Source organism: Beta vulgaris, chromosome 4 (assembly GCF_026745355.1).
Source record: "Beta vulgaris subsp. vulgaris cultivar EL10 chromosome 4, EL10.2, whole genome shotgun sequence".
NCBI lineage: Eukaryota > Viridiplantae > Streptophyta > Magnoliopsida > Caryophyllales > Amaranthaceae > Beta > Beta vulgaris.
Window position 1 is genome coordinate 33,749,948 of NC_079205.1, and position 72,089 is coordinate 33,822,036.

At 35.4% G+C, this 72,089-nt stretch overlaps 1 protein-coding gene, 1 non-coding gene and 1 pseudogene across 2 annotated transcripts; all 3 read right to left on the reverse strand.

Moving 5' to 3' along the window:
• Positions 1-342: 342 nt before the first annotated feature.
• Positions 343-21,173, reverse strand: LOC104907177 (cleavage and polyadenylation specificity factor subunit 3-II). Its single transcript, XM_010696068.4, has 13 exons — positions 20,900-21,173; positions 20,608-20,788; positions 19,833-19,905; positions 18,814-18,931; positions 16,309-16,382; positions 13,412-13,548; positions 11,765-11,828; positions 10,328-10,393; positions 9,121-9,190; positions 6,567-6,671; positions 5,635-5,776; positions 4,947-5,043; positions 343-1,053 (listed from the first exon to the last, which is right to left on the reverse strand). The coding sequence occupies exons 1-13, from the start codon at positions 20,922-20,924 to the stop codon at positions 625-627; spliced, it is 1,581 nt and encodes a 526-aa protein (XP_010694370.1). The 5' UTR covers positions 20,925-21,173; the 3' UTR covers positions 343-624.
• An 8,439-nt stretch (positions 21,174-29,612) lies between these two features.
• LOC125496603 (uncharacterized) lies at positions 29,613-34,026 on the reverse strand (annotated as a pseudogene).
• Positions 34,027-69,815: 35,789 nt separating this feature from the next.
• Positions 69,816-69,922, reverse strand: LOC125497190 (small nucleolar RNA R71). Its single transcript, XR_007273825.2, has one exon. It is a non-coding gene; the product is annotated as a small nucleolar RNA R71 (small nucleolar RNA).
• Positions 69,923-72,089: the final 2,167 nt, after the last annotated feature.

The following is a 72,089-nucleotide window of genomic DNA, read 5'->3' on the forward strand; positions in this document are numbered from 1 at the left end:
TAATTGAACAACAAGAACTAGAAACGTGAAATGGACACGCCTTAGTGAATCCCATCTCCGCTGCAATCATGTGATAGATGAGAGCATCTTCATGATCATTGATCAGCATCTTCAAGTGCTGCAATTCTTGCTTGAACTGCAATGACCTCATAACCAGCTCAGATGTGATGGAGTAATGCTCAGTCTTGCCTTTGAGCGATCCACAGGTAGGGTCCAATTTTCAGAACATTATCGTAGAGAGTCAACCCTCGGTGTCCTTGACCTGCATTTTCAAACATTCTCACCGGTTCCAGGGGGCATACCAAGCTCAAAGATGGCATCCAGAACTCAAAAATGTTCCAATTACCAAGTCAAAACATCTGGTCCATTTACATTTACTATTAAAAAGGCTGGTTTACTAGTTCAACATGAATTTTATGGTAAACAATTATACCAGACTACAACAAAACAGCAGTACATATCCCTCTCGTTTCAAATTTTTGTGGGTGCCTATAAAAAACAGTTCCAAAACAGCTAGATACAATTTACTAAAACAAGAACAAAGAACTCAATCTCGAATCGGAATTGGAAAGCTCGCAAGCAGTTTCCCTATATAATCAAAATACATACTGGAAAAGGAAATAGTCAAGTATCCCAAGACCAGTCATCTTGATGCACGACATTTGCTTTCTGATTACTTTCCATAACCAGCAGTCCTTCAGAAACCCTCACATCACATATCTGCAGCTTTGGTGTAGTTTTGCGTTCACCGACACCAACCTCCGATTCACCTTCCAAAGCATTGTTTTTGAAGCTAAAGTTTGGACACATAGTACTGTTTATAAATGAAGCAGACACATCTGTCCTTACATACTGTGTCGATGGAATGCTAATTGTTTCATTATTTGCAGGAGCATAACAAGGGATTCGAAGTTCAGTCTGAATTCTTCCTTTGAGTTTTTCCATTTTAGGCTTCTCGCCATGAACAAGAATCACATGCTTGGGTGAGAGAAATTTCATAAGATCCATGATTCCTTTGCCGTCTGTGTGAGCACTGAATGCCAATTGATGAATCTATATTACATAAAAAAAAAAAATGATCAGAGAAAAAGAAAGTCTTCTTTATATCGTCAAAGGGAAGTAAGCGAGGAACAGCGGTATAAGGAAGATAATGCAATTTGGAAGAGAAAGGCAAACAAACAACCAAACCAAGAAAATAGAATTGTTGTTTGACAAGGGCATAGCAAGATGATGAAAAAACAGCTCAGGAGATGCAATGGCAATACAGAGAAACATAAATGCAATTGGGAAAATTTTCAAGGCAATAAATTGACTACTCATGGTTATCAAGTTTAAGATTATAACTAAGACTGTGCCATTGGTTTCACAACTTAACAGACTTCCGGCGATTTCTAAAATTGTTACACTTGTTTCGGTGCACGCTTTAAGGGAGGAGAGAGGGTTTCTCTCTCTCCCCTTCATGCTCAATCTACAAGTCTCAGTCTCCAAAGTCGTTCTTGATCCCCCTTCTCTCCTGTTGTGCGACTTACTCTCTGTCATCAGGTGAGGATGGGCCAGTGGGTGGTGTGATGGCTGACGATAAAACAAGCTGTCAGGGGAGAAACGGAGTGGAAGAGGGTGGTGTAGGGGTAAGGACAGAGAGGAGAGAAGGATGGTGTGGTGGTAGTCTGGCATTGATGGGAGATAAAAAGAAGTGCACTCAGTTTAACGACGTACCTTTTGCAGTAGCGGCCTAGTGGCAGGGGGATGGTCTCCAAGGTGGAGGTAAGGATGAGAGGGGAGGGAGTTGAAGACAGTGTGATAGTGACATGGTGGAGGTAGGATCTTGTATGTTGGCAATTTTGGTGAAGGACAATTGTGGTATGTAAAGCTTGTTAGATAAGGGAAGCGCTACAATTTGTTTTTAAAAAACATAGTCTATTCATTTCCTCCATCTAGATATACTTACTCTCAAGTCTCAGCAACAGCAATACATGTACCACAAATATTAAATAGCACTGGAACTAATTTTAAGTTCTAATCCATCGACTTTCAGAATTATGATGATGTTTTGCACTAGAGAGATCATAGAGCTTCACCGAGACAAGATGGAGGGGGGTGTTTCAATACTTCTGTAGGATCATGAAATTTTGAGCACTAGAGAGCTAGCAAGCAGTAAAGAGAATTGTTAGCCTTCGCTTCATCTACTGCAAAAGTTACTAATATGCCTCCAAGAGGCATATGCTGGAAAACAGGTCCAGCAGAAAAGGGGAAAAGGTTAGAATTTAGAATAGCTCCTTCAACATTATGTACTTCACCCGTAGATCCTGAGATTCAATCTAATAAGTAACATTCTGTAAGGCTGTTATATGGAGACGCCCCTCAGATTCATCAATGAATATACTAGCGACTAAGATGGTCTAGTTTACGCTTTATGACTCGCTATTTGATTTTGGCTTGTACAACAGATATGAATATATGATTGACTAGCAATAGCAATACAAGATATCAAAAGAGGACTGGAAACGTTGATTTGAACATCATCATCATATACTAGTATATACATATGAGGAAGTAATAACGTTCTTGACAGATCAACCTGGCTCTGATTGGGGAACAAATTTAGGTGGTACGGTGAAATATGATGACACTCAAAACTCACAATTTGGGTGTCACTAATCTATAAGATACTACACGTCTAAAAAAAACTTTCCTTGTAAGGATTCCAATGAAGGTGATTATCCAATTTTCAGTTCTTCCATGGTATTCCTACCTCCCCTCACATCCCCCCCCCCCCCCCCACCCCAACAACGAAAAAAATAATAAAATAATGAAGAAGTTAGGTCCATCAATCCCTTTTAGTTCATCTTAATCGCAACTAAGCATACCATATTCTTATTCCATTTGCTCAACAACGATCCAGTATGGATCTCGCCGTAGTGGATTTCGCCGTAGATAGGGTTTGTAGAAAGACCCAAATGCAAGCAACTTCACCCAGTCCAGTCTTCAATCAGTAGATAGACTTCTAAGCGCGAAAATGAAATTTTTCTAAAACAATATAGCAAAACGTCTTCTTACTGTTAGATATAACAAGGAAACCATGTTAGTGGTGCTACTCGACCGGTGGTAGGAGTGGCAGTAACAATAAAAGTAACAGCAATAACAATAACAAAAAACAATGACAACAATATCAAGGCTAACTTAATTATAGCAATAATAAGGACAACAAAAACAAAAAAAAATCATACATATAATGGATGGAAAAATGGGTATGCACTGTGCACAACCCCAAACTATTAGAAAGTAGAGAAAATAACACAAGCTAAAGACACAAAAAGCGATTATTCTTGAGAGAAGAGATAGGATTAGAAGGATGCAAAAGTTGCCGCCTCCTCAAATAAGAATGAATGACATAAGGGAGCCACCTAATTGCTTGTGCAAGCATGAATAACCTCTAAGTAGTCGAATCTTGTATGATCACATAACCTAATGTTTATGAGTCCACCTGCTATTGTGTGGAGATCCTTGTGTTAGCTCAATTAGCGAACAATATAACATAGTTTCCCTTGAAGCTTGGCAGATGTTTTCTTGTCTCACCAGACTCCTCGAACACCTACTTTTCGTCCATGTTGTTAGGAAAGGGCTTTGTAGTGTTTGATTAATGCCGAACAAATCAATGAAACACTACAACGCCCTTTCCTAGCAAACTGGTATCAAGAGCAAGGTTTTAAGGTCTTAGTTGTTCATAGACGAGTTTGATTAAATTATCCTAATGAAACTCGACATTGATAAATTTGATAGGCAAGTTAATTTTGGCCTATGGTAATTGAAGATGAAAGCCACCTTTGTTCAAAATGGTTGTCACAAGGCTCTTGAAGGTGCATCCAAAAAGCCTCCGGGTATGACGGATGATCAGTGGGAGGAGATCGATTTCAAGGCTCTTTCGACAATTCAATTATGTCTCTCTTATGATGTCTTGAGAGAGGTTGTCAAGGAGACGATTGTCGCGGGTTTGTGGTTGAAGTTGGAGTTGGAGTCGCTTTATATGACAAAAAGCGTGACCAACCGTCTACTACTCAAATCTAGACTTCATGATCTCAGTCTAGAAGAAGGTAAACCGCTTGAGTCTTATTTAGATGAATTCTTCTCTATTATTATGGATTTGCAAAACATAAGATGTTGAGATCGATAATGAGGATATGGCTATTAGGTTGTTGTGTTCTTCAACGCCTTCATATAAGCATTTTCAAGATACTTTATTGTATGGTAGAGATAATTTGAGTTTGCATGAAGTTAAGGATGCCTTAACTCAGAAAGATTTAATCGAAAATAAGTTAAGTAATAAATCATATAATTCTTCTCAAACTAATGCTTTGGTTGCTAATGGTGGTAAGAATTTTGGCAAAAACAAAATCTGTAACTATTGTCACGTGAAGGGTCATGTCAAAGCTGAGTGTTGGAAATTAAAGAAGAAGAATGGGGAAAAGTCTAATGAGGATCAATCTGCAAATATCGCCAATGATGCCTTTGATGATGATCTTGAACTTTAGGGTTACAATTTTTTTGGGGATGCGGTTTCTACGATCTCTTCGTGATTGGTGCCCTTTGAGATCTCTTGGTGAAACGAGAAACCGTGTGGATTTTGCTACTGAATCTCTGACGGATTGCTTTTGAGTTTGTAATAAAGTAGCAATCTTGGTTCTGCATTGGATTTTGTTCTAGTTATGTTATTTCTTATCTTATGTATCTCATGATTCCAACTTGGCATCACTCATTAGGACTTGTGAATAAGTTATAAAGACAATGGAGATGACACACAATTGAGATGGAGAAATAAGAGTCAACCACCAAAACTCCACATTTAACGCACCTAGAGAAGAAACTCACTCCTCCCCAGTCCCCCCCCCCCACCCACAAATAAAAAAAGAAAATAAAGGAGGTAAGGTAAGTAGAAGATGCACAATAACCTGACATCGCACATCAATCTGAGTTTTGGGGTCCAAATCAATTTTTGTGGGCTTCCCGGACATTAATTTGTGTCCTATAGTTCCTGCTACACAATACCTGGACAACATTATAAAAACATCATAAAGGTCAACAATAGTGTATATCGTATTAATAAAAAGTTAAGGCTTCAAAAATCCAACCTAATTATACTCATCTTTGCTATATGGAAAAACAAATGCTCATGCTCTCTCCTATTGAGGCTTTACTGTCATACGTATTCTTGGCACACAGGGAAAAAATCTGGCAATTATTAACCTAGAAGTATCCCTGTAATGTTATTGACTGTCTGCTGACCTTGAATCATTGTTTGGGTAGCAATTATAGAGAGAAATGTAGGCAAGGGAAGGGGAAAGAAGAGTAAGATTGCTGTTTCCTTCCAAAATTTTCCAACATTAGAAGAATTTGGTTATTAAGAGGGGGAGAAATATGAATTTTCCAATTCTGTCTTTCCTTCTCTCCATGTTATATCCAAACAAGGGGAAACAAGTCCCTCAATTTTCCTTCTCTCCCTTTCCCTCCAAAATTTCCTATCCAAGCAAACTTTAAGTGCAGTATTACAAATTTTCCTAAAAGAAACTCTAAAAATTGATGCATATCATGCCCAGTGCCCAACAGGAACAAACTTAAGAGAAACGAAGAGAGTGGTACCCAGGCAAAGTAATGAGGTTTTTTTCTGATGGTGCCCACTGCTTGAAAACCTCAAGTGAAAAGCCACCATTGATCATTCCCGGTGTCGCAAATAGAACACAAGGACCAGGATCATGTATCAGGGAACGATCAAAACTACAAACTGCAATTTACCCAAGTAATAGCACGTCAGAGAGTAGTAATTTTCATTTTGCGAGCCACTAGTTTTACTATTGAAGATAGCTCTTCATTCCTAAACCATATGTAACAATTAATTTTACTTTGCACTTCCAGCAAGCACTACTGTATGTTAGACTCGACATGTTTGCTGCCATGCCTGTATCAACTCAAGACGTAAAGGATATGGAAGTTTTACCTGACACTTGACTTTACAATCAGATACTTTATGATCTATGAACCAAAAGTAAGATGAGCGAGAGAGTGAGTGGACAGAAAAGAGAGACCTAAAAAAGCAATCCACTAACTTGGAGCAGATCATAAATCTTGACTCCATGCTTTATACTACGCATTTACCATTTACCGCTCCATAACCCAAATACTTCTAAAAAAGCATAAACACAAGGTTATTATGCCCTATTTATTGGGGGAAGCAGGTTGCTACTCAGAAAGCCCTGTACTCAAAAGCTTGATACTCAATTGCTACTATATAGCGTATTATAAGCAAAACAAAATCAAGAGATGGCAATAAATTTAATCCATTAGATCCAAAGCATAATATTCTCATTCAGAGTACTGCACAACAAGCAAACCTCATGGTTCCAATGTTTGGAAACTAATGATATCAGATCATTAATTGAAATCCGAAAGCATGTTCAGAATACGGTTACATCGACAAAAGGCAAACAAAATGACACTAAATGTTTTAAAGTTCAATCTTCCTAGCTTTTGGAAGATATGTTCTTTTTGTTTTGTATACATTTCAATGAGCATACCATGTTTGAAATCGAATGCATTGCGAGTAATGTAGGCCTCCTTCACCTTTTGACTAGTCCAGCTAATAAGCATCTTGGAATACATGTTCGCTTGGATCGTCAAACCTGGACAAACAAAAATGAAAATCAAAGAACCTGCTGAATCCTAGAAGTGATATATGAGAACAAACATGTAACTTGAGCACATGCAGATCTGGGTAGCAGGAAATTGTACCCTGCCATAATGTGTTAACAATTAACTGATGTTTTATCAGTAACACCGTGTGTTCCCAAATTTATCAATAACAGTGGACATTTTCCTCCAGACAAAATAGAATTTCCATAAACCACAATGAGTAGTAAATAACAGCTGTTTGAGGCTTTTCGAATTGCTCCTTTATGCAAGATCCATAGGAATGATTTTTTGCAGATTTTAAAACCTCACATTGTATTACATGATACTACTTTGTGCACAAGAAGAGTTAAAATTTGAGAAATCAAGATATCTAAATAGCAGCATCTACGGTTAGTTCACCACATTAAATGTAGATACGCCAGACCTATGCTTCACTCAAGGTGAAATTTTATCTTGGAAAGTTCGAAAAGTGAAGGAATAAACCACAATAAGTAATAATAGTGTTCCAAAAGAATAAGAAATTTTATAATCATGAAGGCCTTGGGTGTAGAGACTAGAGATGGTTAGGCATGAAAGGAGAATCTTCATTAAGTGTAACACAAAGTTGGAATTGGTAAGAGATGAAGAATGGAAGAGAAGCTGAAACTAAGAATGGGCTTGCCCGTGTAGCAAATGGCTTGGCCAAGCTCGTTTGGGCTAGCTCGTGTTGCTGCTCGTCAGAATGCTTGAAACTTTCAGACTGCAGAACCTACCCGTGTGACTTTAGGCTTAGATAATATAAAGTGTCCGCCCCTTAGACAGCCAAACTGCTGTGATGGCTGCAGCTAGCTGAAATAGCAGAGTTCTCTGGATAGCAAATTACAAATTCTGTCTTGGTAGCACATGGGCCATTTTTCTCGTTAATAATGTTCTGTTACAAACAACGACTAAATACGCTCTTGGACACATACATTCTTCTCAACAGCTATGTCATCATCCCACAAGGGTGCCAGGGAGTTAGGTGGATCAAAGATGTGTTGCAGCTTGGGGATTGTGAGCACATACACTTCGATAGGCCCGTGATCTCGGGGTACGAAACATGAGGAAAGTGAGGATGGCGCTCCAGTTTTAGGCTTGTAGCATGAACAAGATGTTACGCTTTAGTCGTAAGGTATCAAGCACTATCTCATATTTGTTTACGTTATTCACTTCAATTTTTTGAACGATATTAAAATATAGTAATAGTTGTTTGCCATTGGTTCGAGTGCACCTCAGCAGGACCCACTTACCTCGGGGACTTCCTTACTACAAGGATGCGCTTTCACAACTTGTGTATATTAATATCACTCTCTTCCATGACTAATTTTATAATTTTGTATTGTAGATGACTTATATCTCATACACTCAGGCGAGGCTGGAGTTGCTTCCTGCGATTTGTCAATCTGACCAACAAATATAGTGGACACTCGCTCCACTGATTTGTTTCAGCATTGTGGAGTTTCATTTCCTGTATCGAGTCATGTGCCAGTTTGGACACGAGAACACAATCTTGACTACTTGTGATACGAGCACGGTTCTTCATGGCATGGATCGGCGGCTAACTAACAAGAACTCTTCACTCAGACATCATACTTACATGGAGGAGTGGGGTCAGCGCGAGAATAGACTTGTTCAAGGTCCTCCATTCAGGGGTGATACTCATGCGACGGATGAGCATATGGTATGGTATCTTCGCATCACGAGATAGCAATACTAATCCCATGAGGCGACCACCTTCCACGCATTATCAGACGCATTAGCAGACATAGTCTACGTATAAGACCTTCGTTTTCTCATTTTATTTATTTTTCAAACTTTGCATAATTTTATCATTTTCTATTCAGGGCCTCAGGCGCATAATTTATCTGATGTTGCTCAGACATGCACTTGACCACCAGCTCAACCTTACAGGGTCACCAATCACCACTCCTCGTCTTGACCCAGTCCCCAAGGCCTCCTCGAGCTCTCTTCAAGAGTTCAAGCTGCTCATGGCCAGATGAACCAGTTTTGTTCAGCCAAAACCAAAAGCAAGCAAAAAAAAAAAACAACACTAAGTTGTTAAGCTAACATGTTAGCGCTAACACACTACGGCTTTTCAGCCTCCAAAGAATCACCAAGCTGCTGTGATTGTGGTGCTATAAATCGACAAAGGCCAATCGTTCCTTTAATTCTATCACTTTGTTATCCGTGTTTCCTTGGTCATCCTCCTATGCCTCCAGGTGGACAAAAGACATGATCTGCTTTAGTAATTCTAGCTGCTTAAAGACTCTTGTCTCTTCTGAAATATTCTTTTTCTTTTCTTATACTTATACTGATAATCTCACTTAGCTTTGGGAAAGTACTGAAACAAGTAATTTCATGAGCTACAGCTCTTAACATCTTGTGAAATTTTAAGTTTGAATGCAAGTAATAAGGACAAACCTCCAGAAAAGTATATAGGAACCTTCAAATTCATCCGCTCCCAATAATCTTCCAACAGTATACAGAGTTCCTACGTTATAAATTACAATTTTCAGTATATATAACATAAGTTTTCAAGTAAAACAAAAGATGCAATTTCATGAAAAGGTAAGACACCTATTGGACATTCACACACAGCTAGATACACAGTAGTTCAAGAGCCTCAGCAACGTTTTCAACACATTTTCCAAGTGGACTAAGGTTCCCATGACCTATCTTTCACAAGTTGAGGTTACAGATATGCTTCCCGTAGGAATGAACAACCAGATACAAGAACACAAGAGATTACTAAAGATGCCCCTGAATACTACACAGAATAACACTTGCACCGTACAAATAGCTGATAATGTTCTCCACACAGCAGCCAACTATCTCCAGAATTTCCTCAATTCCTATCAATATTAATTTACCTCGGCTATTCATATTTACTTTTCCCCCTAGTTGTAAAAATAACCACATCTACTTTAGAATGAAAGCAGGTTTGATTCCCACCTTACGTTAAGAAAAACAACTTTCAAGTTCCCTTGATTGGAATTATGTCCAACGAATAATCATTCAACACTTGGATAGTGTAAGACATTTTAAATTCATTTCATATTATAAGACCATAATATTTTATTAGAAACCAATTATAACTTCTGACTTTTGATAAGATTAGCTTTACGACCCTGTCAAAAAAATGAGAAAAAAAGATTGGGTTTGTCACTAATGTTAACTGGACTTACATGGTCCCACACCAAGCAAGTTGGATCATTAAACAGTTATTGAATCTAATTAGATCAAACTCTAATTAAAGCCTATTATGGCTTTCATAATCTCCTATAAATATGTTGAAATGGAGCCAACATGCGTTAATGCGCTCAGCAAAAACACCTTGCTTGAGCTAGGCCTGCCTCAAGTGCACCATTTGAAACACTGCCTCGTCGTGAAGGAAGAGATGAGGATCAGATCAGCCCCTTTGTAAGCTATGTTACTGAGACTTGGACTTGTGTTTGATAAGAGTTCTTGTTCAAGTGTCTGACTCTTTTTATGAAATTTACATGACATTGAGATGATGTTTCTACATCACAATAACGACATAAAGGAGGCCTAGTAAAAATTATCCTTCCACCACATGGAGGATTCAGAAGCTTGAACTGGACTATAATCTTAAGAGTAGTGATAATACCTGAGCCCTCCCAAGAGCAAATGTTGGAATTAGAACTTTTCCCCCACTAGCAACGCATGTATGTACCTGAAAGATGATCAGCAATTATAGTAAGCAGGCAAACATTACACACTTCCTCCATCATATTTCAATAGCCAAACTTTGGGAACACAAACATTAATTGTAAGTAGATTAACTTCAAGTTGTTAATCCCAACACCGTCCAAAAACATGTTCGAAGTTACCAGCACAAGAAAGCAAGCAAAATCGTTTTTTATGACCGTTAAATGGGACTTAGAAGTCTTAGTTATTGTAGGTGCAAAAGAACGTCCACAATCCTATGGATTCTTATAGCATGCTCTCCACATGACAGAAAGACCAACACGCGTGCGAAGGTATCCAAGGAGGAAAGATGAGATAACTCTAACTTTGCTACATAGCTGGTCCAACAGCCCCATGATTGCTAGGTGGTTTGCCAAGAAGTAAATGAGGACAAGCGAACCAAAAGTCATGCAAATAATAACATGCAATCCTATTTACAAGCTACTTTTATGATTTATCCTTCTCTTTCCACGCACAACAAATCAATTTTATCATTAAAGGTTTCAAAAGTTGTTGACTCCCCACTTCTGTGCATTCTGCAAATTCAGCACTCTTTCTTGGAATCTCAAATAAAACAAATAAACATGCTTCTATCCACTGTTGGTCCTGTTGCTTCTGGTTTAGAGCATCATGACTGAACATTTGAGTCCCTAACTCCCTATATTCCTGGTTGGCATCCACACCATTGCCTTGAGATTCCCATCTCCACAGATTTAGGTCTCCCCCAGATTGAAGAGAAAATACATCCAACCCTCATCAAGAGAATGCACGGCAACTGGCAATTAGCATTCAGCCTTCACCTATATTTTTCCTTTTTTTAATCAATTCCTCTGCAACTACTTAGTCCAATGCCAAGAAAACTTGGCATTGTAATCATTCTTCGGTGTTAACACTTTAAGATGATTCTCCGGTGCATGAGCTGAGAAAATTGAATGCACCTGCGGATGAAATAGCGAAGCAAGCAAGGAAGGATTCCCACAGCCATTTTTGCTTGGAATGTATTTTAACCCCTTCCCCGGTTTGTAGTAAACTTATTATGATGGATTGCAGTTTGGAAACAGAACTCCACAACAACAATGGTCCAAATCGCAGACTTGTAGTTCCTACTAGGGCTATGCCCATAACTTAATCTATCCTACGTCGTTTTTTAGTCAAAAAAAAAAAGATGATTCTGCTTTTCCATCTGTAAGGGACAAGTATGTCTATGCCACACTTGTCAAAGAGCCGCAATGTCTTTAAGAAAATTATCTCAAAACAATTAAATCTGATGTAACATGTTCTAGATACACAATTTCAAAAGAAAAGAAAAAAGGAACTGCCATTTCCCATGATTGAGAGTTGAACATTATTTACTTACAGCTTTGAGAAATTCTCTTTCACGAGCAAATTTAGAATCACGGATTGTTGTTGCATACGTTGACCTGTTGCATGAAACATTATTACGACTCCTCCCTCCAACAAAATTACTTTAATAAGCTTACAATGCACCAGGTTGGTAAATGCCTAACCAATAAGCCTAAGAATTCTGCCACAGGCGTAAAACAATATGTATGCTACCTCACTCCTGCCTCACTTGAAATGCATAGATTAACCTACTACTTTACAATAAACAGACATTGCAGTGCAATTTCTTTCGTCCAATGTAACACAATGCAGAAAACACGACCCCAGGTCAATTTCCTACACAGAAAATGGACAACAAAGCCTGCTTTAGAAAAGGTGATTCATAAGGCTTACAAGAAGAGGGGACTCCAACTAGAAAAGCCTAAATCCCTAACGGAGGCTAGAAAAAAAAAAAAAGGAGCGTAAATGAGATGATTAGCCTCCTAAAAGTTTTAAGAGCCTGGTCAGGTCAGTTTTAAGATCTAAAAGTTAAAAGTTATAATATAGCACAAACGAGCAAGCAGCTTAAAGGGAGCCCAACTCTAAAGTAAGCTCCACGGTAGACAAATTCTTCAAGGGTAACTTTGTCATTGTTTTATTCAACTACTTGTGGTATATGGCATATCTTTTGTAGTTCATAAATTTCTAGGTTGTAACAAATTCTTAGAAAGATGATTGTAATAGTTTATAGAAGTTATGATGTTCATTGTGTAAATAGGTCAAATTTTTCCACTTTAAGAAGATAAGGAACGTAGCTAGGGTCAGGGATATTAGTTCTGGAAATTGCTGAATCTAAGTCCTGTAATTGCCATTTAAGTGATTTTCCAAGCACTGTGCGCGTAGAATGAGAGCAAGTTTACTTTAAGCATTTAATTTTGGTATTCCTTGAGACAAGAGTTCAAGAGAAATAACATAAGGTTGGAAACCCTTGCTGGTGGTATCGCCTTTGGGTTAGCTATGGAAACTTAAACCTTAGTTCCTTATCCATTACTTAATTATATTAGCTACTCGAGCTCAACTCTTTCAAATCTTGGCGCAACACCTTAAGCACAAATTACCATCTCGAGCCCACTTAAGCAGCGCTTATATCGGCTTGAGAACCTCATCAAAAGGCTCATATATATGAACTAATCGAATAGATGAGTTATGACATATGAGTAATAATATAGATTTTGAAAATTGCTTAAGAAATAACCAAAGTACCGTCTATTTACGCTTTGATTACAATTACTCAATTGATATGAGAATACAGAAAAGCCTAAGAGAATAAACATACGTCCCACCCACAATTTGTTGACATATAAGAAGCAAAATTTTATACATCCCTAGCTAAGGTTTTTTTTAGGGGGATCCCTATCTAAGTTTTGGTATTAGATTAAAAATTATGTGATTCTTAAAACCCAAAAATGGCACACAGAAATAAACCAAAAGACATTATTGCCAACCAGATAGGATAGGAGCAGTTCTCTGCAACAAAAATCTGATTAGAAGACATTACGAAATTTTATTTCAACCTCGTCAATTTGTTTTTATTTCTAAAAACTTTGATAAATTTTTCAGAGATCACAAGGAAAAACAAGAATTCAGACGTTAAATGCAGCAAATGTAGAAAGATGCTCACTCAGTTACAACAAGGTCCAACTGCAAACGATCAATTTGAGCAGCACCAAGGTGTCTATCAGGCGTCATATTATAGTCACCCGTATAAACTATCGCAGCATCTCCCACCCTTGCATAGAACATCGCAGCACCAATAACCTGGCAATGTTACTATGTCTCAGGAACCGGAAACAAAACAAACAACAGAAAAAAGGGCTTGAAACTCGAAGCAAAAACTGGATTCACATGATAGCAAACAACAGGGTAGCAATTGGAGATCCAAAGTCAGAAGCTTCAGTTCAGTAGCAATACAATATAATCACTACTCAGATTTGATAGATACAGAATATACAAAATGCAAATATTTGACTTTGGGCAGGAGAGACACCAAGGATCCAGGTGAGGAAGTATGTAGAGCTGATGCAAAAAGGCTGACACCAGAAAAATTGTGTTTGTCAACCATAAAGTTCTCATAAATATTTAGATTATTTCGTAAAACTTAGCATAGATAATAAGAAATTAAGTCGTGATGTACACACAATCTGGTTCGTTACTAAATAAGTCTGGTATGGGCTGTGAAACTCACTAGTTCATTTCCTGGAAGTAGGCTATTATGGACACGGAAATGAGATAGCAATATAGCATCATAAAACAGAAACCAAAGCTTCAAATAGCGGACAAAAAGATAGTTAGCACAATAAGATTCAATGCCCAAGCTGTAGTCAAGATGAAGGGTTTCACCCACAGTTTTCCCTGTAATCCCTTGAACTTCTTCTTTGAGTCTTTCATTGACCCCCCCACCTCCTCCAAGTCAAGCAGCTAAACCAATCTACCTAGGGGTGGTAATGAGCTAGGCGTATTCACGAACCGTTCGGGATCGACTCGGTCAATGTTCAGCTCGTGGTAGCTCGGCTCGATAACTTAACGAGCCTAGCCGAATTAGGCCAAGGCACCCCATAGGTTCTATACCCGATTCGTAACTAGAAAGTTTCTTGGGTCCTTTGCTAATCGGAGCTAAAATTCCGGAAAATAGAAATGCTAAAATAGGAATAACACTTAATATTATTAAAAGATGCTCATAAATTATCATATTCATATAGTATAAACATAGACGGGCTCCTTTAAGCTGGGCTCAAAGAGCTCGTGAACAGGCTCGATTGTTATTTTCTATAAAAAAAAAAACTATTATAACCTAAAGCACTTAAAAAAGTTATTATAGGCTAAAACACTTACAAAAAATTATTATACGTATCCTTTTATACAATTTTTTATATTGAACAATTCATGTCTTTTCTTTTCGTATCCTTTTAGATCTAGTTTGTCGATTTTTTGTGGATATTTGTAAGTAATTCATTTGGTTAGCATGTAAAATGAAGTAAAATATGTTTATTCATGTTACTTTTTTAAATTAGTCTATTAATTCTACAAGATCTGTCAGCAATTTTTCTAATTGTCGAATACGAATTTTTTGGTTAGTTTAATGTTGTTTTGGTTTATTTTTAATTTGTCTCAGATCGAGCTCGAGCCTTGAGAGAAGCTCACGAGATCGAGCGGAGCTTCACTTATTGAGCTCACGAGCCGAGCCGAGCTAAACGATAAACGAGCTGAGCCCATTAGAGTTTGGGCTCGGCTCGTGCAATAAGCATCCCTAATTCTACCAATCATTAATCATATCAAAAGAACTAGACCATATGTCAAAATCTAAAAGAATGGCATCATAACACAAGATGCTCGCATCTCCAAAAGAGTCTCATGCATGATTTTTGTCTTACTTCGTTATGAAGCCATTCTAATGCATAACATACCTTAAACAAACTTTTCCCCTCCAAATGTCGTTAGTTAGCGGCTCCAACTATTTCAATGGGCAAATTTGGCTTGACTTAAATTTAACAAGCATGAACACTACAACAATTCAAGAAAGGAAGCGAAAGTAAGGGTAAGATAGATAGCTTTGATTCTAGTTTTAAAATTAAAACTTAGCATAGATAATAAGACATTGAGGAACGTACGTCTATCTAGCAAACAGAATTAAGTCAAACACACACACATGCAAACACACCACACAAACACGCACAAGTACACGTGTGCACGCACACCCATGCACACACGGACAGACGCACATATGCGCACACACCCATGCACACACGGACAGACGCACATACGCGCACACCCACCCCACCCCACACACACACACCCCCCCCCCACCCCCACACACACGCACGCACCCGCATACACGCATGGTTAGGCATTGCTAAAATGGAGAAATAGTCATGGCTTCTTTGAGATCCATGAAAAGTTGTGCAATGTCCACCTAAAGCTATCTTTTCTACGTTGTTTGGTTAAAAGTAGAGCAATCTTAGCATACCCCTTAATAAACTATCTATGGTATCTTATCAGCCACTAGGATTTCCTGGGTATGCGCCATTTTAGCATTATTCTTTTCATGTCAATAGCTAACCTAATCGCAAAAATCACATTTCCCCAAATATGTCACCTGTCACCCTCTCATTACCAAACTAACATTTCTTGTCATTTTCAAACAACTGATATCTATCTAGTGTTCCTAGCCAAATGTTACACATACTCCTCTTTGGTCTTATTATATACTTGGATAGTCTCATGAAGAATATTGATACAGATTTGCAAAGGTATGAACACAACGCCTCGTTCATGATAGCATGAAAGGTAGTCTAGGCATTAGGGAGTCCAAATGGCACAACCAAGAACTTAAAGTGACCCTTGTGAATTCGAAATAAGACAAGTAAAAGAAATCACATCACACATATAAGAAATAAGCAACTAAGATCACCTTACTTTCGGCTAACTAAACATGATATAAACATAGGAACAAAAAAATTCACCATATTATTTTTATTGCTGGATTATTAGATCCGATGGTAGGAGAGATATAAAACTCACATGGCCAGCATAGTAGGCACGAATTTCAAGATCTTCATCAACCCGAATAGTTTGCTTTAAGTCCACTGCTATAACTGCATAATATAAAGCAAAAGTTATATTTGCTTTAGAGTGAAGGCAAAAAAAAATATATGCTTATTCTAACAACTGAAACTTAAAGATGGAGAAGCAAAACCTACGTTTTCAATTTAGGAATGAATTACTAATTTCTATAAACAACATGCCACAAACACTAAGCGCAAATAGCATATGATTGTGGAAGTAACTTGACAAAAATGAAAAATCAACATAAATCTGATTTGTATATCTACAATCGACCGTTACTTGGATTGTCATTTGAAGGTGCATTAGAGGTTACATGAAGAGGTTGTTTGTGAACAGTAGAAGTGATGGTGGTTGTTGGAATTTGATATTTGGTAGTAGAGAGAGGAGGAAGAAGGAAAACGGTCACTAATTACTCCGAAATGAGGGGAACAACTAACAAGTAACAGCTGCTGAGTGCTGAATGCTGACTGCTCCCTTACGTGATAGATTATCCCCAAATGATGGGTAATAAGTTTTCACCAATGCATCTTCTTTCAAGTATCACCATGACACCACCCCCTTATTGTAGGCTCCATCACACTTTTGAATTGTTTCTCTCGTTACAAGTGTGGCCTCTAACTGAAAATGAGCAATAAATTTCTTGTGCAGAATTCACCCATCTATGGAGGTTCTCTACTTTATACTTGTTCCACTACAACATGTATAAATTAAACCCTGTACCTAGGGGTGAAAGTTATTCGGATAAAATCCAAAATCCAATCCAATCCAATCCGAATTAGTAATTCGGATCGGATTCGAGCTGTGTTCGGATTGGATTCGGATTAACATTTTTTGAAAAATTGGATTTTCGGATCGGATTGGATTGAGGGTAATTGGATCCAAAAATCCAATATAACCAAAGAGTAATATGTCTTGTATTATGTATTTGGATTGGGCTTAAGTGCTTAACTGATTTTTTTTATAAAAAAAACTACTCCATAGCCCAATATACATAGCACTTCAACCCTTCTCCTAAAACACCACCTGCACTTAATTCATCATTTTCTAATTTTACTAGGCTGTTGTTGTGCTTAATTCATTTCATCGAAAAACTAGAGTTTTAAAAACTCGGATTTTCGGATCGGATCCAATCTAGAGTATGAAAATTTGGATTGGATTGAATCGGATTCAAACCTTAATTGGTTTGGATTCGGATTGAAAAATTGAAATCCAAATTTTATTCGGATCGGATTGGATTAGGCACTAATCCAAACCGCACACCGAACTTTCACCCCTACCTGTACCCCATGTTCCGGCCAAAAGTGATGGCCACATAAACGTATACGGTGGCATCACAACATAGCATTCCTCAGTAAGTTTGCATTAACTTAATGACAAAGAGAGAACTGATCAAAGAACAATAGAATTTATACAAAAAAGTCAACCACTCTCTCTCCGGTCCCCACCGCAAACCACAAGAACACTATTTAACAAGCGTAATTGATAAGGACCATCCAAAACCAGCAAACAGTTGAACCACATTGAGTACAAGCTAAAGAACCTTGAAAATAAAATAATATAAAAGGCAAAGAAAGAGATATTCATCGACATAATTTTCAAGGCAGGGTAGCTAGGTAAGGTAGGTAAGCTATAATTGACTCTATCTTGCAATACCTAAAACAACTTTTGACCAATCCAAGAGCCAAGAGTACTTACAATGGACTTTAGTAAATATTCATTCATCTTTTTGATAAACAAGCAGGAAAAAAGCAAGGACAAATCAGTTTATATTCATCCTCACAAAAATATTTCCTGTCTTGTATAAGAAATCCTACTTTCTAATTTTAGACGTCCAAGAACATGAAACATACAAACTTTTCTACCATTTTGCTACAAGACTACGATGCCTCTCATTAATTTTGGTACAGCACCAAATATACATAAACATATACCTGATTAACTACACAAAGTAATCATTGTTAGATCAGATTATCCAGATCATTTACCATCCTGTTCTAATCATATAATTCGCTAAGAGTAAAATGTGTACGAACAGAGAGAGTTTATTAATTTTTCCATGGGAACCACGCAAACCCTCGGCCCTTCAGCATATGCCTTCTGGCTAGCATTTATAAGTTGCTTTATCTACCTCAACACCAATGGCCTATCCAGTACTGCAAATAGAAACCATAAATTGCATCTTTTTGCCTCATCCATACCTATACCCTTGGATATTTTAGTAGATAATATCTAACCTTCGGCAAACATACTACCCCTTACCTGGACTATATACTATAACCAATTGCCATTGCACTATAAAGTTAATTAATTATTAAACTTCACAGAAGATTTGACAGAACAAGCAAAGACACTAGATGAGATTGGTAATATAGGCCAATGAGAGAATTGGGAGAAAACAATGAAACGGCAGTAAAGAGCTAGAAAGGGTGGCATAATGCTGTCAATAGTATTTTGAATTACCTTTCTCCATACAGGAATTAACTTGATCTGAAGTAAATTGTTCTTTATCACCCATCCGATCCACCATAATTTTACGATAATCCTCCAACATAAGAGGAGCTAATGCCTTTGTTGGATGCTGTAAGGCAAGCATTTGCAAAGTGAATGCAATAGCCAAGAATAATCAAGAGCAAAAACAGGTGATAGTAGCTGAGCATAAACCAAACAAGACCAGAAGGACTTTAGGCCATTGAAGGGGAAAAATATCTACATAGAAATAATATAGTCATATAATTGATTTCATGGAGGTCCCAAAGTTACTTTTTTCATAAAAAGCCTATGCGGTACCAAGATTTCAAACCTTCAAAGGCAATAAAATGCTACATACCTATGGTCCACCAGTATCATCTTGGCATATATGGTAATGTTTATTGTCGGCATGGGGATGCCAACTTGGTTCAATGCATATTGGCATCAAAAATCTTGGGGTAATAATTAATAGACAGGTCGAGCTAAGGTATTCCTAGGATGAACGATAAGGCGCACAAGTTTTCCTAGAATGATGATGCAGAGCATGTACAGAACGTGAGTAGACATCAAAACAGCGAGATAATTTGACTTGGGAACAGAGAAAAGACGTAGCTGGGATGGGATCCTTTAACCAATGTTACTAATAGTGATACCAGAATTTTGGGAGGCCTTGCCAAAACAAGGCTACTTGTCTGATCCTCCTTTTCCTTTGGGATAAAAGATCAGTTTTCCCTACAAACCCTCTTGGAAATGCTGGCAACAGCCAACAAGTGAACTTATCTTCACTAATAACAAGAGCAACTAACAACTAAGCTGACTTAAGGTTTAAGCCTTAAACAACTCTTGAGATAACTAGCAATTGTAATTAGGCAAGGGAGAAAGAAAGAGAATATGAAAAGAAAAAATCCCACAAAAGAACAATTATTCAAGAAGAGAAATGAAAAGCCTGTTTAGTCTCAAGAACACAACAAATATGATCCAGTAATACAATAACAAGAATTCGAGTATACCGTCATATAAATAGGTCCATTAAACCCACAAACTTCAGTGAAGTACGGAAGTGCTCCAACATGATCCAAATGACTACAAAAACCAATAATAAACAGTCAAGTGATGATACCTTATTTCCAAAGAATTAACTCCTACATAACAAGATATAAAATTCGGCACAAATATAAACATGTTCTCATGAAGCTAAGGCCATAATATCCACTTTCGACATCCGTCAACAACAAAACAAGTACAAAAATTCTTGCATACAGCCTAAGAAAAATAAGATTACTACTTCCTCCAGTGTTTTTAGATACACCCAAAGGACATGACACATTTGCCATCTTTTAGGCTCCGTTTGGTAGGGTGTAAAACGTTTTCCCGGAAAACTGTTTTCCTCTATTTTCAGTTTTACATTGTTTGGTTGGCAAAAGAGTGTAAAACCATTTTCCCTTGGGGTAAAATTACTCTCACAGTGATGGAAAACCATTTTCCTTTCAAAATGAAGGGAAAATTGTTTTCCTTCTCTCTCTTGTACACTTTTCTCACTACCTCTTTACTTTCCCTTTCATTTTCTTTTCATTTCATCATTTTCCTTACATGAAACCAAACAACGGAAAACTAATTTTGGAATTGTGTTTTCCATTGTAAATTGTTTTCCATGAAAATCATTTTACACTGAAAATATTTTACGCTCTACCAAACGGAGCCATAGTTGCACGCGTAGGACATGACCCGTTTGCCAACGTACAACTTTGAGCATGGATATAGCACACATGGAAAAGAAACACATACAAATGAGTGATTATGATGCAAGTGAGAGAGTGATCGAAGCTGCCGGAGTCGTCAGAAATGAGGGAGAAATCAGGATAACGGCGTTTATCATGATAACCCATATGCATCCCACAATCAAACATAATTTTCTTGCCATTGATGTTCACAACCACACAGCTCTTCCCTACTTCTTGCCCAGCACCTTTGTACACATTAACATTAATATCAACAACAACAACAATCATTGAACATTTAAACTAACACCCAAAAAAATTAGCAAGAAAGAAATAGTATAAAGAGTGGCATTAATTACCAAGCACAAGACACTCGATTCCCATTGATTCCCTGCTTCTGTCGTGACTGCCGGAGACTCGTCGGTCAGTGCCGTGTGTGCAGTGCTGGCCGTGGGCGGGCGTTACTGCAGTGGCTGGAATAAGAAGTTTGGTTGTATGCCTTGCTGCTAGTCGAACGAATTTATGAAATGAAAAAAAAAAAAAATTTGTGTTATGAAACAAAGGGAACAGAGAGATTATAGAGTGAGAAATAGCAGGAAAGTGATTCTTTCTTTTCCTTGTTGTGTATTACCACATATTGCAAAAGGCATATTTATACTACAAGAAATATGCTTCAAGTTGACATATGTACATTATCGGACCTATGTGGGGTCCTGGATGGCACGTGCCCCACCATTAATTTAAAAAAAATAGTTAAAAAAAGTAACAAAGAAAAATGCGTTTGTCAATCTTTAACTATCATTATACTAATAGTCTAATACTCTGCCAAAGATTATACTATTAGAGGAATAGAGGTACTTTTAAAACCTAAAAAGTAAAACCTACAAAAATAAACTGACGCAACTCAACTTACCAGTTACCAATATCGTCTGACCCACTGTGAGAGAGCATTGTCCACTGATGCTGCTGACGACGTGACGCTCCCCCCAAGCTAGTCATCCCATCACGGAGCTATATCAAGGGGTAACTATAAGTGTCAACAAGTGGACTTTAAAGCTGTTGGTATTAATCAAGCGGAAATAATAATAATATGACTTATAAGTCATGAATAAACCTCCTTTCCTCATAAACAACTTTTTGAACATTCAAAGTTCATAAAAATCAATCAACCTTTCCTTATAAAATAATTTAATTTTCCAAAAAGGATAACAAAACTTCTATATATAAGAGTGATTGATAAAATCATTCCTTCTTTTCACTTCCAATAGTGAATAATAAAATATTGTGACCATTTAAACCAATCCAACCAATAAATCAACAAACAACTTTATCACATAAAATCACATTTCAAAAGATCTAGCTATATTACGTACCTTGATCTTGCACAAAAGCATACTAGTATCTCCACTTAGTCTTAGTCTTGAACTATCTCCTAACAAACCAATAATAAAAATTTAATAAGTAACTTATCACATTAACTTATTCATGAATGTAAACATGAATAACCTATCATGAGCATAATATTTTTGAGTAAGAAACATGAAAAATATTTTTTCTTTTCCTACCCAAAGAAAATTAAAACTTGAATAAGAAATATAAAACTACAATAGATAAGAAGAGAAAGAAAAACCTTGAAGTAAGAAAGAATGGATTCTCCAAAAATTTTATGTGGAAAAGATGGCCTAAGGTGTGGGTATTTATAGAAGTAGAATAGGTACTACTTAACTTCCAAAATTAAATAGTTTGCAACCCTCACCGTAAATTAGGAAATTAAACTAAGATTTGTAACATACACCTTAATTAGGGAGTTATGGAAAAAGAAAAAAAAAAACTTCCCCCCTTAAACCATGATGGCCGGCCATGCCTTTAATTTTTTTTTTAATTTCTTTTTGTTTTCAAATATTAAATATTCATGTTTTTTTAAAATAAGACTTATTCAATACAATTTTGACTAAAATAAAAGTTTGACAAATTCAAGTTGGTGCCATAATCCCGCCAAAATAATTTAAATCAGTGAAATTATAAAAATACCCTTTGCTTAAAATATTTATTTTAGAAAATAATTATTTTAATTACCTAAATATATACTCGAAAATATGGGGTATTACAGTATTAGAGTAAGTGAGAATTCGTAAGTATTCGGGAGCAAAGAGTATGTGAAAAAGTCTCTTTTAGATCCAAAAATCATGGGACAGAGAACGATTCGGGAACGGAAAGTAAAAGTATACGGTGTCAGGACAGAGAACGATTATAAACGCTTCGCAGATTAGAACTGATTTATATATCGTCGTTTTTGCAAAACAAAGTTAGTCTACAAGAAGATAAATACAAGCAATCTCATTACTTGCAAGAAAAGATGTTAGCAGATAGGTGTAAACAACTTAGACAATAATGCACATAATGATGCAAAAATGCAAACTTAAACTCTCTAAGGATGCATGAGATTCTATGCAAGGATTAACGTTATGAAAAGCTAATGAAGATGAAGCATGATGCAAGTTAGGGGTTATGCAAGGATAAGAAAGATGGAATGATATGCAAGGTTAAGGTGATGCAAGATTAGGAAGTGTGGACAGGTAGAGAAATAGATTGATTTTTGAAATATTTTTTAGCAATGACTCGGGGTCCGCAAGTAAGATCAACAGATTACAACTTTTACGGAGTTTGATTTGGAGGATCCACCACGCATATAGGAAGCCCCATTTTGATTAAACTTGTCTTCAATTAGGCATGTTGAGTCTAGATTGTAATGTACTTGATCTATATTAGAGTTCTTCACAGGGGATTCTTCTTTGGGAGTTGATACAGATATATAGCCAGAGATCATAGAATCATCGTAGAGTCCTTGAGGGGCAAGAAGAGTTTGGATTGAAAAATAAAAAGTTCAATTTTTGTGACCCATGTAGATGTAGGTGGGAAAAGGCTTTGACGTTGTTAGGTTCAGACTCGAGCCTATGTCAGGATCTAGAAAAGAGCATGCTTCTGAATTCTAGAAAGTATAATCATTAGACCTTAGTTAATTTTATGTTTATTGAAGCAGTCGGACCTCGAGATTAGGATTCCTATGCATCCTTGCTGAATCAGACCATTCGTAGTTAGTTCTGGATCTGATTTTTTTTTTCTTTTTTCTTTTAGTGGCCTAACTTCTGCCTAGGCCACCTTTTCGAATTTTCAACCTAGTGGACTTGGACATACCTTGGAGAAGGAGTGGTTGATATGAAAGGTTGAAAGGTTTTAAGGTTTGAGGTTTGTGATAAAGGTTTAATTGGATGGGTTAAGGTATAAATTATGGCTTTGGATTCTATGGGCGGGTTAAGGTTTTGATGGATTGAAAGATTTGAATGAGGGGTAGAATTTATGCAAGCCCCCTAGCATGACTTTTTCTTTTTCCTTTCGCTTTTTCTTTTTGCATCATTTTTCTTTTTGTGATGTGCGTTTTCTTTTTCTTTTGCTTGCACTTTTTTTTCGCGCTTTGAATTTTTTCATTCCTTTTTTTTTGTGCATGTCGTTGATCTTTTTATTTACAGAGGCTTGCACACAAGTTTTTGGTTATGGGTATTGGAAGCTTTGAAGGCTATTTGTGGAGGGTTTTTTATTTAAAAGGTTATTTGGGTAATGAAGATGATGGCTTAAGGGATTTTATTTATTTATTTTGGGTTGCATAGAGATGATTTATGGATGATGGCGTATGAAAGGAAGAGGCTGAGAATAAACTCCTAATCTAAGTATGTCCATTGGTTATTTTTTATTTCTTTTATTAATCAATGTGATCCCCCGTAATTTTATGAATTTTATAAATATATTTAAAGTATATTTAGAAATGATTTTAGTATTATATGAGTCGGATTATTTTAATGTTTGACTATTTTGAGGAGTTAAAAGAGTTTTATGGTTTTATTTCTTAAATTAATTAAAAGTTTCATTGAGTGAAACTTTAATTATTTAAAGAGTAGTATTTAAAATATATTTAATTATTAAATTAAGCTTATGGGTTGAGGATCCCATTTTGTAGCCTTTTGAGCCCATTTGAAAGCCCAAAAGAGTAATTCTTTTCCTAATAAGATTCCTATTATTATGTACTCCTAATTCTACTAGGATTAGGGAAAGGGAACCTATAAATACTTCATTAAACCTCCCATAATTCATATTTTCATATTTGGCTTTTGTTTTCCATTAATTCCTCTTTCCTCTTCCCCCTCCCTTCACTCGATTTTTCCCTCTTTGCTTCACTCGACTTCTGCCCAGTTTCTCACTCGTTTTTTTCTCACCCAAATACGATTGTCTAGATTTCTCATAGTTCCATTTTTAGCCAAAAATTCCTTCTGGTAATAAATTGTAGATCTCGAAAAGTTATTGAACTTAGGCTCAAGAATCACTCGATTCCGATTATTATTATATCAGTTATGGCCTCTGCAAGTTTCGGAATTTTGCTGCCATATTTCACTCGCGATTTCAGAATCTCACTATTTTTCTCCCTTTTTCTTTTGATTCTTTTCCTCGTTTTCTTATATATTGATTTCATATATATTGATTTAATATTTCAAAGTATTATTTTGTCAAATTATTGTTTAAAGATTGTATCTTTAAATATTTCAGATTATATGTTTTATATTATTAAGCAACAAATTTTCAGATTTAATATTTTATGTTCAAGGTGAGATTTAAAAATTAAAGTCTTGATTTTTGAGGTTTTAAAAGCCTATTTTAGTAGTACCATATTTAGGGTTTGAAATATTTAATCTTTTGGTGTCAAAAGAATTTAAAAAGGTTTTGACACGTTTTTAAGTGAAGTTTTATTGCTGTAAATTTATTGGTATATTGATATACCAATGTTTTGTATTTTGTTAGGCGGGGATTATTCCCTAGGCAACTTTTAGAGTAGAAAAGTGGCCTCTCAATTTGTTTACACAAGGTACGTACATACCTATGTGCTATGTGATATAGTATCATGATTTAAGAAGGAAAAATTTGTAGTATCATGTATAGGAACTTTATAAGTTCATATGTGATTTCTAGTATGATTGAATTTTACATGTTTTATGCCTGTGTGCAAGCATGTTAATTATGAGATTGATTATGAGTTAAAGATTGTCATGTTTGTATGGAATTATTGATGCAAGCATGCGGATGGGAACTTTATTTATTAATTTACATGGGGGAATTAATATATATTATTGAGATTGAATCATGTTAATCATGTGTTCCTTTATATTACTCCCTTCGTCCCAAAATATAGTTCCCATTTCATTTTGCACAGTCTCCAAGACGTACCTTTGACCTACAATATCTTCTATTTCTTATTAGTAAAAAATATAAAAAGTTGATATTACGAATTTATACACTGAGACGAATCTAACAAGATCCCTCATGAATATATTTTTTTTGTATACATTAGTAAGATTATTTGGTCAAAGTTTTAAAATTTGACTCCCAAAATAGAAATGGAAACTATATTTTGGGACGGAGGGAGCATTGTTTTCACTACTTTATGAGGATTGTGGGCCTTATTTGGTAAGTTGACAAGTTATGCCTTTTAAAGTTAAGTTTGATTGTCAGCTAGGTTCAACAAATAAGAAAGGTTGAGACTAAAAAAAAGTAATCTTGGGTTGTAAGTTGTGATCACTTATGAAATCCTAAGATAAAAGAAGTTCAGTTGTGAAGGCTCGATTTGTATTTCTGTGTTGCTTGTATGTGTGTCATAACAAGTAATAATTTGTAAATAACGTAAAGTGTAACGAGGATAGTTATAGACTTTAGACTGGTGCACGACTAGAGTTGGACATTAAGAGTTGGGGTACATGGTGAGCGTGCCAGGACTTTTCTGGGGGTGGGTTGATCACGATTCCTATTTTTTTCAAAAAGGTTACTCGATATCGCAGGTCATTTTGGAATACGGAGTCGCGCCCGTATTTCGTCTTCTTAGTGAAGGCATTAGTAGATAAGAAAACTCAGGTCCAATAACTATTCCATTAAAGTAATAAAAAGATGTTTAGAGTTTAGTTCAGTAAAAGTTGTCTGCAGAATGTTATATGATTATATTATTATTTATCCATGCATGTTATTTATTTAGTATCATATTAGGAATGTTTATGTATTAGTATGTAGTACTCAGCCTTGCTTATTACGTGCTTTGTTTATGATTGTTGATCATGGCTTTGCCTTATTGATCCTGTGATGACCCATTTTTGTGAGGATATTCTTTAAAGCACTGACATTTACAGGTTTGCAAATGTTGCATCATTGGGAATCTGGTAATGGAGAGCTTGTATAATCTAGTATATTATATTTTCTGCATTAGTAGACACATATTATAATAAGTTTGATTTGAGTAGACATTTATAGAGTGTTTGATTTTAAGTACTTATTTACTTATTTATTATAATAAAAACTTAAAGTTTAGTTAGATGTTTTCCGCTGCAAAATTCTGAATAAGCCGACACGTTATCACACGGGCGATAATGCTTTGGTAATTCTCTAAGTTTTATATTAAAAGGTATTTCTGAAAAGAGAGAATTATCGGGGTGTTACAATCAAGGTCATAGAGATAATTTAATTTGAGTTTCATCATTGAATTTGAGGCATATATGATGGTGAAAGGCCAATGAAAATAAAATGATATAAAAATGAAAAGGCTATAATGAATGAAAGTCCTAGATTGACATAGACTCGATGGGAAAGGACATAAATGACTTAGGGTATAAGTACTCTATGGCTCAACCTAGAAACTGGGAATAAAAGACTAAGCCTTTTGAAGGGGATTCACTGCCCAAGGGGGTGGTTGTTGATGATGTTGATTCTCGTTGTAGGAAGTATTAGAAGTCTGTCGTCATCGACCATATTTTGCACTTTATTTGTAGGACCCAACACTAGATGTCATATGTTCATTATACTGTTGGAATTCGTCATAGAAATGTAGGTTGCGCCTTTTCAATTGTCTTTTAGGTGTAGGGTGTGGAGTAGACCCTATAGAAGTGATCATACCTGTATTATGAAGGCGGTCTAAAATAATCTTCATGACTCTAAATGAAGTCGGAGTGGTGATAGTGCACTTGATGAGCTATAGAGTAGGCTTAACTTAAGCATTCCTAGGTTGTAATCTCTCGACTTGTCATGAACAGAATCAAGTAGACTTCACTTGTATGTTTTAAGAAATGATTTTCGAAATAGGAAATGGGAAATAGGAAATGGGAAATGGGAAGTGATAAATGAAAATGGGAAATGAAGATGGAAAGTGGGAAATGGAAATGAGATATATAAATGAGAAAAGGTATCGGCGTTGGAGTAGTATGAGACTAATTATATGCAAATGCAAATATGGATTAGACTGGATATGCAACCATATTGGACTCGGTGACTGGGCTCTATATGGCAATAAGGAATGCTAGCTTCACTAGACTTAATGGGTTACCCTTATGGACTTAGGAGTGATTGGCTTTGCTAGACTTAGTGATGTTGGGTTTATGGATCTAAGATGGACTAGTTCGCTAGACTAAGAGGTTTTGGGCCATTATGGAATTAGGATAGACTAGCTTCGCTAGACTCCAGGATTTGGGCTGCCATAGATGAAAGGTAGGAGTAGCTTCGCTAAGCTCGAAGGATACCTTTATGGTCATAGGTGTGACTGGCCTCACTAGGTATAAAGGGTGTCATTATGGTCTTAAAGGGTAAGTAGCTTCTCTAAACTCCAAGGGTGCCTTTATGGTCTTAAAGATAACTAGTTTCGCTAGGTTCGGAGGGCGCGAGTATGGTATTAAAAGGTGAGTAGCTTCGCTAAACTCAAATGGTGCCTTTATGGTCTTAGGGATAATTAGCTTTGCTAGGTTCAAAGGGTGCCATTGTGGCCTTGAAAGGTGAGTAGCTTCGCTACTCAAAGGGTGATTTTATGGTATTAAGGATAACTAACTTCGCTAGGTTCAAAGGATGTATTGTGGTCTTAAAAGGTGAGTAGCTTTGCTAAAAACTCAGGATTTTCCTATGCGGTATTTAAGGAGTGCTAGCTTTGCTAGACTTAGAGGTTTAGAGTTTTAAAATTTATACTTCGTCCTATGTGGGTTTGGAATTGGACTTGACTAGACTTGGGATATGAGTTGGGCCTTATATGGACCTAACTTTGGACTTAGTCCTATATTTGTTTGAAGTTAGACTTAAAAATGCATATGGGGTTGACATTGGAAATGGACTAGGATTGGACATATATTATAATGGACTAGGGTTAGACTTAGACTATGGTTTACATAAAGATGCAAATGGGTCTAGATTTTTTAAATGGGCTAGACTTATATGGGCCTAAGATGGACTCTAATGCTAGTGGGCCTAATATGAATTGCAATAACTCAAATTTAGATGGGCCTAGGATCAATGCAAAATAAACTCTAATGCACATAGGCCTAAAATGAATGCAAAATGGACTCTAATGCACATGAACCTAAAATGAACGCAAATTAATTGGGTTTAGGCTGATTGGAATGAATAATAGGTATTTGAACTGGCTTAAAATTTTTCAAAATTAATTTTGTGGACCCCTTGTTTTATCTTTTATTGGGAAAATATGATGAATTAATTTGAAAAGATCATTTTTGAATAGGTGGTACGATGATGTTAATAAATGTTTTCGAAAAAGATAGAGGGTGTAGGATTGATTTTGAAAAAAGAAATAGTTTTCGAAAAGGTGGAATATGATAAGATAAATGTGATAGAGAAGATGTGTTGGATAGCAGGGAGAAGATGGGAGGAGGTAGACACACATGACAACTCTACTTCTATCATGATCACGTATCCAGATGTACCTTTTAGGATAGACTCGACCTTAAATTATTATATATATGTACGAAAATATTGATTTTTTTAATCTTTGAATTAGCTGAGTTTTGAAGTATAAAATGATCCAAAAAAATAAAGCAAATGACTTATCATTTATCATAAAACTAGTTTTGGGACTCGTGCAAAAATGCACGGGAAGTGATTTGCTTAATAAAACAGAATTTTCAATGAAACCAATAGCAGACAACAAATACTGTAATGAAAGAATAAGTAAAAGTTATATTAACAAACATTACAAAAATGTGTATGAAGTTATACATTTTGGAACACTTCCTTGTAAACAACATTTGTAGTTGTTTTGCACACATTATTCTCTTATCACAAATCAGAATTTTAAGTCCTTTTTTGCTCGTGACTCGGGAAATAGCGACATATAGCTGACCATGGCTGAAAACAGGCCTCGGTAAATACAAACGACGTGCGACAATGATTGTCCTTGACTTTTATTTGTCATGGAAAACACAGTCAAAGGAAATTGTCGTCTTGGAATCTGATAGGAAATTTTGTTGAGTCAGACGGTGTTAGTGTCATTCGTGGGATGAATACCTTGTCACCAACATTGCTCCTGAAAATGACAGTAGCTTCAATCACTCGATTGCCTAAATGCTTGACTACCAGCCTCGTGCCATTACACAATCCAGATGTCTGATCAATATTACGAAGCAACATGATAGGAGCACCAACTTTTAACTTAATACTATGATTTGGCAGGCCTGAGCACTTTATTGTGTTTAAGAATTCAGTAGAATATATATCATAGCCCCTAAGTTCCCTTCATCTTTACTAATTGCATCACAACTCAAGTAAATTTTCTCATCACCTGGAATTGTGGACAACACATGATCATTTACCTTCTCAACTATTTCATTAGTTGGAGCTAAATTGCTCTTTCTTGGAAGTATTTGGCTTCCCAAAGGTGATCAGTGAGTGAAGGGTATGTGCTGTCGACAATCGATGATATGGGGTCATCTCCACCGTCTATAAGAATATCTTCAGTGATTTCAATATCGACTTCTCCATCATTGGGCCCTCCAGCTCTGCCATCGCCAACGCTTAGTATCCATTCTGAGAAGTCCCTTATTTCATTAGCGGTAGACGAAGAAGAACATGATTGAAGTCTCATATTGCGTGTCAGCTTCAAAACCTTACATGAATCCCATAGAAACGAAGAGTTCAAGGTCGCAAATACTATATCTTGCCTGGTACCCTTGGGTATAACAGGCAGAATCTGTCTTAAATCACCACCAAAGACAACAACTTTACCTCCAAATGGTCGATGCAAATTATCTCGATCAACAGCTTGCATAATGTCCTTTAAACTCCTATCAAGTGCTTCAAAGCAATATTTGTGCATCATTGGTGCTTCATCCCAGATAATTAGCTTTGTTCTCATGAGCAATGCAGCTAAGTCAGAACCAGGCCTAATAGCTACACACGTAGAGTTTTCACAAACATTGAGTGGAAGCCCGAACCTTGAATGGGCGGTTCGACCTTTTGGAAGAAGTAGGGACGCAATTCCACTTGATGCTACTGGCAAAACAATTTCACCCATCTTCCTAATTGCAGCACACAATGTCCTCCAAATGTATGTCTTACCCGTCCCTCCATATCCGTATACAAAAAACACACCTCCTGATTGGCCATTAACAGAGTGCATTATTTCGTTGAAAACCATTAGTTGTTCTTCGGTTAGACAGGGAAATAGTTTGTCATATTCTTGAATTAAGGAGGGTATGTCATATGAAAGCTCATCCGCTATTAGCTTATTTTGACCTTCAAACACGACTAATTCATCTGGAAATGGCATCTCACTGAATTTTCGAAGACTACTACCATTACTTTGAAGTTTAGCTTCAATATCTGCCAGTGCAAACGCTTGAATTTGTTCATCAGTTAGAGTTAAATCTGCAACGCGATAGAGAAGATTTAATATTAGATGCCTTCATATATGTCATCGTGATCCTTTTTTCGTTGCACAATTATTAAACATGTAAGTAAGCGATAAAAAAAGTAAGTATGCATAGTACTGTAGCATGTACCTTTGTTTTTATGAATACGACGTTGTTTATATAGAATGTCATCAGATAGTAGGTGCCATGTTTTTTCCCATATGTCTTCTGGTTTAGATAAGCTACCAGACATAAGTAACATGCAAAACAGATTCCTTAGATAATGCCCCGTTTCTCTAAAGCTTGCCTCTGTTATGGCGTCTATGTATTCCTTGTCGTCATCAAGCAGCCCCCTTGCATAGCAAGCTTCTTTGAAGGTTGGATACACTGAACCATCAACAGTTCTTATATCCTCGTAGCACGTCGGACCTTTGACAAAATTAAGGAGCGTTCTTAGATAGTATTTCTCACCAGAACCTGGAGTGACATGGTATACCCTGCCAAGTGAGAAACCTTTCGACCTAGGTGCCCATTCTCGCGTAGGTTGTTTCCAAACAAATTTTGTGGGGAACTCTACATACGTCAACTGTCTTGCTTCTTCATACTTTTGGTTGCATTCCATCCACGATAAAAACTTTGTCTTATTAACATTAGGTCTATCAAGTACATCTTCCACGTCCATCTGGTCAGTGTAGACAACCATTTGCTCCCCAGGTAGATGGAAACTCAATCTCTCAACAGCAGGGGTTCGATGGTGAATAGGAAATCCATATATCCTCCACACTGCCTCACAAGCAGATATGTAACGGCAGTCGTAATACATTTTAATCTCATCAATCTTTTGTGGATCATCGCTGCTATTTTTGTTTTGATAAGCAGCAGCCGTCACTCTATCGTAACCCTTATTTATGTACTTGAACAAATACTTTATCGATCTGGATTGATTGCACCATTCAACGTTTATATGGGCACGATACTTACGAAGCAGTTGTGGATTATAAGGAACAACAAACCTATTATCAAGATGCACTCCGTTTTTCTAAACCGAGATTCCGTTATCTCTTCTTCTATAAACTGGATATCCTTCCTCATCAACCTTTGTTTCGTCAATAAATCTTTTAGGAAAATGCTTTGTGCACTTTTTTTGATCCATGCAAGGTGCATTAGTGTTGGAGGGACCACATGGACCATGTAACATCATTTCCGTAACAGTCTCATATAAATCCGGATCCTCAATTGGATCTGGTAACTCAGCGCATATAATCTTGTCAATATCGCTTGCCTGTGGATATTTGTCAGCGGGGTGCAGGAAAAGAAGTATATGAGCATGCGGAAGGCCACGCTTTTGAAACTCAACTGTATAAACAACTGGAGAAAGAAGAAAATATGTATGTATCATTATTTGAACAACCTTATAAGTAGACCAACTAATCTTGAATGTAGTCAATGTTTTGTAAAGTAGTATGAAATTCAATTAATTCAATAAGAATATATATTAAAGATGAGAAAAAGATGTAGAAATCAGCATCATTATACCGCATTTGATTTATACGTACCAGCTTTAACTCGGCCAAATATCTCATTCTCCTTTAAGTCTTTAACCAATTGGTCGAGCTTCATTTTAAAGACTCGACAGATGATATCCGGTCTGTCCTCGGGTCTAAGTCCCCTTTTTTGAACGAATCTGCTTATTTCTGGCCATTTAGCATTACACGTAAAGGTTATAAACAGATCTGGATAACCATACCATCTACAAATTGCCATTGCATCCTGATAGTTCTCTCTCATGTAGCTATGTCCACCTGTGAATGACGCTGGTATAACAATGCGATTGCCATTGGAAGATCCCTCTGTATCACCTCTTTCCACAGCCCCTCTTAAATTCTTCACATTATCTGATCTTAAACTTTGTTGGTTATTCTTTAGAAAGGAGAGCCTCTCTGCCTCAATCATAGTGTAGCCGTCAACCAAAAATTGTTGATACAACCGACGACATAATAACAAAGTATCAGCTTCATGTTCACGATCTTGCATCTGTATGCAAACCACTCACGCATAGTAAGTCGTTCTCTTTTATTCGTAGAACTACTTGATGCGGTCTTGTCCTATGCATAACATCTACTCGATATCCATCTTCCCCATATGGGAAAATCAGTGGATATTGTAACGGTAAATACGATGGGTGAAGCTCAGATATCTGCCTTAATCTTCCATTTTTCCTTTGGACTACTACATCCCTCTTATCTGCTGTATCAATGTCTCCAACTATAAGCGCGGCCACTTCGGATGTTGTTGGAAGGTTATAAGTCCTTCCATCAGAATCCCTTCTTCCAATTAGCCTAAGTTTTAAGTCTTCGCCGTTGTTTGATTCGAAACGATCTCTAGCCATTCTAAAACTCTTGGCCAATGGGTTATGCTGATCAATCATATCCTTCAATTGTGCAACGACACGATCTTCAAATTTATTTGGGTCTTTAGAACTGAAGCAATATAGTACGTTCAAACGTTAGCATTGCTTTATTATGAATGAGGATGTATATATTACATTTAAAACAAATAACATGTTCAAATATTTGCAGTAAAATAGCACGATACCTTGCCGCACTCATCCTATTCTGAACCTCTTCTTCAGTGTCATATATGTATAGTTGAGAGAATTTAGGACGTGCTCCATCGTTCGGCAACAAACTGCCTATCAGGTGATGATTTTGACCTCCAATCTTGTATGTATATGGACCACGCCCATGAGTAGTTGGTGCAATTATTCTACCTCCCATAGAAGTAAAGAATACATCATGTTATACCCCTAATATTATCAAGGAAGTGCGCACTTCTACTATGTCTCTTCTTCAATAGATCTTCCAAAAGTTGGGGTGGACGCTTAAGTAAAGGTAATTGCACTTTTCCTTGCATGCAACACATCCCAAACTTTGGTCTTCCACTCTTATTTCGCTTGTTTACTCGTTCACCAAACCACATTTGTGCTCCACAGAACTCGCAAACACAGGTGGGATCTCCCAAATCTGAATAACCTTCTACAGTAAAGAAACAATTATAACTTTAAATAGTGTTTTATATGAACTTCTTAACATGATAGTATAATATGTAAGTCTAATAACGCACCATTGACTACAATGTCACCATCATTAGATGCCTCTACAAAAAGCATATATGATACGTATGCGTTATAGGATTTACATGTGTTCTTATTTAAAAATTGAGTTAAAAAAGCACGATATAACAAAAAATATACCAAAATAATATATGCTTTACTGCATGACTTATACCTGGACCAATTGTTTCTGCTCGCGCATTGGAATTTAAATTGCTGTCGACGTGCATATCATTTCCTTCAACATCATTGTCATCTGTATACAAACTATTTGTTTTTAATGCATAAACAAAGAAGTTTAATAACTGTATAAGTTATCTGCCTACTATTTATGGTGCTGTATTAGTTAATTAATATTTACTATAACATACCTGGAATTATTCTCTTTGAAACCGATTGAAGGACTTGCTTACTTCGGATAACACGTGTCTTTGATCTAAATGAACTACATAATCTCATAGGTTGTATAACTTCTGTTGACAGTGGACATGGCGTAGACGCTATTTCATGCGACAATAGGTGATGTTAGTTGGTCACAACGTATTATATATTTATGATCATACTATGCCAAAACTGAAATAGTATAAACATGTAATATTTCTAATAGATTAATTTATTACCAGAACTTCGTTTCTCTTCAATTATAAGTTTTCGTTGATGCCTTGCTATCTTTGATGCATGTTCTTTATCTGAAGCACATAATTTTTCAAAATATTATTAGATTGTTTATACAGTAACGTTATTAGACAAATTAACAATCAATAAGGGAATAATTTATTATAAACTAACCGACACTAATATCTGTTATAGCACTTAATGGCGATTGAGTTGTGATGTCCACATGACAATTAAAATCTTGTGAACTTGAAGATGGTGCACTTGTTGAAAACACTGCATTAAGAGTAATTTACATTACTATCTTGCAAGTAATACGTTTTCAAAGTAAAATACACTATATACACTCACCATTAGGAATCGGAGTTACGTAAGAATTAGTAGAGAAGTTTATAATTGTCGACGATAAAGGAGATAATCCATTACTTGAAGAAACCGCTTATAATTGCAAGACAATTAAAATGTTAGTTGCATATATAAAAACAAAAGGATAACTAATTATTGTCCGAAATCATTGGATGATATGTGTTAATTACTTAATATAATTGCGATTTATACCTGATGAAGATCCATTAAGAGGTAAGTTGATTGGCATGGTGATATTATTTCGTGGTCGTATAGGAGTAGAGGAACGCGTAAATCTTGCACGCTTTTCTAACATAATGAACTTCCTCTTTTGTCTTGCATATTTTTGTTGAGCTTCTTTTGATAACAATTGATTGAGTGAAGGAGTGGTAACTAAAATAAGAAATGTTTTCCATGTTAATAGCATGAATTGGTGGATATAAAAGATATCGTTTTGAATTCATATGTACATTCAATGAAATTAATCTTTTAATTCTACTTATGTTATAGTAAGTTATTCTTGTCAAAGCATAGAAGTAAGCAAATTAAAATAGTTATGTGGTTCATCTAAGAATTACAATGTAGTATACTAAAAGCGAAATTTGAACTGCCACGTTTGCCCAGTGAATAAACATTAAGTCATTTATATTGTTAATTACAAATAAAAATATATAGATTTTGTATGAATTAACAATTTTGTTAAATATGTATGAAACAATATTAAATGGATGGTAATAATATATTTATTAGTTTACATAAAATAACACTTATGAATGAAATAAAATTATAACGCTTAATAAGGACATGACATTTCTATATTTTCAAATAAATGTGTAAATTCATAGTATGATTTCCAAGCCTAATATAGATACAAAATCTTATATATAACCTGTTTTAAAGCACATTACACATTCCATCTAAACATAACCTTCATGTGATACTCTTTATATACTACCTAATACTACATACCTTAAACCTTAAATAACTAAATACATGTTCACCTACATATAACGTATACCACAGTAACTATATGTTTTTTTTTATAACATATTCGCATGATTTATAAATAGTTGCGACAACGAATTATTTATTGAGGGATTAATTGATTTATTTAAATTGGCCGTATAATAATATGCATATCAAATCCATAGTAAATGACGTCAATATACTACTCTTTATCAACAAAATATAAAAGTGGTAATTCCAGAGTTTACATAAAAATAAGATTTCCAACCCCAATATAAATAAAAAATCGATATATATATATATATATAACTTGTTTTAAAGCCCATTATACATATCCAACTAAATATAACCTTTAATGTGATACTCCTTACATACTACTTAATACTACCTTAACTAAACATTTAAAACCTTCTAAAAAAAATAAAAAGAAACACTAAAAACCTAAGTATAAATCAAGATGAGAAACCGAAAATTTACAACAAAATTCATATAAACTGCCGCTTCATCTTCTCTTCCTCTCTCTCTCTCTCTCTCTCTCTCTCTCTCTCTCTCTCTCTCGAACATTCATCATCTTCACGTAAAAATGGCAACTTTCCTTTGCCAAACGTTTATTTCCAGATTTCTTTCAAACAAATTACACAACAAAAAAAAATTAGATGCACAAAAAATATAGCAGAAATATGAGAAAACGATTGGTTTCTGATTTAATATCATAAAAGGGGATTTAGAAATTGGAGAAATTATTTTTGGGAAGATATTATCGCATGCACGACGGATTTGATGTTGATTTCCATTGAAGAAGAAGTGGAGAAACGATTTATTTCAAGGATTGAGGATTTACAGGTGTTGTGGTTTTTTTTTATCAATTTCGTTTTTTTAATAATTAATAATTCTATATATTCATGAATATATGATAATTTTATAGATCTACAATTTTAAGTTGTTAAAAAACCGAAATAAAAAACATGCATTTATATCCTCAATTTTTATTTTTTCCTGTATTTATTTTCTACGAATATGTAGATTTCTTTCGCATGCATCTAAAAAAACAAAAAATAAGTTCAATATCCTAGTATCTGAATATCTAATTTTTGTTTTTCTAGTATCTGAATATCGAATGCATGTCATTTTTTTTGTTTCGTGTTTATTTTCTATGAATGTGTATATTTTTTTTCGCATGCATGTCACAAAATTATGAAATTTAAATTATAATTCTAAATAGTATAATATAGTTTAAATTTTAATCTTTTACTAATTAATACCTATATTATTTCATTAATATATGATTAATGTCTCGATCTTAAATTAGTTAGAAACGATTTATTTCAAGGATTGAGGATTTACAGGTGTTGTGGTTTTTTTTTATCAATTTCGTTTTTTTTAATAATTAATAATTCTATATATTCATGAATATATGATAATTTTATAGATCTACAATTTTCAGTTGTTCAAAAACCGAAATAAAAAACATGCATTTATATCCTCAATTTTTATTTTTTCCTGTATTTATTTTCTACGAATATGTATATTTCTTTCGCATGCATCTAAAAAAACAAAAAATAAGTTCAATATCCTAGTATCTGAATATCTAATTTTTGTTTTTCTAGTATCTGAATATCGAATGCATGTCAATTTTTTTTGTTTCGTGTTTATTTTCTATGAATGTGTATATTTTTTTTCGCATGCATGTCACAAAATTATGAAATTTAAATTATAATTCTAAATAGTATAATATAGTTTAAATTTTAATCTTTTACTAATTAATACCTATATTATTTCATTAATATATGATTAATGTCTCGATCTTAAATTAGCTTTGTTTAATTTATTTCCTTTGTTTAGTAATATAGTTGAATCTGTTTAATATTTCACATGCATGTCAAAAAAAAAAAACAATTTACAGTTCACTATCCTAAATCGATAAATAAAAGTAAAATAATTACTTTTTAAAAAACAGTAGAATAAATATATATATTGTGTGTCATTAATTATAGTTCTATGAATATGTATATTTTCTTCTCATGCATGTTACAAATGCTGGTGAAATATTAATTATAAGAGTAAATATTATAATCTAGGTATAAATTTTGCTTTTTCACTAATTAGTACCTAAATTATTTCATGAATATATGATAAATTTATCAATCTAAAATTACCACTTTATAAAGAACAGTACAATAAAAAGTGCATGTATATCCTCAATTTAATGTATTTCATATGTTTAGTAATATATTTCAATCTGGTTAATTTTTCGCATGAATGTAAAAAAAAAAAAAATTACAGTTCAATATCCTAGATCGATAAATTAAAGTAGAATAATTACTTTTAAAAAAACAGTAGAATAAATATATTTATTGTATGTCATTAATTACTTATTTGTTAATTATTATTTGCAACATATCAGTTATTTCTCGCATGCATGTCACCAAAAAACGTTTAGTTAAAGTATATTTATGATTTAATAGATTAATAAATAATCATATATCATTTTTAAAATAAAAAAGATAATTATCATAATTCAGATGTACGATGTATATTTCTTAATTACATTGCATGCAAGGTCTTATAATCGGTTGTTATAAACTGATTTGTGATCAAAACTCATTGTTTGAACCTTTAAAACAGCTAAGTACAACTATCCATATATACAATTTGGGTATCTATATATTACACTACATATAAGTTCATTGCGAATACATGTCATTCTTTATGTTGCTTATTCATAATTATAGTTCATTTCATACATAGTTAAATACATAAGTTATGTTTGTCTTTTTCGAGGTTTTGATTTGGATGCAAAAGATGGTGGCAATTGAAGAAATATTGTGAGAAAACATATCATGATAGTAAGATTAAAAAGGTAGTGTTCTCATTGCTTCTTTATAATTAATAATAATGATATAATATAGATACACGATAAATTAAAAATATATTCAAATAATTTGACTTATGTATGTTATATTAAGGAAATTTCATGATGAATAACTTCATTTGCTTATTTATTGCTTTATTATTGCATAAAATTTCCACAGATATATGCATAATAAAAATGTAAGAAAATAGTTTATATTGTTATATATCTTTTTAGATTGAACAGAAAATGTTAATATATATATGGGAAATAGTAATACAATCTAACAAATTGTCTTTTGACTATTATAAATACGCGGTGCAATAGAATACTATCATGACTTCTTTAGTTATAATTCAAAATATATACACTACAAATATAACAACTTAGCAAAAACCATTAGTATATTACAACATATGAATTATTTTAAATTAAATCTGTGGTCTATACATAATAATAAGTATAAATAGTTTTAATACAATGTACCTACAAAATATATGCTAACATATGTAAGAAATACAATGTCATCTGAATATTTCTTTCTTGTATGCACTTCCGCAATCTATAAATATAGTTGATAATATTTATGATATAATAGATTAATAATAACGTATATATTTTAAAAAATAATATCGTATTGAGGATATATGGATATCTACATTTCTCACATAAATGTAACACAAAATATTTAAAATAATTTATAACTGTATATATATTTTATTTCTAAATAATATATATATATATATATTTTTAAAATTAAAAAGTAATAATTCAAATCTAAGATATAAATTTCTTATTTACATTGCATGCATGGAACCTCATTTATGTTTTTTATAAATTGTATAATTTGTGTATAATTAGAATGAGTTCAAAATTGTGTACAACTATATATATATATATATATATATATATATATACAATTTGTGTATGCGTTAGTCTACATTATATATAAGTTTATATATACAATAAATGTGTTTTTTTTTTTTTGAGGTTTTGATTTGCATGCAAAGATGGTGGCCATTGAAGAAAATATGAGAGAAACATATTATGATATTAAGATTAAGAAGGTTGTCTTCCCTTTACTTCTTTATAATATTATAATAATATATAATTTATATACATGATAAATTAAAGATATATTCAATTTGATTGACTTATGTATGTTATAGTAAGAACATTACATGATGAATAACTTTATTTCTTTATTAAATGCTTTATTATTCTATACAATTTGCACAAAATGTTAATATATTGACAAAAAATATTGCCTTTATAATCAACTTACCATTAGAAATGTCAAGTAAAGGTGTTGTTTGGCTTCTACTTGCTTATCGTTCAAATTGATTTCCTCCTTTGCATAGCAACTTTAGCATCATGGAGTTGATTTGAATTGTTACAAACAAATGGAGTATTGTCACCAATTTCGTTTTCTTTTCCGTAATCTGACGTTTCTTCACACGTTTATTAGTAGAAGAACTCATTTCTACAATCTATATATTATTAACGAATAAGAATATGATATTTTATTTGAAGGATAAGAAACTGTAAGATTAATTTGTCTAAAGGTGTGAAGAATATATGTACGTTTTTTGTGGAGATATTATATAGAGTATAGTATGGTAAAGATTCCTTAGTAGTTTTATATATAACAGTTATTACGAAAATCATATAATAGGAATGTTTCAAATTATTTCCGAATCAATCAAAGAATAATTGCCTATTATTAAGCTTTTCAATATCGCGCAACTTTGGAAACAAAATATTACTGATCATATACTAATAACTGTAATAACGCCATTTTAAAAAGTTGATTTGATATGCATTAGGGAACTTTCTAAAACTGTATAGTTATTTATATATGGGTAATAACGGATGCATTAATAGAAATTGTTTTATAATGCCGGATATTTTTTTCCTCTCTTAAAATATGTTGTCTAATATTTACTAAATTAGATATTCAGTATTAAAAATGTGTGTAAGAAGATGTTTAAAATATAAAACATTAGTATAAAAATACATACATATTACTTATATCATCGTAAAAAAAAACTTCTTTTTATAACATATAACATATGATTTATAAATATTGCGACGACGAACTATTTTTGTAGGCGTAAATTGATTCAGGAGATATCATAAGTAATATATAGATATATATTACTTATATATATATATATATATATATGTATATATATATGTATATATATATATATATATATATATGTATATATGTATATATGTATATATGTATATATATATTATTGGTTATGTATAACTTATAACAGTTAGGTTCAGACATGTTATTTAATGTTTAATATTACCTTAAACATCTATATATATATTATTTGTTATGTATAATTTATAACAGTTAGGTTAAGACATGTTATTTAATGTTTAGTATTTCCTTAAACATTATACAATGAGGATAACCTATATGGCAATCAATGATATATTTAAATTTTTCATAAACAATCATGTCGTAAACAAGAGTTTTGAAATGAATGTATAGGAGAATAACCAAATCCTGAATAAATGTATGCAAATTGTTTAGAAATATAAATAACAACCAAATTAAAACGTTCATCTAATAGTCTATAGATAGACTTTATATATAGTTCTTAATTCAACGACAATATCTTAGAGTCCATCTTCTTCTTGAGGCATAACAGACTTGAGTTTCTTGTTAGTTGAAAGCTGCATCCCTAAGGGTGAATGTTCATCAAGTAATGTTGCTCTCTTTTGCGGTGTGATGTGGGATAGAGAAGAGCCTGTCTTCGATTGAAAGAGATCCTATTGAATATGTTGAAAAAATAATGGTTGTTAGAAATGCTAAAAAACATAATAGATATGTAGATAAATGTGGGTAGACGAAATTAGTTGAAATAGCTAAGTATTACCATGTTCTCTTCACATTCTTGCGCTTTCTGCCTCACTCTCTTTTTCACACAATAGAGTTCTGTTGAAGAAAAAAGTTTACATAAGTAATTACCAATTACTTGTTTACATAATAATAGATAATGAAACTAATTGTAAAATCCTTAGAATTAAATAAAATACCTCCAACTTAACATAAAGTTCAAACCACTTGTTAATTAATTCAGGTTCATCGGACGTAGAATTCCACAGTGTAGGAATAATTTTGATCAATGCCATTATTATATGGCACAGTGACCTTAAACAAAAATCTCTTCCCCAATAGACTTTTGAATTCTTCAGGAAACTCATTGTTTTCTACCTACATGTACTTTGATGTTAGCATTTATAAATGTACATAAGAAACCATGTATTATAATTGACAAATAAATAATGTATGATAACGAACCTGATTTTGAGAGGCAACCATTCTTTTGCTGTTCTACCAACTAATTTGGACACCTCTTTATCAAACATCATAAAAGTAGCATCTTCCAGATTTATCAAGCAACAATCAATTTTATCTTGAATCTATAAGAATTTTTTAAAATTAGCTATTAAACTATAAAAATGTTTCATTTATTGAAACTTGATATTAAATATTACTGTATACTTTGTTTTTATATTAGTAAATTAGAAATAATTACCTTGGTGTTGTACTACGTAATACTACATTCTCCTTTCTACACCGGATGACATCATCTTCCCTAATAACTCCACTCATACATCTGTTGCATCCATCGTAATACCAACTATACCCAACATCTATGTCCTCTATTGTGGCTAGGCAAGCGCATACACAAGACTGAGAAATGAAAAAGTATACTAAGGATAATTAGTCATTTTCTTGTGATGTTAATATATATTGTTGCATGAAATGACAAAATTCTCACCTTCTTCATGTTCATAATGTCGAAAATATCTTTTACATATTCTTGCTTCAAAAAGTCATCACTCTCATTCGTCAGTTGAGTTAGTTGGCCAGATATTTGTTGAGTTTTGCAACACATGCTGGAAAACAATCATGTAGCATAATCTTAGACAAATCGTGCTACATGTTATGCATTTTGTATGTTCCTACTTTTGTATGAGTTTTTTTATTAATAATGCATTTTCCAAGAGATGATTTTCCTATTTATCTAATAATGTACTCAATCTTTCATATGTTCTCATTTTACAACAAAGTTAGTTGCTAATATATAATGTAGACATATTTGTAGGATATCATGCAACAATATAGAGTCCGAAACTTACATATTTGGTGATATGTGATGAAGCGCAGGTATAACTTCTTTAACTTTATATGACACAACATAAATTACATTTATTATTCTATCTATCAATACATGCTTACTATGTGATCCATAACGTATATTTAATTGGTACAATAAATTAAATAATAATACTTAACCATGTTGGTTACTATGAATGGGTAATTATTTTATTCCACCTAATATTAGTTTACTGCTATATGTAATTAATAGTTTAAAGCGATGTAATTTGTTGTTAATTTTAATTGTAATAATTATGTATTTGTATTTGATATGATTAGGTGGAATAAATACACTCATATTCATAGTTCACCTACATGGTTAAGTACAACTATATGACATGCTAATGAATATGCTGTTTTATACAAATAATTAGATGTAGTCACATAATCTCAAATTATATTATTGTGTTAGATAACTTATAATTAATATATTTTGTTGTTTTTTTTTGTTAATTAGGGACATTATATATAACACTAATCATCGCTAAAACTTTAATTATATAAATCTTTAATTATATAAATGTGGCTGATATGTCATCTATTTAAGTGAAAATTAATATAACTTACCTATCTTTAAAAGAATAATTTCAGATAGTTGTGTGTTAATGAACAATCTTGAAGCATATCGAGAATTTTGAACACGAACACCACCTAGTATAAAAAAAACAGATAACAAATTTATATCTATATACACAAAAAAAATTTAAATGAATTAAATCGAATCTAATATACGTATATAATATACGAAGTAGTTACGTTAAATATAATAGTTTAATCACTTTTCTTAAATTATCCGGAATAATAAAAGTAAGCGTGCATTATATTTTACTTTTTGCTTGATTCTTCAATACATATTTAATACATAATTAGTACGAACTTTAAATATAATAAAAAGCTTATACGAAAATTAAGAAGCTAAAAGATATTTAATACGAAAAATAAAATCGAATCTAATATACATATAAAATACACGAAGTACTTACGTTAAATTTACCATTTAGTCACTTGTATTAAAATATCCGGAAATAAAAAAATATTGTGCATTACATTGAACTTTTTGCTTGATTCTTCAATACAAATTTAATACATAATGAGTCCGAAATTTAAATATAATACAAATCTAATACGAAAATTAAAAAGCTAAAAGATATTTAATACGAAAATTCAAATCGAATCTAATATACATATAAAATACACGAAGTACTTACGTTAAATTTTCAATTTAGTCACTTTTCTTAAAATATCCGGAAAAAAAAAATTAAGTCGTGCATTACATTTAACTTTTTGCTTGAATCTTCAATAAAAATTTAATACATAATTAGTCCGAAATTTAAATTAATACAAATCTAATACGAAATTTAAAAAACTAAAAGATATTTAATACGAAAATTGAAATCTATGCGTGGATTAAATAAAACTAAGATTTACCTTTATACATGATTCGTTTTGCAAACTGTAAGATGACAACAATTGCACCATTAGCTCCCTCAGCATTTATGTAATTTATCATCTCATCAGCATATGTGCCCCATAGAACACATGTTAGGTTGTCATTCCTATTTAGAAATAACAATGAAAAAGTTCATAAGTTCTTATATTGAAATTTAAATAAAATTTTTAAAAAATATATCAAAAAAGATGGTCAATAAGTAACAATTTGGTATACACATACGTTGTGTCCATCAGCTCAATAGTCATGCACCTCGATTTAGTGGTCTTGGTTAGTTCACCATACGCAGTCACTTGCCCAATTATATCTATAGGTAGTAAAAAAAAATTACAACTTAAGGTGTACGTTTCAAAATACCCTAAAAATAATAAATAAAGGAAATAATTATAGAACAAATTAAACATACCAATGAGATAAACATCAGAACCTTTTTTGGCCAAAATATCACCAAATGGAACAAATTCAAAACCTATTGTGGGATATCCAAAGCATTGCAATCCACTATGGACGATCCATAATTCATTGAAATGGTGAATTTATGTTGCGTAGTAAGCTCGTATCCAGCATTATCACGTAGCAAAAAATTTGAAATATGTCTAAATCCTCCTTCCTCAATCTTAGGCCAGAAAGCAACTATTAGGTTCCTCCGAATACTGGCATGTATTTTTGTACCCTAAAAACACATATAAAATATACGTGAACTATTAGTAAAAGAGACAAATACTCTATAAACACGTATAAATTTTATTTATCTATATACATCATAAAATCACTTACATGTACATCCATTAAAATCATTTCATACTACCAGCTTCCAGATTGTTCATAAAGTTTGGCTTCTCATAAACCCGTATTATCCGTACTGAATAGTGATATACTTTGTTCCCTTAACCAAATCAGAAACATTAATAATTTTTTTAACAGGGGCATCATTTTGGGATGTCATTTCCGTAGAGAAATATTATTTTGAAAGATGAAATGAAGAGGTTTTCGAAAAATATGAATTAAGATTATGAGTAATAACTTAGTGTGTATTTATATAAAGTGACGTAAAAGATATTTATGAAGTAGTATTCACGTTAATATGAAGCTGTTTAAGGAAATGATTTGCCATTAATCTAATACCCAATTCGTATAGTGATTGTAAAATATGAATCTATTATTATAATCAACGACAATCTTAATCACAGATTGATAAATTGATTACAGTAAGTTATTACCTTAATTTATATCATTAAAATAAATCATATCTTAAATTACATCAATTAATAAGATTCTCGCCTATTTTAACATCGAGTAACCCATATATTCCTGAAATACAATTCTTTTCTAAAATTGTATTATTATAAAAGATATTTTTAAAAATATATAGTATCATGATTCTTTCTGAATTAACGTTGAGATCTTAACAGTATCTATATATAATCGTACAGTGATTGTATGAATTATTTACCTAAAATATGAATATCTCATAATCAATGACAACCGTAATCACTCGCACATAATGATTTTTTTTTTTAAATATAGCAATCTTAATCATCGATTTATAAATTGCTTATAATAAGTAGTTACAATCATTTAAATCATTAAATAACTATTCCAGGATATTATAAACTGCATAATTAATAACATATATAGCCTATTTTACATTCGAGTAACCCATATATTCCTAAAATACAACTATTAGGTAAATTTGTATTAATATAAACGATATTTTCAAATTACAGTAGTATCATGCATATATTCCTAAAATCAGATAATCAACTAATAAATTACTAATATATTTAGCCTATTTGTATTTTAGGAATAAAACATATATTCTTTAAATACAATTATTACGAAAATTGTAGCATTGAAGTATATTCTTGCGAAATCTTTCCCCACAAAAATCGTAAATTTTTTTTCTTGTATAGCTAAAAACAATATAAGACATAGAATACACAACATTTACATAAATTGGCGTAACAATATACAATAGTTGATTGCATTACATACAAAATAATTATTCACTCCATATGTAATAGTGATTTAGCATCAAGAAAACGATCCTTTATTTATAAGTATATATTTGAATCTTAAATAAGCGAGCTACATAAAGTAACTTCTTTAAACTTAAACACTTATAAATGTCATTAATCAACAACAAAATTTAAAATTTATTTCAACCGTTTATAAGTTTTTAATTATAAGTGTTTAATTAAATATATATAGATTGCTCTGATATGTGGTCAAACTGAATATAAGTTCATCAGAACTGAACAAAATGATTGTCATTTAATATGAAAAATATATAAGATTAATACAAACTTATATTATTGAAATTAAAACTCTTATTATGACAACAAACTTAATACAACTGAAAATTAACCTAGAAATCAATATAAAGCAAAAACTTAAAATAATATTTCATATCTAAGAAAATCTAGTGGAGCAAGCGTAGAAAAAAGGCTGCTTCGCGATTACATAAGTATGCATCACATAAACTTTTGAGATCATCAGGACCCCATGCGAAGTAATCCCATTTGTCCACAATGTTGTCATATTCATGAAGGTGCTCTTGATCACACTTTACGAATTCATCAGACTCACGAACTATGGTATTATTTAACCAAAGGGACACCATCATATCTCGTAGAGTTTCTCTTAATTGAACCACTTTATCTATTGGATGCTTGTGAAAAACACTTAGTAATAACGCTACACCCCTTTTTTTGCGCTCTTCATCTGCATTGAATATAAGCAAAAGTCCCAATAAATAGCTGGCCAACACATTGCCATTTGAATGTGCCAAGTCGATGTTCTTCAACTCTTCATCTAACATCACATATGTGAAATATTGTACCTATACAAATATAGTTAGTTATGTTCATAATGTAAATAAATAAAAAAATATACATTTGATAAAATTGCGTTATTAAAAAAAAAAACAACTTTACCATGCCATAACGCAAAAGTGCTTCTGGATTCTTGTATTCCAAGACAAATCAAAAAACTTTGCTTTATTTTCATCATTACGCATTGAACGCATGTAAAGGTGTTCAAAAGAAACCTTCTTATATATCTTCCCATCGTGTGAAAGTTTATTAATAGCCTTGCAACTGAAAATAAATTAATTTCATAAGATGATAATGTGCAAATTTAAATCTCGTAAAAACAAAAGAAATATATAAATATAAAACTCACGTCATTCTGCATGCAAATAAATCAGGAGCACTTTGCAGCACCAACGCGTGAAAGAATTTCAATAATAATTTCAGTAGGAAGGGAATGAACAATGTTAGGCTTCTTTGCATTTGGGAATCCATGTTAGAGTGTGAGAATGAAAAAATCGAAATTTTAATTTGGAGGGTGTATTTTGGTTAAATGAAATGTAAAAACTATGCATGTATATTTAATATATATATAACATTCATAAAAAAGGCATGCTTAGAGAAAATGAAAAGATGTGTCTTTGTGGAATAATATTTGAGACAATGGAAAGTCAGAAATTAAAATCTAATCATAGCAACATTTCGTAACTGCCAAATATCTATGTATATCCAATTAATGCTATTTTAATATATAGATTATTAGGAAATTCATAAAAAAAAAAAATTCAAAATCGGTTTTTTTTTTGTAAAAAACAGGCGGCAGTATTAATGTAAACGTTTGGTAACGTATCAATTTTCTAACCGGAATATATAAATCTGTATATATATTATATATATTTACATTATTATAAATGGTTGTGTCTTTTGGCAATAATATTTGACAAAATGGAAAGTCACTACTTATTGGCAACACCTACCAAAATTTCGTAACTGTCAAATATAAAACTACCCCAATTAGTGCACTATGTAATATAGGAAATTTTTTCTAAATTCAATTACAAAATTGACGCCAGTTACTATTTTTTTTTATTAAGAACGTGACTAATAATTGTATATGGTTGTTTTATATATACGTCCAATATTAATTATTGCACTAACTTAGTTTATTATTTTAAGTGTTTGGTAATAAATCAAATTTATAAATGGAATATATAAATACGATTACATATAATATATATATAGATATGATGCTTTATTGGTATTAACTTTTCATTCTATTATGATTTAAGACATAAACAAAGTGCTCGAATTATATAATTAATAACGCATAACAAAAAGTAGTAAACTTACATTATAATTGAAACACTTTGTAACTAAGAAAATTAAATAACAAATAAAATAAAAATTTATATTTTGTGATCCATTTGTTGCTATAAGTAGGCAACTTGCAAGTAAATTGATAAGCACACTCTTCCGCCCAGTAAACGTGTGTAACATCCACAACTTTATGAACTTTAGATTTAAAACATAGCAATGTCGCTTCAAGTACGAAAACATATGCATCTCCAATATGAGAGAACAGTTTGGTCCGTATGTTGTCCATGTATTTAACCTACAAAAAACAATTATTAGCGATAATGCGAAATTTATATTACAAAGTTGTAGTTGTATCATAGAAGATTATAATATTAACATACATACCTCTTCAGTTCGTTTTGGTAGATCAAGAGTGGACATTGTAATATAAAACATATTTGCTTGTGAGATAGTCCAACACTTAATGACCCACTTATATCCTTTATTTTGATATGCATGAATACGGAATTCGAACTATTACTTTATTAATATCATCTATTCTCCCAACAACCCTACACTTGCATCCCTACAATGAAAAATGAATTTAATTTACATATCTATATAAATATAAACAAACGAATTTAAGATATTATAAAGTAAATATCAGATACGACATACTCCGTTGTATTTGTGAAACTCAGAAATGGATAAACGCATTGAATTCGAGATGCATAGTAATCTATTGAGCGGAAGAGAAGTCTTATTTATCCATAGTGTCTTGTGTCGGACAAATTGATCGTTACGAAACCTAATTAACCCAATCAAAACATGTATTTAAGAGAACACGTTAAGTTGCGCATGGTTGAAAAATGATCAAATCGCATGTAAGTATACATAGTAGCTTACCACTGTTTTAGTTTGCTTGCAATCTTTGTCCTAGGATTGATCATGATTTGTGTGTTTTCAACAGATTGCAAATAAATGCCTATGAAATGTAGTAAAAATACAATCTAATTCAAATACAGAATTTGAACATATGTTACCTAAATAATACAATTTTCATGCTTACCGTCGTCATTTTTCAAAACCAATCCTCTTGCTAAAACAACCACAGCGTCTTGTAATAGGTCAGAACTTAATTGTTGTAAATGGTCAAAAAAATTGTCGACAACACATAGTTTCATAGCAGTATAACTGATATAAGTAGAAACAATGAATCAATATATTAATTATGGCAAGAAAAACGAAAATAACTACAATTACATGTAATATAAATCACGAAATTATAAAATTACCTCTTGTCAATTAGTATGATATATTGTTTTTTGCTTTGTTGATTAATTTTTGATTGAACACGTCCCATATAGATGAGTACTCCAACAACACCTAACATGTCATTTTTTTAGAATTACACATTTACGAATATTGTCTATTTCACATGCATATAAATTTATGATACTATAATACTAAACGTGGACAAAAATAAAGAAAAAATCAAACAGAACAAAGAGGCGAAAATTGCTATACTGTGATAAAAAATCGAAAAAGATTTATTTAACTACAATGAACGATTTCTTATTTACTTGGGCTTCATGTAACAATTTTTTTGTTTTTTAGAACTAATGTGATAAAAAATCGAAAAAGGATTTATTTAGCTACAATGTTTTAACAGAATGTAAAAAAGTAAGGTTTAAAAAAAACGTGTGGAAATAATAATATGAGTATATATATATACCTATTTCCTTATTTTGAACGCGAACTTGCCTCATCAAAGAATTTAGCAATGTTAACTCATTTTTTCGCACCTTATTGACATGAGGATCCATTTCACAAAAGAGAATAAAACAACTTTTTTGTATGTTCAATATATATAAGAAAAAAAATACAGCAAATAAAAGTATGTGTTGCTTGAAATCACTTAATTTCGGAATCAATCAAAAAAAAAATCACTGGAATATTTCGTTTCAAAATTGCTAAATATAAATGTTCGTAATTAGTGTTTTAATGCTTATGTTTGGTAACGAATAAATATATTAAAAGGTAAATCAAATCAAAATCTTTAACACATATAAGAGTACCCAAGGTGATATGTTCATTGTTAGATCGAAATATACAAACTAATTACGTTAGATTTAAATTTGTAGTCACGTTTTATTTATAGATCCGAAAAAAAAAATTAACATTATATTTTCTTTTTCTTTATTGAACTTAATTAATGACATGATAACTAAAGAGATATACATAATACATATTTAAAATTAATTACTATGAAATTTCACTTAATTAATTTAGTCATGTAATGCAAGACTTTTGCTGTAATAAACAAAATTCATGACCATCAAAAATAAAAAGAGATATGGAATACATAGTTAATACGGAAATGCAAAACAATACATGAGATAAACTTGAATAACACCACCTAAACTTGAATACTTTTTTTTCTTGAAGACATAACCTCAGCTTTTCATCCCCAATCGTTGAACACGTTTAAGTACATTAATCATTTATTAGGGAATCCAAATACTGAACTCTTTCCTTTGCTTCTATTGTTGCAAGTTCAATCTTATTACGAAAGGAGATAATCATACCAACATAACCCATGGTTTCCACTTCATCTTCATCATCTAATTTCTCTAGTGCTTTTAGAGATTTCGAAATCTCCTCATCAATGGCAGACCATGCTTCAAAAAATTCATACATAGACTCGTTAATATCATTGACATGTTTTGCAACTCTAGGATCCATTTAATGAAATAAGTTGTTTTTGAGAAATTTGAAGGATAATTAGCTTGATTTTTAAAACGATTTTGATGGATTGGAAGCAAGAGGGGTTGAAAAAACCGGATTTTGCAATCTATTTATAGGCAAAAAATTTATCATTTAATGTATTGCATGCATTAGGTGGTAGATAATATTTAATGGCTTGCATGCATTGTTATATTAAAGTTGAATTATACATGTATATCATAATGTGTAGCTAAATAAGATATGCTTATGATTAGTACATGTGGCATGCATGCAGAGAGGAAAAGTACAAAGGGTCTGGAAGTGGCAGGCCTAAAAGTACGTTTCTCTGAAGAAAGTGTACTAGAGGCCCCTCTTCTGGCCCCAAAAATCGTACTTAGGCCCAGTAAAAATGATCTACACCTTTTTATGAAAGTGAGGTGTGCTGACCAATCAATTACTGCCACGTGTCCTGCTACTTTGATTAGCCAATAAGATGCTCCCAAATTAGGGTGACATCAAGGCACAACAGTCATTTCAAACAGTATAAATAGTCCTTGATTTCAGGGTGAAAGGTACGTTTTTCATAGCATAGTACTGTTACTCTGTCATAAATTCTTCTCTCTCTCTCTCTACTTTCTCTCTCTAAAAGTTCCTTTACATCCCTGACATCTGACTTAAGCTTCGGAGGGGGAAATACCACCCAAACCTCCAGGGTGGGTCCCTTTTGTGCAGGTTGCTAGTCAGGAGTTTGCTTTGGGATTTGAATCAATCATTGTTGCACAAGTCTCCAATTTTAAGAACCTATCTTTGGGAGTTGTGAGAAAAAGATGCGGCCAGGACGCTTTTTGTGAAATTTTTGGTAGTACGAGACTTGACCGCTTATAATGTCATTCTCGGACGACCTACCTTAAATCACATCAAGGCTGTTATTGTGACTCACCTGATGTTAATGAAGTTTGAGTGTGATGGAGGAAAGATTGGCTCTCTCTATGGAGATCAGCAAGCTGCTAGAGAATGCTATCTCACCACACTTAAACAGTCATCTTGGAAAGAGAAGGACAAGGAAGATGGTCCGGCCGAGAAAGTGAAAGGCCAAATTGTTGAGCTTAAGAAGGAAGTTGAGAAGGTTCAAGAGTCACCTCTTCCTGAAAGCAATCCGTCCATGCTTTTGCCTAGCAAGAAGAGAAAGTGTTTGGCTATTAAAGAAGAAAAGCATTCATCTGAGATAATGGCTATAATGGGTCTGGGACTAGAACGTCCAGAGCCGGTGGAAAGTCCAGTAGAGATCTGCTTGAATCCAAAGCGTCCGGAAAGGACATTGAAAATTGGATCAGTTTTGAGATCAGAAATTCAGGACGCCTTAGTTGCGTTGCTGCGAGAATTGAAGATGTGTTTGCCTATGCTGTAGAAGAGATGCCTGGGATAGACCCTGAAGTGGCCGTCCATAAGCTCAACATTGAGCCGGGGCAAAAGCCTATTCGGCAGAAGAAGAGCATCTGGGGCCGGCCAGAAATAAGGCCGTTGATGAAGAAGTCAAAAGCTGCTAATCTAATTCATCCGGGAAACATATTACCCAGATTGGGTAGCAAATGTTGTGATGGTTCCAAAGCCGAATGGCATTGGAGAATGTGCTTGATTATACGGATCTGAACAAGGCTTGTCCTAAGGACAGCTTCCATTGCCTAAAATTGATCGTCTGGTGATTCTACGGCCGGCCATGCCCTGCTGAGTTTATGGACGCCTATTCTGGCTTCCACAGATTCCTATGTGGCCGGATGATCAAGATAAGACTTCCTTCATTACTGAGAAAGGTTGTATGGATGGCTCAGGATGCCCTTCGGCCTAAGAAATGCCCAGCCACATTTCAGAGGCTCATTAATACGGTATTTCAGCCACAGCTTGGGCGAAATATGGAAGCCTATATCGACGACATGATCGTCAAGAGTAAAGAAGAGAAAGATCATCTGGACGATTTAGGGAAACCTTCCTCACTTTGAGAAATTAAGTTGAAGCTAATCCGCAAAATGTGTTTCGGGTAGTTGCTGGGAAATTTCTGGGATTTTTGGTTGATCAGAGAGGGATTGAGGCAAATCCCGACAAATTCAAGCTATTATGAATATGTCTTCGCCGTCCAAGGTCAAAGAAGTTCAGAGGTTGACGGGCTGTTTGGCTGCTCTGGACGGTTTCTCTCAAAATCAGGAGACAAATGTCACCATTTCTTTGCTACTATCAAGAAGAATGCCAAGTTTGAGTGGTCGGAAGAAGCTGAGGTGGCGCTTCAGCAAGTAAAAGATCATCTTCGGCAGCTGCCTAGGTTGATCAGTCCGGCCGAAGGTGAAAGTTGTATGTATACCTGGCTGTATCACCCTTCGCAGTAAGTGCAGTCCTCTTGGCTGAAAGAGACGCGGTCAAATACCCGTCTATTTGTGAGCCATGTGCTGAAAGATGCGAAACAGATATTCTCCATGAAAATTCGGCTTGGCTTTGTTGATGGCTAGCCGGAAGTTAAGGCCTTACTTCTTAGCCCACAGCATTCTTGTATATACAGATCAGCCGCTTAGGCAAGTGTTGCATAAGATGGATGCGTCTGGCCGGATGTTAAAATGGGCTGTTGAGCTTAATATGTTTGATTTAACATTTGAGCCTAGAAAGGCAATCAAGGGCCAAGCTTTGGCTGATTTATTGTAGAGCTTACTCGGCCTACGTTAGAAAGCGTCCAAGTCCGGCGCAGGAAGGCGTCATTGGACCCTTATGGTGGACGGATCCTCAACTGCTAACGGTGTGGGCAGGAATCATTTTTCAATCTCCAGAAGGGGATAAGTTTGAATATGCTATGAAGTTCAAATTCCAGGCGTCCAATAATGAAGCAGAGTATGAAGCTCTCTTAGCCGGCATAAAAATGTGCAAAGCGGCTGGGGCCTTGGAAATTGAAGCTAAAACTGACTCTCTGCTGGTTGTCAGTCAAGTCAATGGTGAGTTTGAATGCAAGGAAGCGTCCATGAGCAAGTATATGAATTTGGTCAAGGAAGAGATCAAGTCTTTAAAGAGGTTCGTCCTAGATCAGGTGCCCAGATCAGAGAACCATCAAGCTGATGCCCTCTCTAAACTGGCCAGCTCGGCTGAAGGAGATGTTCCTAGAACAGTCTTCTGGGAAGTAAAGGCGGCCAAGAGCATTGAGGCCGGAGAAGTCTGTTTCTCAGCCGGAGATGAGTGGATGAGTCCAATCATTGAATTCAAGAAAACGGCCGTCTGCCTCTTGATCCAACTGAAGCCAAGTATGTGAAAGCAAGGGACAAGTGGTTTGAATTGTGGAATGAGACTCTATACAAAAATCCTATAATCGGCCTCTTCTCAAGTGCATCAGCCGAAAGGAAGGTCTGGACGTTTTGAAGGATTGCATGAGGGAGCTTGTGCTTCCACATTGGAGGAAGAGCTTTGGCAGAAAGGGCTCTCAGGACGGGCTATTTTGGCCGTCCTTAAAAGAAGATGCACGTCTCTATGCCAAGAAGTGTGATAGTTGCCAAAAGCATGGTAATATCATCAAAAGCCGTCCAATTACTTGACGCCCATTCTCTTTCCTCTTCCCTTTGCTAAATGGGGGATGGACATCTTGGGCCTTTTCCTATTGCTGCCGGCCAGAAGAAATTTGTAATAGTAGCTGTAGACTACTTTACAAAATGGGTTGAAGCTGAAGCATTAAGGGGCATCACCACCAATGACGTCAAAGGGTTCATCTGGAAGAACTTGATTACAAGGTTTGGCATGCCCCAGTCGATCGTCTTTGATAATGGGCCGCAATTCGAAACACCCAAGCTTCGTCAATGGTTGGCTGACCAAGGAATCAAAGCTCACTTTGCAGCAGTAGCTCATCCACAGGCTAATGGGCAAGTGGAGGCTTTTAACAAGATTCTTTCGGCCGGGATAAAAAAGAAGTTGGACAATGCTAAGGGGCTTTGGGTAGAAGAATTGCAGCTGGTCTTATGGTCAATAAGGACAACGGCCAAGAATTCCACCGGCGAGACTCCTTTTATGATGGTTTATGGCTCTGAGGCCGTCCTCCCTATTGAGGTTGAAGAACCCACTTTAAGGTAATGATGTATCAGAAACGCTAACTGGGCAGCCTTAGGACGGCTCTGGATTAGTTCCTGAAGTCAGGGGCAACGCTCTGCTGAGGATGCAACTATACAAGTTGAGAATGGCAAGAGACTTCAACAAAAGAGTTGCAAGACGTCCGTTAAAGCTGGGAGACCTCGTCCTAAGAAAAATGGAAGCGGTCGGCCGAGCCAAAGAGTTAGGCAAGCTTACTCCTAACTGGGAAGGACCCTATAAGATAATCGAAGTAGTTCAGAATGGCACCTTTCGTCTAGAAGGATTGGACGGACGTTCTATTCCTAGGACGTGGAATTCTGACACTTTGAAGAAATACTTTGTTTAGGGCATCCAGCTAAATTGTAATCTTTGTTAATGCATTACAAAGAAAAAGTAGAATGTATACATGTATCTTGACTATTCGTCAAGCAAACTTCATATAATACAGCTCTACTTCTCTATAACTTAGTCTGATTTATTTGCTTAAAGTTATTACAATCGTCCAAAGTCATTAAATTTAACAAAGCAAACAGACAATGCACCTTTCATTGGAGGTCGGCCGAACTGTTATCGTCCTTAAATGGATAAATATGCAAGATTTGGCCGGTGGTTTACTTAAAGAGTTGAACACCTCCCAAACAAGGTCGGCTAGGATTAGGACGCCTTAGTAAAGGTGTCCTACTTTCCGTCAAACAGCCACAAAACTTCGAAATAACAACCTTAGTAAAGGCACAAGTTATTTCATAATTTAACAAAGATGGACGAGTTACAATCACTATTGGAAAAACGTTCAAGTTATTTAAAAATTATCTCTAACTCCTTCTTGAACAGGAAAAGTTATGAAAACTCTTCGTCCAAGAAGGGGGCATATAGGGGCATAATTTATAAATTGACTAAGTCTTTGTCCAATGACGAACATACCCAGGTTCTGGCCGAGCAAACTTTTATACTTGGTATTTTTTTGAAAACCCAAAAATTAAAAACAAGTCTTTGCTTAAAGCATCTGGTGATGAACGTCCAGAAAAGAGCTACTGGGCCAAATAACAAATGATTGACGAGTTACTTTCTATACTTGGGCTTTAATGTAAGTTGTAAATGAGATCGGCCAATCTAGTTGCTTAGATCGGCCAAATATTATGACGAGTTGCTTTTGTACTTTGTATAATCATGGAGTTGTAAGATAATACGTCAAAAACAGTAAAGCATAGAACAAGGGAGATTGAAAAAGATAGCTTTTCATAAATGTAAAAAAGATGATTACAACCTAAATTCATCTAAGTACAAAAAGAGAAAAAGTTACAAGTGGCTCACGGCCAAGATACAACAAAAAACTAGGCGGCAGGAGGATCATTGTCCTCTTCGTCCTGGGCCTCTGCATCGTCCTCTCCCTCTTCATCCTCAGAAGATTCTTCAAAGACGGGAGGGTCGGCTCCAGATATGGTCGCCTTATGCAAAGCCTCTTGGAACTCCAGCCGACGAGTATATCTGGGGATATCCTCCTCTTCGGCCATCATGCCAAAAGCTGCACCGCCCATTCCTTTGAGGTGTCTATGACGGTGTTCATAGCCTCTTTGGCGCCAGAACGGTCTCTGCAACCTCAGTACGAAGGGCTTGGTTCTTGACCTTCAGGACGAGGTTCTCCTTGAAGAAATCAGCAGCCATCGTCATGACTGAATTCCTCTCGTCCGTCAGGACACATTCCAATGAGGCCCGTTCGTCTAGCATCTCCGTCAACCGAAGAAGGTAGACTTTGATCTGAGACTCCAGCTCGGCTGACCGTTTTTCCAGCGCAATCTTGGTCTGCTGATGCAACACCTCTTGCTGGGCCATAGCAAACTGGGCATGATCAGCGGCCGCCGTCACATCTTGGACGAGCTTTTTGTTTTCTTTTCTGAGCTCCTTTGCCTAGTCTTCTGTTATCATGCTGCGAGCAAAAAGCTGAAAACATGAAAGGATAAGGCATGTCAGGACGGATGAAAAAGAAGTAAATAAATGCCAAGTAAAAAACATAAGCGTCTGAAGAGAAAAGGATGTACCTCGGCAGCAAGCTGAGACATGTAACCTACATGCCCAGACGATGCTCCCCTTAACCCCTTAATATAAGGTTCAGGAAAGCACTTGAACAGCTCCGTCTTGAGCTTCTCACGTTCAGACGACGACATCTTTCCAAAAGCTGGAGAAGATTCATCGTCAGAGAGGCTAGGGGAGCCGTCAACAGCTGGACCCTTCCCTTTATCTGAAAGGTTAGACTCGTCAGTACACCTGAGGGAATAACCACGGTCTGTTTGTTGGACGGACTCATCGGACGCCCGCCAACCCGTAGTGTTCTAACTACGTTGGAATAGTAAGACTCACCAGAAGAACGGGAAGCCGTCCTATAAGCAGCCGGCATCTGGCCTACCAGTTGGGCCACTGGCCCAGAGAAGGCGGACCCGTCCACAGTCGCGTCCGGCTGAGAAGATTGTCCAGCATCGTCCAAGACGACAACCTCGTCAGGTTGCGAAGGAGTGGGTTGCTCGGCCGGACCAGTATAGGCCACGAGGGCCCGGGAGTCAACTTCAGCCGACTCTTCTTTGGCCTCCTCCTTAGCCGGTAGATCGATCACGACCTTGGGAACCGGCCGTGTGGTCTTCTTCTTCTTAGCAGTAAAACCCTTTGCCTTTTTTGAGGGAGGGGCTTCACTTGTACCGGCCGGCCGTTTCTTCGCTGCGGCTTTTTCGGCCAAAGCCTTAGAGGTTGGGGCATTTTTCTGAAAAAAGAAAAATTAGAATACTCGTCAAGGGAGGATATCGTCTGGACACATCTAGACGATCTACTCATCATGATGGCAGACCGTCCAGTCATCATCTGGACGAGTGGTTAGTATACAAAGTAGCTCGGCCAGTACTTGTCTAGACGGACTGCCCCTCGAAGAAGCAAACCGTCAAAGTATCAACCAAGACGGGTTGCTCCTCAAATGAGTAGCTCGTCCAACACTATTCTAGACGGACTGCCCCCCGAAGAGGCAAACCGTCAAGGAATCAACCTAGACGAGTTGTTTCTTAAGAAGATGGCTCGTCCAGTATTCCCCTGGACGTACTGCTCCTCGAAGAAGCAATCCGTCCTGCCAATCACTCTAGACGAATTGCTCCTTGAATAGACGAGTCGTCCAGGCTCCATCTTGACGGGTTACCCTCCAAAGAAGCAGATAGGCCAGCTCAAAAAAAAAAAAAAAAAAAAATGTTATACAATATCTTACCAGAGTGTCGGCCCTCTTTTCGGCACCTGATTTACTGTACTCCTTCCATAGAGTGTCCGCAAATCTGGATGAGCTCATGTCTCCTATCCAAGACTTCCTTAGTTTGCTCCTGGCTGAATCTGCAAAGGGAATGAAACGAGTGTTGGACGAATGATAAACAAGTCCAGAAATTTTTACTTAGAAAATTCTTAGTGGATATACCTCTGTCCTCGTCCTGCCGCAGGCCGACAGCGACTAGGAAGTTATCATGGTAAAACATTTCCTTAAAGGGAATCCAATTGGACGGACCCTTGAAAGAAACATCTTCCATAGTATATTCCGAAATCCGGAAGTACTCCACCATCTCTTCGGCAGAGTTACTCTCCAGTTCCAGATATGAGGCCATCCGTCCAGTGTTCGTGGTTTACCGGCTAAAATACCGAAGGCGATTTGCCACCGCTTTGCTGGGCGCCTGGACGAAGAAGAACTCGCCCTTCCATGAGTGCATCTTGGAAGTCTTATCCCAAGACGTCAAGAATCCTTGACGATTGCACACGCTCAGCCAACTTCCTTCAATGGTCCTAGGGACCTTGGCAACATAATGAATATGGGTAAAAGCGGCCAGAGAAGGGTCCTTTCCTTTTAAGTTGCAGACGACCAGAAAGGTAAGGATGTTTTGCCAAGAGTTAGGGGCAAGTTGATTATGTCCTATGCCATAGTAATGAAGAAGTTGGCTGATGAAAGGGTGAAGGGGAAAGCGCAGGCCGACATCTAATGCCAACCGATAAACTGTAAAATGGCCGGGAGGAGCACTGAAAATAGTGTCCTCTCGGCCGGGAAGGACAAAGTGGTAGCCGGGCATAGGCATAGCCACTGAAAAAGGTCTAAGGTCCGAGCCTAATCGTCCCAGCCAAGTGTTATCGGCCAGGATAAACCTAGGGTCAGAAAGGGACCTAGCCGCCGTCTTATTTCAGACGAAGTGGTTGACGGCTCCTCTGAGCCACTAGCGGGGTTAGAGGAGCTAGCCGTCCTCGGCTCATCTGAAATCGTCCTGTGCATGGACGGGCTGGGTTCTGGAGAGCCCCTGATTTCTGGTTCCTCCTCGGCATGCTCAGGAGAAGGAGTTTGATTGGCAGGACGAGCGCTTTGGGTCTCTCGTTCCCCTTCGGCCGGAATTCGCCCAGTGGATTCCTCCCTTTCGGAGCTAGAGGCCGGCATGGTAACCCCTCTTCTGATGCGAGCCGTTTGCTTGACGCGCGCCAGATTACCCTGCACAGGTAAAGACTGGGTCGTCTGACTTTGCCGTCCATGGCTAAAGATAAAGAATGCATGCCCGGCCGAGATAGGACCAACTCTAGAAGATGCCGAGGAAGTTAGGCCCTCTGTTCTAGGGTTAGCACCAACCCTTGAGCGGCCGGAATTGTTCGAGGAAGAGGACGAATCCATTTTCTTAAAATATGTGTGCAAACAAGAAAAAGAGTTGAGAATATACCTGTAGAAGAAAGTTCGGACGAGCGTCAAAGATGACTTGAGGCCTCGGACGAGCAAAGTAATGGACGGGAGTTGTTCTTCTCTCTAAAAGTTCAGTAAAAATCTGCAGAGTCTCTCTCTCTAGAAAATTTCTCAGCGATGTTAAAATGATTTCAGGAGCGACTAAGGCACATATATTTATAGAGGGGTGAAAATGACCTCCTCATCCGGTGAAAAGTAACCGTTATGCCTAGGGTTGACCTATGGAGATCGGCAAAATCGCGCCTCTTTTTTGAATGAAGGGGAAGGCAGTTCCAGGTCGGTTAAAAGAGGAAGATTAACCGTCTTGGCGCCTAAAAGATAATAACTCCCTCTTTTAAGGGGCAAATGTTGTAGCCTAAAAAATCAACAGCTATCGCTCTGCCACGTGGCCCCATCGGAGCCCTACATGTGGCATGCATGCAGAGAGGTAAAAGTACAAAGGGTCTGGAAGTGGCAGGCCTAAAAGTACGTTTCTCTGAAGAAAGTGTACTAGAGGCCCCTCTTCTGGCCCCAAAAATCGTACTTAGGCCCAGTAAAAATGATCTACACCTTTTTATGAAAGTGAGGTGTGCTGACCAATCAATTACTGCCATGTGTCCTGCTACTTTGATTAGCCAATCAGATGCTCCCAAATTAGGGTGACATCAAGGCACAGCAGTCATTTCAAACAGTATAAATAGTCCTTGATTTCAGGGTGAAAGGTACGTTTTTCAGAGCATAGTACTGTTACTCTGTCATAAATTCTTCTCTCTCTCTCTACTTTCTCTCTCTAAAAGTTCCTTTACATCCCTGACATCTGACTTAAGCTTTAGAGGGGGAAATACCACCCAAACCTCCAGGGTGGGTCCCTTTTGTGCAGGTTGCTGGTCAGGAGTTTGCTTTGGGATTTGAATCAATCATTGTTGCACAAGTCTCCAATTTTAAGAACCTATCTTTGGGAGTTGTGATATTTAATTACTAGATTTACGCTACGTAACACCAACCATGAGTTTTTTTTTTTTGACGGGAAACCAACCATGAGTAATATTTGGCAAACAGGTATATATTTATATTAAGAATGAAAAAAAAAGTACAACTCTAATTGGACTTATTTTGTAATTCAACTAAGAGAATTAACATACTACATTAATATAAAAGAGTATGTAAAACAACTTGCTAAATATTCCTTGCACAATAATACAATAAAGTTTTATTTCTACTTAATTGAAGAAGATTTCCGTCGACCAAATTCAATTCTTCGAAACACTCATCGCACACTTTATGAATCCTTGGAGGAACGGTGTGTAGGTAGTACAACATCATGTTATCATAATCCAAGTGTACCCTAAACCGAGGTTGTGATGAAGTAACGTCTTCAATAGTATCCCATATAGGCGAATCATAACATATATCATGCGTGAATTCTTTTGATACCTTATGACTCAAAAGACGACCCGAACGAAATAGTGTTAACACCATTGCATCAACATCAAAAAAATTAGAATGTGCCAATTTCGGATGCCATGTATCTTCAATTGAGGCGCATTGATTTTCACATGGACTTCATGAATTACATCTTCAATTACGGACATATCACGTTTATGGTTATTAGATTGGTTTCTATTTAGTATTTTTGTGAAGATAATCTCATAAAAACGCATGAATAAAAATCGAACAAACTGTTTTATAGTGTGCCATGACCATCCTAAAAACGCCATTTGGACTCTCCTCTAATTGTAAAAATTACGGAAGTTTTGGATTTGGTGTGGTGTGGTGTGGTGAGACAAATCCAAAGAATCATTGATATTTATACTACATATGGCCGAGTATAATTACCATATTAAATTATTATTTTTTTATTATAGAAATGTAAAATTGTTTCCTTAATATTAGCATGGGTGGTTGGTTGATTATCAATTACAACCATGATTGATTCCTAATTGATTCGATAATTTTTTGTTTCCATAATACTGTTATTGATATTCAGATTTCCTTAATTGATTCCATAATTTATGCGAAAATCTCTCAATTAAGATCGTGATTGATATATTTTTTTTTTCTAATTTTCACGTGCAACTTGCTTGACACACATTACGTTATTCTAATAAACGTTTCCTTAATTATGTAGATCACATATCAATTTAAATCCTTGATTGACGCCAATTACATATTCTTTGATTCGAGTGACACGTGGACACCCTCATTGAGCTCCAAAAAAATAACGTCATGCCACGTAGGATTGAAATCGATAACAGAACGACACGTGGCCTCAAGGATCCTACTTTAAATATATATATAGATTACATGATATTATTAACCTTAGGAGGAGAAGCATGAAATTTTATCCTATAACTTAGGTGATAAACCATACTACGCATGTCAAAGCATGATGACAGGACAAGAAGCAACTTTGCGTCACTCACAACAACCTGCGACTCGTTGGCTGAAGGAGAGACACAAACTATGCGCTTAGCGCGACATAGCTATGTCAAGCGCAGCAAATTAGCGTGGTAGGCAAATGAGAAGCGCAACACGCTGACAAGGACATGTGCGAAACACATTTAAATATATGAGACACACCCCTTGCATTAGAAGCATAATTAGTGCGTGGAGCGCAGCTTAAACAGAGACATGATTTTTTGCTTTTTACTCGTCGCAATCATTAGTTTGATAATTTTGACTCAAAAAATCGGTAATACAGGACGATTACAGGCACCCACACAAATATGCAAAAGTAGGATAATAGTATGCAAAGTTCTAACTAAAAGCCAAGTTCTATGTTTGAAACTATTGTTAAGTTTAGGTTAAGGTTGAAAAGGGTCCATGACTAACAAATTGATCCCGCCCTTCATACCTTTGCTTAAAAAGGTGGCCACGTGTAAGACGAACTCCAGTTCTCAAGTCAGGAACAAGAGAGCAATTCCATGGTTGGATAGGTTTGTTTATGACTAAGATCCAACACTATCGCTCAGGAAGCTTTCTGAGGGACAAAGTGCAAACCCCCTAAGAGTGGCCTCACGCATAGATTATGCGCTAATGAGGCAAGGAAGATTGTCCTTATGGTGGCTTAAACAATAGCCATGCATGTGCAAAACAATACGTTATTCAAAGGCATAAAAAGAGTATGAATCGTATATTTCAAGTTTCACCACTCATGTAACAGGCTTGTTTTTAAAATAATCTATTAAATGGTAATTATATTTATTAAGTAAATTATGTGTTGGATTATTTTATTTTATTTGGGTTGGAGTATGATTTTCATTTTCCATGTTATTTATTAATGTGATTTTATTGTAAAATATATTTTGGGTTCTAATTTTTAAAATTGGTTAGAACAAAATTTACCTAAAGTGGGAACTAATCTTTTAAGTTAGGTTTCCTTATTTTTTTTAACCCAAACCCCCTGTCGGTTGTCGGTTGTCGGTTGTCGGTTGTCGGTTGAATGATAAACCAAAACTCAAACTCACCCCAAACTCTTTCTCTCTCCCGTGAACAAACCCAAAACCCCAACTCGTGAAAACCCCAAACCCCAATCAATACTCTCTCTCTCCCGCGCATCTCTTCTCTTTCAGTTCGCCGGAATCCCGCCGTTTCCTCGCCATTGATGCGTGTGTTGCCTCGCCGCAGCTGCTGCCAGAGTTGTTGTTAGCGCTGTCGTGGTTCCCTCCCTTGTTCCGTGTTTCTCTCTCTCTTCTTGGTGTTCTGTTCGTGTTGTTGCCGTGTCGTGGTTGTTGTCGCGCTCCGACGGCGCGACGTTACTGTCGCTGCTGACTGTTGCTTCTCTTTTTCTTATTCTTGTCGTGTGGTTGGTGTTGTTTGTGGTGGTGGTGCTAGCCACCTTGTTGATGTTATGCTCCTAGAGGTACTATACCTCTTTCCCTCCTTCCTTTGATTTTATTCTGGAGATTAATAAATTGATTGTGAATTGTGTATTATGTATTGTGGATGTTGTTGTGTGATATAATTGATGATTTTGATTCATAATTACCTGTGATTTAGAATTTTGGGGTTAAAGCTTCACCATTTCAGATTAGTATTTGTTAGTGATGAAAGTAGTGGGATGTGCTCTAAGTTAATTTATGATGTAATTTATCTTCAACTAGGACAATAAGATTGATGGATTGCTTAGTTGCTTGTGATTATGGTAGAGCTACTCCTAGTTGGAACTGAATCCACTAATTTTTTTATTCGTAATTTCAAATGTATGTAACAAGCTAAGGAATTATTATAAAAGTTGGCCTAATCTATATATTTAGTGGATAATATCATGTTGTCAAATTACGAGAGATTTTACTATACTAGTGGTGCTATTGTTGCTTGTTTTGAATACATAATCAACTAGCTTTGATGTATTGGTTTCGGTACTATAAGCATAAAGAAACAATGGTTTTGGTATAAGTAGTAAATTATAATTTTATCAAGTCACTCTATTACAACAAGTTTGTGTTTTAATTACATAGTATGGTTTAGTTGGTCTTATCAAAAAGGATATTGTCAAGCTCCTTAGTAAGTAGTTTCTATTAGAAAGACGAATTTGTTTAAGTTATCTACATGGAAATTGTGTGAGATATTGTCATGGATTAAATATGTAGTATGAATTATAATTTCATGGTTGTGTGTTAATTTGTATATCTTCAAATGATTTTAATCAGAATTGATTTATGAGTGGGAAACATCGTTATTATTGGTATCATAGAGTTTACTTCCAACATGGTGTCTAATTAGTTTTTAATATGAGGATAACTCTAGATTGGTAAAGGTGATTATATCTACAATGTTCGTCGGATTGGTCTATATAACTAAAACTTAGTAGGAATAACTATTGATTGTTGTTAAGATGAGTTGAAGGTTAAACGGAGGATGTATATGAAGAATAATAAGGGTATATGATTTGATTAGAGTTGTTGAGCATTGTAGTAGATTGTAAAAGTGAATTACTTTTATTGGTTTTTCCATATGAGGTTAGAAAAAGTATTTAGTAATAAATTAATAATAATATGGAGATTATTGGGTGTAGTTTAATCAATTATGGTCTAGATTATTGAGATTAAAGGGAATTCAGTTGAATAACTATAAATAGAGAAATATTATAATGTTAGATTAACTGCTTGATGACGACAAAAGTAAGTTTGTTAGTGAGTTTAAATACGAAAGTGGAACATGAGTTGGTGAATTACCTCAAAGATGCCTTAGTATACGTTTGAGTAATTTTAGTAAGAATGAATTCGACCCGGTCTATGTAATCATAATCTTGGCTTGTTGGTGGCTTGTTACTAATTATGTTGTTTGGAATTCAACTAATGGTATAATTAGAATCCCATTTAGTTACTTTAATCAATGTTTAATTGGTGAACCTTGGGTTGTGGAATTTAAGTTAACTCTCCTTAGTTAATTCTAAGAGAGAGACTTATTGTAATTGTTATTGGTACTTGATGACAATGGTTATCACTATTGAGATAGATGTCGATTGATAACCACATGAAGTATAAAAGAGTACAAACTATTAAGCGAGAATATGAGTTATTGCATTTGTGAATTAGTAACTCGTGTATAAATTATTGTGGTTTAGAAGTTCTATGATTGAAATTGAGTTGAACCTAGTTGCATAAGTACACTGAACTGAAATTCATAAGAAAGCACGATGGCATGTGATTATAGTTTTCTAGATTGAAGTCTTCTAGTATGGTTGGTTATGCAACAATTTTCTATAATTACTAAAGTTATCGAATGAGTTTCAAGAATGATATGATTGAGTAATGAACGAAAATGGAAAGAATATGAAAGGGGAAAGTAGCCTCGTCTGAGTCGGCGGATGAGGTGACATGAACAGTGCCCCATGGACTGTGAACCTTGGGGGCCCCGCAGGGAAACCTGCCCATTGCTCTGTGGGGCGATAATCGGGCGTTATATCAGGTAATGTGAAACCTGTGGATGGCTGATGAAATCAGCGGAAAAATGTACTCCGGCCTAGTCGCGGTTATTGGCCAAAAGTAAAGCGAATGGTTGGGTGACGACCCCCACTGTCGGAGTGTAAGCTTTGTCTCCTCCGCCGCGTTCTCTTTCCCCCTGGTTAAAAGGAATGTTATTTCAAAGTATGAAAGTTATTTCGATATATGATTCCCGATAAGGAATCATATGGTGGTAGGTTGATTCGATATTGGATTCCCGATAAGGAATTCTCTCAGGTAAGTCATGAATGTTTATTCAGTATATGAATATGAATATCGATATTGGTTTCCTGATAAGGAGGCATATCATGGTAAGTGATACTAATGTTGGATTCCCGATAAGGAATCATATCTGTTATGTGGATTCCTGATAAGGAATCGTTATAGCGAAGTTATAATACTTATTGCTTGATAAGAGGTTGTTTATAGAATATAAGAAAGTGATTGATAGAATACGAAAGCATAAGTGTGAATTTCCATCAAGAAATCGACTAAAGGAAATGAAGAGTATTACTTATATCAAAGTTGGTAACCTCATATTCCTACTATGGAATCGTGGTAAGTTAAAAGGTTGATCAAATGAGAATATATGAAACGTATCATTGTTAGGAGTCACCTTATCGTGTTTGCTACTATGTGATTAATGATGTATTATGAAATGTGGAACTAGAAATATAATATGTATGTTCAACAAGATTATTGCTGCTAAGCATGCTATGATGGATGTGATTGTTGAACTTATGTTGACTGCTGAGTCGTTTTTAAGTAAAAGCCACCAAAGCATGTGTTACTCTTGTTTACGGGTTTAGTACTCAGCTTTGCTGATGTGTGTATGTTGTTTTGTCATTTCTGTGGCCTGTCACTTGGTGTGGTGGCAGTATCTTAAATTTTCAGGTTGAAGCCGTGAGTTAATCTTCTACAAGTTGAAGCTGATACGAGACGGTGTATTATCGTAGTTGTTACTATGTGAGGGCGTTTAACTTGTAATAGTTAGTTATCAAACTTTGTTTTAATTCTTTGTATTTAAGAGTCGTTAGTGCTCCTGATTCTCTGTTGGTTGTTGCTCCGCGAAAGCGTTGAGGTTGATGAGTTCTGGGATTTGGAAATATTTTATTTATTGAAATTGTAACAGGTTCATATTATTTTTCGCTTTAGCGTTGTTCTATTTTTAAAGGAAATTCTGCCGGATTTTCTGTAGAAATTTATGGGAATAAAGTCTGAGAATCAGAGCATAGTTGCAATAGTTAATCAATTTGAATAGAATTGGGAATTGAGCTCCACACTCTCCGATGTAGTTCGGTGAGTGTGATGGTAATAGTCCGGGTTATCTCGACCAGAGTCTCTTTCGCTGTGCTTAATTGATGAGTCATATTAATATAGGCATTTCATGATGCATTTAGGTTGCATTTTAGGATCATTTAGTTGCATTCTTAGTCCATAATTGCATAAAGTTACTTAAGTTGAGAAGATATTACTTTGTGTGTGTTTTCGGTGTTTTTGATAGTTTTCAGGTATTGAGAACACAATTGGAGTATTATTGGATAAGCTTAAGCATGAGAAGCATCTAGGAAGGAGCTAAGTTAATGAGAAGTCCAAAGGGCATCTTCAAGTCGGATTGCAACTCAAACATAGCGGAAACGTATTAAAAGAAGTATGGAAATTGAGTCATGTGCACTCTTTTGATCATAACTATTATCCAGAGATCGGAATTCGTGATTCCAGTGGGTTGGAAACTAGACTTGAAGAGCTTTCCAACGGTATATTACACGCCCCGATACGACTTCTAGTTTGGGAGATATGGTCTTTGCAAGTTGACGCTGTTTTGCAGCCCGAAAATCCGCGGCCGCGGATTATTCCGGGTTTCCTAGTCGAATAAGGCTTTATCTTTTGACGAATTAGACTCATTTTTCTAGTTGTTTTAGGAAATAGAAAGGTATAAAGACTCGGAATATTATTATTTCCTATCTTATTTTCTATTTTATTTTTTCCGTCATTAATTCAAAAAAGATTAGAACTTTTTTCTCTCAATTATTGAAGAACCCTAGTTTTGCTTTTTCCCAATTACATTGAATTTTCAATAGAAGCTTTGATTTTTGCAAGATTGGTTCTACAATTGGTATTATTTCTCTTCTCTTCTTATTCCTATTCAATCCTTTATTATTAATTCATGTTTGCTTATTTAATTATGAATATGTTTTCCCAATTATGATTGAGTAGTCTATTTCTAGGGTTTAGGGGGATCCATGATCAATTAGGAAGGGATGTTTATTAAAGTATTGATTTTTATTGATGCATGTTGATTCCTATTGAATTTTTTTATGTCTATTCAATCCAATTTGGCCAGATTTGATTGTTATAGTGTTGCAATATTAGGTTATGCGCCGAGAGGTATAAACTTGATATTAAGGCTAGTTTCAATAGGTAGAATTGGTGTTAATAAATTGCGAGAGCCTGTTAATATCGTTCTATGCTTGATTTAGACTTGAGAGAGCGAATCAATCTGTTTAACTGCATTATTAATTGTTGATTTTAGTGTTTCATCCCGAAATATTGATCATTGGTGAACCTATGCCCTAGACTTTTTATTATTGATAATTCTTGATATATTCATAGTTTAGTTTAGTATAATTACTCACAAACACTCGTTCCTATACTCTAGATTTGACTGACAATTAGGAAAAGAACACTGTTTCTCTGTGGATTCGACCCTACTTCCCTGACTACTATTTGTTAGAGGACTTAGGATTACTTTTGATAAGGTGATACGACTTTAGCCTGTCAAAATTTGGCGCCGTTGCCGGGGAAACGGTTTTGTTCCATTTTCTTTAATTGTTTTAGAGTCTAGATTATATCTCTCGTCTCAGAGAACACTTGTTCTTTGGGACAAAATCTCTTAATTTGTTCTTTAGTTCTTCTATGCGCAGGAGTTTGAGTTCAGATTGCCTACAATTTGATCCTGAAATCGAAAGATCCTTTCATAGACAGAAGAACTTTTCAGACAGTTGCGAGATAATCCAAGGGAAGATAATCCTTTGGATTCTGACTCTGATTCTACCAGCATTGTCTCTGTTGCTCCACCAGAATCAGAGATGGCTCGGAGGCTTACTGATTTTTCCCAACCCTCTTTGGCTGAACTTCCCAGAAGCAATCAAATGCCTGAAATCGAAGCTGTAAATTTCGAGATCAAACCTGCATTGCTAAACATGATCGAAAGAAAACAATTTGGTGGTGGACCTAATGAAGACCCCAATCTTCATTATCAAGATTTCTGCCAATATTGCTCTACCATTAAGCAGCAGGGAGTGACACAAGATCAGATTCGGGAGATTCTTTTCCCATTTTCACTTCGAGATAAGGCAAAGATGTGGTACAAGGGATTAATCGAGCCACTCTTGGGATCACTGATTGGAATACCTTGGCTCTAGCTTTCTACAGAAAGTACTACCCTCCAGAAAAGACTGCTAGGTTGCGTAGTCAGATTACAAACTTCACCCAAGGGACTGATGAGTCTTTACATGAGGCATGGGAAAGATTTAAAGACCTTCAGAGAGAATGTCCCCATCATGGTCTACAAAAATGGTTCCTAGTTCAGGATTCTACAATGGTTTGGGGAACAACTCGAGACTTATCCTTGACTCTGCAGCAAATGGGAGATTCATGAAACTAGAAATTGATGCTGCACATGATTTGATCGAGGAGATGGCTATCCACAACTCTCAATATGGTAATCCTCGAGGACTAGCTAACAAGGGTGGAAAGCATGAGATAGATTCTATATCCTTATTAGCTGCACAGATGAATGCCATCAGCAATAAACTTGACAATATGCAGCTCTCCTCTCCTGCAAGTGTTGCTGCTTTGGGTACTACCTCCGAGATTATGTGTGATAATTGTGGCATAGTTGGACATTGGGCACAAGAGTGTCGGAGTTCTCTCGAACAAGTTAATGCTTTTCAAGCATATCGGCCGAACAACCCATACTCCAACACATACAATCCAGGATTGAGAAATCATCCTAACTTGTCTTACAAGAGCACTAATGTCCTGAATCCTCCTGCACCACAACCACAAGCACAACAATTGAACCAAATACTACCAACCACCTCCCAACACCCTCCTGGTTTCTCTAGACCACCTTTCAATCCATCTCAACAAGCACCTCCTGCCGATCCAATGATGGTTGAGATGAGAAACATGATGCTACAAATGCAAAAGGATCGACAAGCTGACAAGGCACAAATTGAGTCCATTCTAGCTCACAATAAGATGTTGGAGAATCAGTTGGCACAATTGGCTACTTCGAACTCTACTCGCCAACAAGGTGCTCTTCCAGCACAACCTGTTCAGCCTACAGATTCGGCAAATGCCATCACTCTCCGAAGTGGTTCTCACTACAATGGACCACCCATGCCTATTGATGATACTTTGAGTGTGGAAAATGATAAGGAACAGGTTCCAGCTGAAGCTAAACATGACAAGGAGAACTCTAAGCACAACACTGAACATGCAGAGACCAATGAAGCCAAAAAGCCTGCTATTGAGATTCCTCCTATCAAACTTCCTTTCCCCAATCGTCACCTCAAGAGTAAGCTGGACAAGCAATTTGGTAAGTTTTTGGAAGTCGTCAAGAATCTTCAGGTAACAGTTCCTTTCACGGAATTAATTACTCAAGTGCCTGCTTATGCTAAATTTATGAAAGATATCTTGACTAGGAAAAGGCTTTTAACGAGGTGGAGACAGTTGCTTTTACTGAAGAATGTAGTGCCATTTTACAAAATAAATCTCCACCAAAATTAAAAGACCCTGGTAGTTTCTCTATACCTTGTCACATTGGTAGTTTGTTCATTGATAAAGCTTTATGTGATTTGGGGGCTAGTGTGAGTGTTCAGATCTTATCTGATTGGCTCTAAAGTTATTATCTACACTGATCATGCTGCTTTGAAGTACCTTCTCTCTAAGAAGGAAGCTAAGCCTAGGCTCCTTAAATGGATTCTCTTGCTCCAAGAGTTCGACATAGAAATCCGTGATAAGAAGGGCGCAGAGAACGTCGTAGCAGACAACCTGTCAAGAATCAGGCATGAAGATGGTATGAACTCAACTCCTATAGATGATTCTTTTCCTGACGATCATTTATATGCAGTCACAGCACAGATTCCTTGGTTTGCCGACTACGCCAATTACTTGGTAGGCGGTGTGATACCTCCTGATATGTCCTACCAACAGAAGAAAAGGTTCCTCCATGCACCCTAGGTGCAAGCACGTGGTTCAACATGCACCCGCGACACTCACTCCCCCACATCTCAAGCACGTCTGTCCACCCGCGGGCCGAAACCCGCGCCCGCAGCTACCTAACCCCTCCACATCACAAACCATCTGTCAACCCGCGGGGTCATTCCCGCGCCCGCAGACAAACTCCCACAAACTCTCAGCCTACCTGTCCGCCCGCGGGGTATAACCCTCGCCCGCGGGATTTCGTACCTCACACATAACCCGCGCCCCCCCCTCAATCCTCCGCGCCCGCAGCCCAAAACGCCCCCCCCCCCCATTACTAACATTGCTGTCCACCCGCGGGCTGAAACCCGCGCCCGCAGACCACAAAAAGCCCCCCATCCCCCACTTAACTGTCCGCCCGCGGGGCGCCCGCGGGATTTCGCCACTCCAAATCCCCTTCGACCTACCCCATACCCCGCGCCCCACACCACAAACCCGCGCCCGCAGCCAAACCTTCCCCCCCCTT

Coding starts and splice junctions, on each gene's coding strand:
- LOC104907177 (XM_010696068.4), bottom strand. CDS start 20,924: ATGGGAATCGAGTGTCTTGTGCTTG. Junction 5,777..6,566: donor TGCATTCGATTTCAAACATG/GTATGCTCATTG, acceptor GGTAAATTGCAG/TTTGTAGTTTTGATCGTTCC. Junction 1,054..4,946: donor AGATTGATGTGCGATGTCAG/GTTATTGTGCAT, acceptor TATGTAATATAG/ATTCATCAATTGGCATTCAG.